The sequence below is a fragment of the Apium graveolens genome, chromosome 5 (assembly GCF_009905375.1).
Source record: "Apium graveolens cultivar Ventura chromosome 5, ASM990537v1, whole genome shotgun sequence".
NCBI lineage: Eukaryota > Viridiplantae > Streptophyta > Magnoliopsida > Apiales > Apiaceae > Apium > Apium graveolens.
Window position 1 is genome coordinate 247,719,541 of NC_133651.1, and position 72,089 is coordinate 247,791,629.

Consider the following 72,089-nt stretch of genomic DNA (forward strand, 5'->3'; position numbering starts at 1 on the left):
CCTTTAATGGCTGCTCTCGTGTTTCGTGACTCAATCTGCCTTTACGAGATGCCTACGTATCTCTGTGAACTAGAGAATCAAGCCAAAAAACGTAGTTCTGATTGGTGGGGGTGAGACCCCTTATATAGATGTTGGGAGTCCTTGAATTGGACTTGGTATAGGAGACTTGGTGGGCAAGTCTCATAATTAGAATGGACTTTGGAGTCCTAGGTAGTAGGAAACTGATTCCTTATCCTTTTAGGCCCCCTTGAGGCTAATCTCCAAGGATTTATATCCTTATCGGGACTCTTTTCAACATCTGATTTGTCCCTTATTAATTAATTATGAAATTAATTAATAATCAGGGCTTTTGGGCCTTTTTTATTTCATCAGGCCTGATCTGGTCCATCAGGCTTAACCTTTCTGGTCTGAGTATCATATATCTTTTTATTGGGCCTAGTAGCCCACAGTTTGTACAATTAATGCAGTATTTAATTATACAATCATAATTTATTTATCCCTATCATTACTGGATATAAGCTTAAAGGAAGATGAAGTTACCAATTACTTCACTATACTTATACCATTTTATAAAACTACTTGAACTACCACTGTTCAAAGTATTATAGGTTTCAAAAGGTCATCCCATAGATGAGACCACAAGTTAAGACTTGAATAGATTCAATCTTTGAAATATTATTGAATAAAATAAAGTTACGAGATACTTTATTTAGTCCCGATATATATATCCACATATATATCTCTTATACATTTCCTGGAAACCTCTGTTATGTAAAGTATGAACAGAGTTTGTAACATCCAATGAATTTTGGAAAGGAAAAGAATTTTGGCATAAACCCGATATCTTGCTGATCAGGCAAAGATACCAATAAGTAACCTTTTCTACTGTAGATGGATGAATTCCTCGCCGGTCATCACCCAGGCTGCATTAGGACCTCGCGCTAGACCGTTACCCGGCCACTCACGCGTGGATGGACTGTCACCCAACCTCTTACACCTTCATAGACCGTACCCCGGCCTGTCGCTTATGCCGACTCAATTAGATGGACTTACTTCCCGAACATTGGGCAAGTAATCAAATTGTTTTCTCAAACAGCAACCTCGTTACGAATATAAAATACACCACAGAGCCGGATCCCTAAGATTTTTGAGCGAATATTCAAGTCTCCTTCGAAAGGAAGATCTTAAATCTGGAAACGAGATTTTAGGATCTGCTCTAACTTTTAAAATCATTTTGAAGACTCGAAAACATTTTTAAGAATGTATGGAGTAATGCTGATTTAATGAAATAAATCAGTCCTGATATATTAGAAAATATCTAAATATTATTATTTAAATAATATTCCCAGAAGGTTAATCCTTATAAAAATAATTGAAGTAAAAGTTTTAAAACTCATACTTGAAATGAATAATAAATAACCAAAGATATACTTATACGAAAGTACGATCTTTATTTGAATAATCGAAAATGAGTTTGATTATCGAAACATTATTCTTTAATAAAATAAAGAATATTATTTAATAAATAAGCGGAATCATAAGTCCTCGAATGAATATTCAAAATAATATTTATTAAATAAAATAAACAGAGTCATAAGTCCTCGAATGAATATTCAAAATAATATTCATTAAATAAAATAAACTAAGTCATATGTCCTCGAATGAATATTCAAAATAATATTCAGTAAATAAAATAAACGGAGTCATAAGTCCTCGAATGAATATTCAAAATAATATTCATTAAATAAAATAAACGGAGTCATAAGTCCTCGAATGAATATTCAAACTAATATTCATTAAATAAAATAAACGGAGTCATAAGTCCTCGAATGAATATTCAAAATAATATTTAGTAAATAAAATAAACGGAGTCATAAGTCCTCGAATGAATATTCAAAATAATATTCATTAAATAAAATAAACGGAGTCATAAGTCCTCGAATGAATATTCAAACTAATATTCATTAATTAAAATAAAGTTATCGAATAAACCTTATTCGATTAATAGTTTTGAAAACTATATATCTATATATATATATATATATTATACTCGGGAACATCGACTCCCGGTTTAGCAATATGTTCACCTTTGGGTCCCCTATACTAAGGGTATACGCAACTACTGCTTATCTCTAGCATAGGTATTATGCAACTTATAAGCATTGAATCAACAATTAGATATCAAAATTATGAAACAAACATGCATATAAATATCATATCACATGCTCCAATATATCGCAGGATTTTCTAATAACAATCATGCACTTATCACAAGATAATGCATATACATATATACATCACAACAACAGTGTAACGAGTAGAAAACTTGCCTGAGCGACTGGGGGTGGTAAAAATCCTGGGATGAGTCTGGTAACCTATAAACATCATATAAGTTGGAATTAAACCAAAGTCGCTTAAGAATCTATACCTTAACCAATTAGACCCTAACGTTCGCTTTTGCGCTTAACGATTCACTTAAATCGCTCGAGTACCCTCGGCTCCACCATTTTTAATAAATTAACCATTAAGAGTTTTAAGGCGATTCTTTCGCGAGTATCCTACCAACTGTCTAACCCACTTTAAATAATTGTTTCATAATCCAATTATTCATTTAAGGGCCTTAATTAATGTTTCAAAGTAAGGCGAGGGGTAATGGTTCGTTCGCGAAACGCCGTTACTTAAAACGGTCGTTTCTCCTAAACCGTACATCGGATTCAAGAGAACCACATATCAAAACGAAGCTCGTAACATGAACTATCTAATCATGGCAATGGTAAAAACCTAACAGTGAGTTCTCGGGTCCTGATATTAAGAACAAAACAGTCTAAAGTAAATCGGACATTACGACGGCTATGTTTACGCGATTACCAAATTTTATCCTACTCCAAATCAACCACAATTCAATCATACAACCAAACTCCATCCATACAATACTACAACAGCCCCAGCAACTCAATATTTCCAAATTTATACTACTTCCCAAACATGAACTAAAAGCTTACTTAAGTTCTTTAACTAATCAACAAGATTTACAACTCCCAACACATCACAAAACCAACACATCTCTAAATACACAATAATCAAGCTTCTGATGAACCATACCAAAAACAAAAACTCTAAATATACAAAAGTAGGGCTAGGGTATGAGATTATACCTTCCTTGGTGAGTAAAAGTAACTAAGGAGCTTGGAATCACCCTTGAAAGTCCTTACCAAAGCTTAATCTAAACAAAAACTCAAGAACAAAATTTCAAGTTCTTGAAAAACACTATTCACCCTCTTCTTCCATGAATTTTAGGAAGAGATTGTGAAGGAATTTGAAGCTTAAACTTATAGGATATCTATATCTATGCACAAGGAATCTTAGATAATTACCTCACTAATTAATGAAGCTTATAACTAGGATTTGGGTTTTTCTTTTCTTGCAAAATGAAAAGGGGCCGAGAGCTTTGTTCTCCAAAATGAAAGTCAACTTTGTGTTTTTGGCGTTATGATTTTTTTGTTGGTTGTTTTTGCTTTTGTTTTAATTAATTACCTTTTAACCATGGTGATTTTTTGTGTGGCTTGAAATCAACCACACTTCCATCCCTTTTTGGTCATGCTTAGGTCATCAATCTTATGTCATCTTCCCATGCTTGTCCTCTTCTTATTGGTTTGATGACATCATCCTCACTAACCTCTTTGATTAGCTCCTAATTACTTGGCTAATGACCACTGATCTGTAATACGGTTCGCTTAATTTTCGTTTTCGTTTATCGTTTGAGGGATCATACCCGGGATCTTATTACTTGGGTTTCCTTGACCTTTCTCAATACATTATATTCCTTTTATGATCCTCTCTTATAATCCTTGAATTTTAAATCCTTTTTATCCTGTTACCTTATACTCAATTCTTTCGGTATCTGGTGGATTTTCGGGAAAAATCAAAGTGTTCGAATTTGGATTCTGACGATCTTTACATACACTAATATATCATATAGAGTACTAATAAGATCTCAGAATAACAATAAAAGAACCCCTACATAGTGTGGCATGAAAGTTTTTTTATTCAGCATAATCGGCAGAAACACTATTCATAAGGGTTATAAAAAAGTTCAAAATTTTGGGGTTATTACAATCTCCCCTCCTTAAAAGGATTCCATCCCAGAATCAAATAGAAAACAAATGGGGGTACTTTTCTAGCATTGCGCTCTCTAGTTCCCAAGTTGATTCTTCCACATTATGATTCTTCCATAACACTCTGACTAGCTAGATAATTTTGTTCCGAAGCACCTGCTCCTTCTTATCCATAATCTCTACTGGTCTCTCCACATAAGTCAGATCTGGTTGCATATCCACCTACTCGTACTCCACTATGTGTCTGGCATCCCGATGATACTTCCGTAACATTGACACATGGAACACATTATGAACTTGTTGTAGGTTCGGGGGTAAGGCTAGCTCGTAAGCCAACTTCCCAATCCGTCTTAATATCTCAAAAGGTCCAATGTATCTTGGGCTTAGTTTCCCTTTCTTTCCGAACCTCATTAACCCCTTCCAAGGGGATACTTTTAGTAGTACTAAGTCTCCTACTTCATACTCCTTATCCTTTCGGGCTAGGTCTGAATATTTCTTCTATCTGTCTTGGGCTGCTACCAGCCATCCTCTGATGAGATCCACTATATCTTTGGTCCTTTGGACCACTTCGGGTCCGAGCATCTTACGCTCTCCTACTTCATCCCAGTATAAGGGAGATCAACACCTTCTTCCGTACAGGGCCTCATAAGTCGGCATTCCGATGCTAGCATGAAAGCTATTGTTATAAGAAAACTCGATCAACGGCAAGTGATCATCCCAACTTCCTTTAAAGTCTATTGCACAGACTCTCAACATATCCTCTAGTGTCTGGATGGTCCTTTCACTCTACCCATCCGTCTGGGGATGGTAAGCGGTACTCATATTTAACTTGGTCCCCGCACATTCTTGAAAGCTCCTTCAAAATCTGGAGTTGAACCTGGGTCTCGGTCTGAGACAATGGACGTTAGGACTCCATGTCGCGTCACTATTTCCTTAAGGTAAATGTCCACCAGTCTATCGACCGTGTATCTCTCATTGATAGGAATGAAATGACTTGACTTTTTCAGTCGGTCTATAATCACCCATATGGCATCATGGTTGGCTTTCGTCCTTGGTAAATCAACAACAAAATCCATGGCTATCTGTTCTCATTTCCATTCGGGAATCTCCAGGGGACGTAAAAGTCCACTGGGTCTCTGGTGCTCTGCCTTTACTCTTTGGCAAGTCAAATATTTGCTTACCCATTCTGCTACGTCCCTCTTCATGTTGGGCCACCAGTAATACTCCTTCAAATCCCTATAAATCTTGGTGCTTCCCGGATGAATGGAATACCTTGAACTATGGCTTTCATCCAAAATCTCGTCTTTAAGCTCTTGAACGTTCGGAACCCAAATCCGGTAGGAGTACCGCATTATCCCTTTATCATCTCTCTCAGTATGGATCTCTTCTCCCGTCATTGACTCTCTGCCTTCATTCATTACTTTCTCTTGGCACAATCTAATCTTTTCCAATAACTCTGGTTGCATCAAGATCTCAAACAGCTTTTCAGTCCCTGCTCCGGTTACCTTAACTTCTATTTCCATTCTCTCGAAATCCCTTATCAATTCCTCCGAAGTCATTATCATTTTGAGTCTTTCCTTCCTGCTAAGGGCGTCAGCCACCACATTGGCTTTCCCTGGATGATAGAGAATCTCACAATCATAGTTCTTGATTAGTTCTAACCATCTCCTTTGGCGCATGTTGAGCTCTTTCTGCATAAATATGTACTTGAGGCTCTTGTGGTCTGTGAAAATCTCGCACTTCTCTTCGTACAAGTAGTGCCTCCAAATTTTTAAGGCAAAAACTATTGTCGCGAGCTCAAGGTCATAAGTAGGATATCTAATCTCGTATTCCTTCAGTTGTCTCGACGCATACGCAATCACCTTACCGTGCTGCATAAGCACACACCCTAATCCTTTGTGCGACGCGTCACTATATATCACAAAATCTCCTTTTCCGTCTGGCAATGCCAACACCGGGGCCGTTACCAACCTTTTCTTTAATTCCTGAAAACTGTTCTCGCATTTTTCCGTCCATTCAAACTTCTCTGTCTTACGAGTAAGTCGTGTCAAAGGGGCTGCGATCTTCGCAAAGTCCTGTACAAATCTACGATAGTAGCCGGCCAATCCTATGAAACTCCTTATCTCTGTGGGTGTGATAGGTCTTTCCCAATTTGAGACCGCCTCTATCTTGGAGGGGTCGACCAATACTCCTTCTTTATTGATCACATGTCCTAAAAACTGTACTTCATTCCGCCAGAATTCACACTTCGAGAATTTGGCATATAACTGTTCCTCTCTGAGTATTCCTAGAGCTATCCTTAAATGCTCTACATGTTCTGCCTCAGTCCTTGAGTGGATTAAAATATCATCGATAAAAACTATCACACACTTGTCCAAGTACTTCTTAAATACTCTGTTCATTAAATCCATGAAAGCCGCTGGGGGGTTGGTTAATCCAAAGGACATTACCAAGAACTCATAGTGCCCATACCTGGTACGGAACGCGGTCTTGGGAATATCTTCGGGTTTAATCTTTAGTTGGTGATATCCAGTTCTCAGGTCAATCTTGGAAAAATAAACACCATCCTTTAGCTGGTCGAACAGATCATCTATTCTAGGTAACGGGTACCTGTTCTTTATGGTTAGCTTGTTCAACTCTCGGTAGTCGATGCACAGCCTCATGCTCCCATCTTTCTTCTTAACAAATAACACTGGTGCTCCCCACGGAGACACACTGGGTCTTATCATACCCTTATCCAAAAGTTCCTGCAATTGGGTAGCTAATTCCTTCATTTCTAATAGGGCTAACCGGTAAGGTGCTTTTGAAACTAGCGCCGTCCCAAGGGCCAACTCAATAGCAAATTCAATCACTCTATCGGGTGGTAATCCCGGAAGGTCTTGTGGGAATACATCTTCAAATTCGTTGAATACCGGAATATCTAGAAAGTTGGGCACCTCCTTCTGCGTGTCCACCACATAGGCTAGGTAAGCCTCATTTCCTTTTCGTAGCATCCTTTTGGCCTGGGCCATAGTCAAAAATTTCTGCATCTGCCTCTTTCCTCTAAATATGACTTTTTCTTTCCTGGGATATTCAACTTAACTTTCTTCCCCTTACACTCTATCTGAGCATCATTGCTAGATAGCCAGTCCATTCCCAAAATTACATCAAACTCCCCTAATTTAAAAGGAATCAGATCAACACTAAAAGATTGTTCCCCTATGCCTAACTCACAGGCGGGGTGAATCTGGTTAACAGGAATAACTTCATGATTGGCTATTTCTACTTGTAAGGGTTCTATCAAGGGTTCAGCCTTAAGTCTTAATTTACGCGCAAAGTCTCTTCATATAAAAGATTTAGTTGCTCCAGAATCAAATAAAACATTTGCACTAGCTGAATTTAGAGAAAGGGTACCTGCTATGACATCTGAGTCTTTCATAGCATCCTGGACTGTCATGTTGAAAGTCCTCACAGTAGGTGGCTTATTAGAAGCAGCCCTGCTTGCTCCTGAAGCTGCTGGTTTATTCCCTGGGCATTCCCTCCTCATGTGGCCTGGTCTTCCACACTGATAACAGATGGTGGTCGGGCTGACACTAGAGGGTTAGGAAGTACACTTATTAGAATAGTGACCCTCTCGACCACACTTAAAGCAGGTTACTGGCTTCCCTTTACACTCCCCAGAATGCATCCTACCACAAGTGTTACAGGCTGGTAATGGGGGTCGAGACTGGTTGGAATAGGACCTTCCTGACTTCTGGCCGCTCTGGCTCACATTCACACCCATTGGCCGCCTAAACCCAGTACTCTTTCCCTGTAGGGACACTGCTCCTCGATTAAATCTAGTTGGGAAGCTCCCTCCTATGGAACCTCCGCCCATGCTAATGCTTTTCCTCTTAATTCCTTTCTTCTCTCTTTCCTTCTGCATCTGTTCACTTCCGGCTTCTGCAATTGTTACCTTTTGCACCAGGGTGGCATAATCAGCAAGCTCAAGGATTGCCACCCTATTTTGAATCCACGGTTTCAATCCTAGCTGAAACCTTCTAGCTTTCTTTTCCTCGGTGCTCACAAACTCCGGCACAAACCTTAATAACTCAGTAATTTTTGCTTCGTACTCTGCTACGGATAAGTTATTCTGCTTTAGCTCCAAGAACTTGAGCTCCATCTGGTTCTCCATAAACCTCAAGAAATACTTTCCCAAAAACAACTGACTGAACCTCTCCCAGGTTATGATAGCATATGTCTCCATGTTTTTCTTGGCCTCCCACCAGTAGTTGGCCTCTCCTTTCAGAAGGTAGGTAGCAAATACAGTCTTCTGTGCCTCATCGGTACTCAGAATCTCAAAGGATTTCTCCATTTCCTTTAGCCATGCTCTTGCCTCAACTAGGTCGGCTGATCCATGGAACTCAGGGGGATTAAGGGACTTGAAAGCCCTGAAAGAGTTTGCCACAACATTGTTATTTCCTTGAGGGGGTGGGTTGGGTTGACGTTCCAAGTTCTGCCTTAGTAGTTGCATGAACAGTCCCATGGGATCCATGCCTAGGTTTGGTACTGGTTGCTCAACCTCAGTTTCTCCTTCTTCAGCCTCTATCTCAAATCCTTCAACATCATATGTTTCCTCCTCCTCTTCATACAGGGAGTCATCCTGTTCAACATAATCCTCGTCTTCCTCTTCACTGTGTTCTTGGTTCCTACCGTCCTGGTTATGGCTTCCCTGGTCCTCGGATCTAGGGTTCGCCCTAGTTCCAATCTTTCTTGGCGGCATGATACTAATAAAAACAATTTAGGGAAATTCAACGTTAGGTCACAATCATACACAAAATTGTGCCTTGCACAGTTCTATAATGGGGAGAATGTATCTCACAATTCTATTATTTTATGACAGTTCTAATAAGAAGTGCGGTAATAATAATGATAAAAATAGTGATCTCGTCACTAAGGAACTGAACTGAAAGGAAACAAATATATAAATAATGCAAGAAATACATAGTTTGATCTGGTCAAAAGTACAACAGTACTACAGCCATCTGCCCAAAAGTGATACACAAGAGTCTATCTGTCTAGTCAGAGAAAGGGATGCTATATACAAGTCAACTATCCCGGAAAATTGGCTCTTACTATGGCCTCGACTCACTAGACGACTAGACTATCCCATTACCGGTCCTGAATCACACACCGGAGCGGGTCAGCTCCCATACTCTTTCCATCGCACGACGAAAGATGTAGTCAGCCTGTCGCCTGGAGATCCTACCATGCATGTCCCCCTGGAGCGATCGGAGTCTCGCTCGGGCCGTGGGCTCTATCCCAGTCAGCTCCCTCCTCAAGGATCGGGGTATAGTAGCCCTAGTCTCATAAGCTCGGGCACGCCTACCCACCCTCTCCACATCCAACTCCCTCCTGACCTCATCCAGCCGGGCCTCAGCAACAGCCACTCGGGTCCTCAGTACATCCTGAACATAGCCGTGAGCTAACAAAGACTGCCTATGGGCAGGGTCGAGAGGTGGTGAATCCGGAGCCGCTGGGGGTGCCTCCTCGGTCTGCCTAGGCTCGGGAGTATGGGTCTCTGAGCTGTCATCATAGGGGCTCCAAGATAGTGGTGGAGGGGTAGGAGCTCTGACCACCGGGAGTGAGGGTAAAGGGGTACCAGTGTACTCTACCATAGCTCTTGATGGATTTTAATTGCAGCGGAGGCATGGTAAAACACTTTTACAGACATAAAATCCAAATAAAAGCATATAAATCGTGGTAAAAACGAGGGGATCGATTACTAACCTTTAATATACGATCCAAAAGCAACAATCGGAGATCCTTAGCAGCTGCTCCTCAAACGTGAAGCACTCGACCGGTATCCACCAAGAAAACGACGTTAAGGAGGAGGAGGAGGTGGAGAGAATTAGGTTTTCTAAAACTTTTGGGTTTTTGGGTTCGAATAAAAATAGGGTCTATAATAGTATATTTATAGGCAAAATTTTCAGCTGAAATATTCCCATAAATATTATTATTATTATCCCATTTATTATTCTCATTAATAATTAAAACACCTTTTAATTATTAATCCTTTTTCTAAACACTTTAGAAATAATTCACTCTCTTGATTTAATTTTTAAAAATTAAATCCTTAATTAATAATATTAAGAACTTTTCTTAATTAATTTATAATCAATTAAATCTCATTTAATCAATTATTAAATTTTCTAATTAATTATTTATTTCACAAATAAATAATTATTAGCCATTATTAATTAATTCCTCCACCATAAAATCATTCTCTTTTTATGGTGTGACCCTGTAGGTTCAATATTAAGCCGGTAGTAGAAATAAATAATAATAAAACTATTTTATCATTATTTATATAAATTCTCTAATTTATTAAATATGATTAATTAATTAATCATATTTATTCTACATCGTGAGGGATACTTCTCAGCATATCGCGACTATCCGGATAATATGAATTCACTACTTAGAATACCAAGAACCTATTCAGTGAATAGTTACCGTACAATAAACTCCTTCTACCCTACAATGTCCCGATTAAATACAAGGCATGGATCTCGTGTCAAGCCTATCTAATTTAATCACTTGCTTACCATTTACTATGCGTAGTTCTATGCAAATTAGAAACTCCTTTCTAATTTCATTCACTCTGGCCAGAGATTCCTGAACTAGCATAAGTGGATCAGCCTTGAACATTCGCTTCCTTCACTGGAAGGGGTAGATCCTATATTGATCATACACTATCTTCGTGTACAAATTCCTATACCCAGTAAAGCCCTAATAATTGCCCCTGGAGACTAAGAACTAAACCAAAGCATAGTTCAGTGTACACAAGATGACTATGATGACCTCAAGTCTAAGGATACTTGTACAACTATGACTATGTGAATAACTGCTGACACGTGAGTGAACTCCATCAGTTGTTCAGCTGTGCGAGTCATGTTCAGTGAACTTATTCTATAATAAGCACCTACATACTAGCTATAGTGTCACCACACAAATGTCTATGAAAACAGACATCCTTCATAATGAAGCAAGCATAGTATGTACCGATCTTTGCGGATTATTAATTACCAGTTAGTAATCCTATGACCAAGAACTATTTAAGTTTAGAGTTATCATCTTTTAGGTCTCACTATTATGATCTCATCATAATCCATACAAGCTTTACTCTAAACTATGGTATATCTTATTTAAACACTTAAATAGATAGAGCCCGTAATAAAAACAAAACAAGTCTTTTATTAATATCAATGAAATCAAAACAGATTACACAAGAAGTTATTCCTAAATCCTAATACATGATTGGACTTAGGACATATTCCTTTCAGCTCTGATATGCTCCTCAGCTACTAGGACCTCCTTCGGGTCCTCCTCATCTGAAATCGCCACAACCTCCGTCTCTGACTCCTTTGAGGGGTCCTCCTCATCCTCCTCCATCTCAGGCTCCTCCTGATCCTCGGCATCTAGCAGTGCCTCATCATGCTCACGCTCGAACATCTCTGGGTCCTCTATCTCATGTGCCTACACATTAAATGAGCTAAGTTACTATCATGATACTTCTAAGGATTCCCGTAAGGGTTTTAACTGTCAGTGCTACTTTAAGTAGTCCGACTACGAACTTGGCAAGAGTTCTTATTATCTTTGTGAGTTTATTATTATATCGTCGCATCATCTCTGAGGTTTATAACGTTTAGCTCTGATACCATTTCTGTAACACCCCCTGTAATATCCGGGATATATCGTGTAATTATTTTTGCTAATTAAATAATTATTATGTGTGTTCAGTATCTATTCTGTGAATTAATTGCTAAGTGTTATTTGTATTTGGATATTCAAAAATAATATTAATTGAGTATTTTAATTTTTATATGTTCAAAATAAAATATAGATAATTGTCATATCTTCCTAATTATCTTTATGTTGATTTATGAATTTATAAGAATCATATGAAATTTATAAAATCTTTTTTCGGGTATTTAAAATCTATTTTATAAAAACGGGAACCAACCGACATCACCTGTTGTTACGTTTTTGGAACCCGAAACTCTTCCGAGAACTCCTTCCTAACCTAATTGTAATATTTCGAGCATTTTCCATGTTTCGGCTTTTTCGATCCGGCGTACGGTTTGTCCTGCGCGGGTCCCGGCGCAACATTTTCGATACAATATTCGTTTTGGTAAATCAATAAAAGTTGTATATTCGATAAACAGGATCTTTTTATTAAACTATCACAATCACAATTATCACTTCGTAGTACGTGCAACCAGGCGCTGAGACCAAGACCGCATTACAAATTGTACTGATTTGGATAATTATCCGGAAAACCGATACCATTTGGATCAGTTTTTATAAATAAACGTACCGTTTTATATCCGGAATGATCCAACGAGATACTAATCTTCCGTAAATATAAATAGCCTTTTACCGTATTTTATTTTGTATCAAAATCATTTGCAGACAGATAAATATATAATTTTACAGAGAAAAATCATATATTCATAAACTCCTCCAAGAATCAAACCAACTTTTGAAGGTGTTATTGATCTTTGTTGGAAAAGCTCGAGTATCAGATTTGAAGGTCTTGAAGAGCTCTATCAGATTCCATAACCTGTTTTACTGCAGAATCAAAGGTTAATTTTATATATTTTTATTAAATTTTGATTTATTTTGATTAAAAATATGAATTTTTGTTCGGATGATTGTTTGTATGATTTGATGATTGCATGTTGTAGAGCTTGTTTTTCTGATGATTTTGGTATATTATACGTTTGATTTGGAGTTCAGTAACATGTTCAAATTAGAGTTTAATTTTCGAATTTTAAAATTAGGGTTTATAACCCGTATGAATGTTTTCAATTGAAATTTGGGGGTTTCTGATTTAGGGGTTATTAGCTGTTGATTTATAGTGGGTTGTGTTCCTTATTAAATTTACAATCGATTGATATATAGCTCGTTAACAGAGGATTAGTGAATCGAAGGGAGTTGTGTTTTGAAGGTTTACGATGTTCGCCGGAAACCGGCGATGTTCTTGGCCAATTTCCGGCCAGAACAGGAATGATTAGAATGATTTGTTTGCATGAATATGTTCCTGGTGAAGTGTAGTTGTGATCTGGACAGTTTGGTGGCCTGAGGTGGCCGAAATCGTGTTCTCCGGCCACACTCCGGCGAGTCGACGGTGGGAGTTTGCAAAATTGCAAACACACCCCTGTACTTTTGGAGATGATGAAGTTAGGTCCCTAAAGTTTCCAGACTTTGCAAAAATTGGATTCCTGTTTTAAAAATGTTTAAAAATCATATATCCTATTTATTTTTATTATAAAAATTCGTTTTTAATTTCTGAAAATTCTAAAAACTATTATTTTAATTCCGAAAATTATTTTTAATTCAAAAATAAATCTGAATTATTTAGTTAATTAATTTCAGTTAATTTTTAATTGATTAATTGGTCAATTAATTCGAAAATTAATTGATTAATTGATTTAATTAATTATTAATTGATTTTAGTTAATTATTTAATTAGATTTAATTATTTAAAAATGATTTAAAAATTCCGAAAAATAGTTTCGAGCTTTAAAATATTATTCTAAATTATTTCCAAGGCTCGATAATTATTATAAAATTGTTTCGAAGCCAGAATTGGCTAATTGAACCCTGTTTATTTACCCGAAATTGATCCAACGACCCGTTTTAATTCCGAAAAATGTTTTAAAAATCATTTTAAATAACCAAAAGCTTATTTATGACCCGAGACTTCTTTACAAATAATATATCATTGATTACGTGATGTATTATGTGTTATACGTGACTTGTGGATTGACTATCGGTCTATATATTCGGTGTTTACTTGATTATTGCGTAACTTTCAATCCGTTAATCGGATTTGGGTGAAACGAAGGGTAGATAGAAGTATGTGTTGAATAGAATCATATGTGTTGGTTATTGATAAATGCATATGATATGTGAGCAGAAGAGGCAAGACGTAGGAAGGGGAAACAGGTAGTTGAGGAGTAAGACGATTGTGATTGGAAGCGAATGCAGTGTAGTAAGCTAATACCAGGCAAGTGTTCTGAACTTTCTCGAGATATTGTAGTACTTGATAGTCCTGTTGATATTGCAAGTGCTTTGAAGCACTGAAACCTAAACCCTGATTCCAGTTATTGTTCTTGAGCCGTAAACCTTATTCTTTCTAAGCCATTGACTATTGTATACCCAAACACGAACCACAAATCTACGATGCTACTCCACAAATACATACAAACAAAATCCCAACCACTGAACTGAATTACTTATATACTCAACCCATTGTATCTTATACTTTGAAAGGACCAAATCTTTGAAACCCTGAAATGTTGATTCCTTTGTTATCCAATTCTTTCATTACCCAGCATCCAAGCTTTGAAATTTAGCTTATTGATCCTTACAAGGATTAAAACCCTTTTATTGTTAAACACTCACTGTTGTTAATGATTCTGGTTATTGTTTATTATTGTTTATTCTTTTATTATGTTAGAATTGGATTGTTTTTATAAAGTTGTGGACCAGATTCGTGGTCAGACCATATAATGGTCAAGTTAGGCCAATGTGTGCCTTGGATCCAGTAGTTAGAGCAATGTTGTGTGCTTTGCTCGGGGTTAGTGCGTGACTGATCAGCAGCCTAACCTTGGTTTTTTTTTAAAATAAAAATATAGTATCCAATTCTAAATCATAATCCATTGTTCACTTGATATCATAACCATATTCACTTGATGATCATTATTCTCAGTTTTGTCATTGTGACTTGCTGAGCTAATTAGCTCATTTGTGCGATGTTGTTTATATTCTTTTCAGTTAAAAGGGAACCAGTTGGTAGCAAGGATCCCCAGTCCAGCGCGAGAGCTAGGGATTAAGGTTGAGGAAGCTGAGCTAGTAGGCTTTTTTTGGAATAAAATTATGTTTGTAAAAGTTTGTAATAATGTTTAATACTCAGTTTGAGTTTGAATGATTGGGATTTGAACGATATGTAATATAAGTAGATGTGTTTGGCTTGTGTGCATACTTTAACCTGTTGCGATCCGTGGTAGTTGATAAGTAGGGTCACTGCATGTTATTATTATCTCGATTATTGATATAAGGAGGTTATAAATAAGGTGTGTGTGGACCCTAAACTTTTGACCCGGGTTTGGGGGGCGTCACAGGTTTGGTATTAGAGCTACAGGTTATAAGTCACTGACACAAGCCTAGGTTTACGGGAATGGGTAGAGGGTTAGGATTAGAAGTAAGGAATAGAATGATAGAACGTCGAGAGGTTGAGTGTTATGGTATAACTAGTAGTAGTATAATTCGCGTCATGGTTCGAGATTCTTATACTGCGATATGATTTCAGATAGCAGCGATGGCCGACTCTTTTATTCCCGTATCAGCTGATCACTCAGAGCCTTCAGTTGGAGCACCAGCATCAGATCCACGTCCTGTTATTCCATGAGCATTGGCTATTTTACCTCCACCGGTGTTGCAGCTCGTACCACTGCAGGCTATTCCACCCCCGGGCATGAGGCCACCTGTTAGAGGACCCCCACCAGCTGATTCAGATTCCACTGGGCATTCCATTGCGAGTGCCCCATTCCAGTCTACATTGCCCCCAGTTCCTTATTACCGGTATGAGGCTCTTATATTAAAGCGTGATTCCTTGTTGGCTCAGATTAGGGAGCTACAACATATCATTAGGACTATAGATGTTGATCGTGGTATGAGGGAGCTTCGAGAGGAGATTCATGTGACACGGAGGGTTCTTGAGGCTAGGCTACATGGAGCTACGCTACCTGGCAGCGGCCCTGATGCACTGATGGGCTGGGCTAAACTCTGGCAGGACCAGAGTTTCCTTGGAGTTGAGACAGAGATTCAGAAATGGAGATGCTGAGCAGTGTTGTTATGGTTGTATAGTATGTACAGTAGTGTGTAGTGTGTATCAGTAGACTTTTGAGTTATATTTATAGACTAGCGATGCTGACTAGTGAGTAGGTTTTTGTACCCTTTTGCTTTTACTTTCGAAGCGTCTTTACGCTTGTACTACCTAAAACTTTTGATCTATATACATCAGTACCTTTTCTTTTCCAGCATTGTCATTTACTTTATTGCACCTGTTTTACTTTTCCTTATTTATTACAGCAGTTATACCCTGTGATACCATGTACCCTGTTTTCCATAACTGTTTATATTTTGTAAAGAAGCATGCAATTTACTTAGTTACAACTGTTTTCAAAAAAAGAGATATTTCTGTTTTACAAAACTTTTCTTTTATGCAAAAGATTTGATTCAAAAGCTAAATAAGTTGCTTGATTCTTTACAGAAAATGCCTCCCAGAAGAAATACCCACACCAACACCCAGAATGAAGAAACCAACAACAACAACAACCAAGATGATACAAACCCGAATGTGAACCCAGGACCCATAGACCCAGCAATAGCCCAGATTCTTCAAATCTTGGCCCAACAAACAGTTCACTTGGCACAACAACAGCAAAGGCAGACCAATCCCCAGGTAACTTTCAAAACTTTTCAAGCAATAAATCCACCAGAATTCAAGGGTTCCTTAGAGCCGATTGAAGCAAATGTGTGGTTAAAGGAAATAGAGAAGGCATTTGCCTTGGTAAAAGTGAACGAGGAGCAGAAGGTTGAGTTTGCAAGTTACTATTTGAAGAATGAGGCCACCTATTGGTGGGAGATGGTGAAGACATTGGAAGGTACAAATGCTATTACTTGAGAGAGGTTTAAGGAATTGTTTCTAGAAAAGTATTTTCCCCAGTTTATTTAGGATCAGATGGAGCTGAATTTTTTAGAATTAAAGCAAGGGAACATGTCGGTGGCAGATTATGAAAGTAAGTTTGAGGAATTGTCAAGGTATGTGCCGTCGTATGTAGATACTGATCGAAAGAAAGCCAAGAGATTCTAGCAAGGCTTGAAGCCATGGATCAGAGGGAAGGTAGCTATTTTTGAATTGGAGACCTATGCAGGAGTCGTACAGAAGGCTATGATTGCGGAGACAGAGAGTGAGATGTCCCAGAAGGAGAAAGAAAGCAAGAAAAGGAAGGTTGAGGGAAGTGAGGGTCAGCCACAACCAGGGAAGTTTCCAAATTTTAAGAAGGGCAAGTTTCAGCCAGGGAGAAATTTTAATTTCAGGAGACAGAATGCAGGAGACGGAGGCCAGAGCAACCGTCCAGCTAATACAAATCAGCCAAAACAGTTGAGATTAACTTTTCCAGATTGTCAAGTATGTGGAAAGAAGCATGGAGGAGTTTGTAACAGGTTGAATGTGGTATGTTTTAAATGCAACCAGAAAGAGCACTATTCGAGGGAGTGCCGAAATCAGCCAGCTAGAGAGCCAGGAAATAAGGATCAGCCTATCCGGAATCCAGCAGTGAAGGTTCCAGCCATTGGATTTACGTGCTTCAAATTTGGAAAGCCAGGACATATGGCCAGGGATTGCAAGACACCAGCTCCAGTCAGTAATGCATTGAGGATTATGGGATTTACCCCAATAGTGAATGAGACTCCAAGGGCTAGAGTATTTGACATGTCTATGAAGGATGCGATCCAGGATACGGATGTCGTGGCAGGTCGGCTTAACGTGAATTCTTTATATGCCAAAGTGTTAATAGATTCGGGAGCAACTCAATCGTTTGTTTCACAAGATTTTGTTAGTAAGTTAAATTGTCCAGTTGAGTATTTAAATGAAATAGTGACTATGGAATTAGCAAATCAAGAACGTGTAACTGTGAATCAAGTTTGTGGGAATCGTGAGGTTGAGATTTTAGGTAGTAAGTTTTGTGTAGATTTGATACCATTTAAGTTAGGAGAATTTGACGTTATATTAGGGATGGATTGGTTATCTAAGCACGATGCCCAGATAGATTGTCGAAATAAGAAGGTAATGGTGAAGACGCCTGACGAAAGGATAGTAACGTTAAAGGGCCAGAAGCAAGTAAAGAAGTTCTTAACAATGATTCAAGCTAAGAAGTTATTACGGCAAGGATGCGAGCATTTTGTAGCATATGTGATTGACATAAGTCAGGAGCCAGCAAAACTTGAAGATATTCCAGTAGTAAATGAATTTCCAGACGTGTTTCCCGACGAATTGCCAGGACTTCCTCAAGATAGAGAAATTGAATTTGCGATCGACTTAGCACCTGGAACAGAACCAGTATCCAAGGCCCCGTATAGAATGGCGCCCGTTGAGATGAAAGAGTTAGCGAAGCAATTGCAAGAGCTGTTAGAGAAAGGAGTAATCAGACCCAGTATGTCCCCGTGGGGTGCACCGGTATTATTTGTCAAGAAGAAAGACGGAAGCATGAGACTGTGTATCGAGTACAGGGAGCTCAACAAGCTTACAATCAAGAACAAGTATCCGTTACCTAGATTCGACGATTTGTTTGACCAATTGAAGGGAGCTAAGTATTTCTCCAAAATTGATTTAAGATCGGGATATCATCAGTTGAAGATCAAGCAAGAAGATATACCAAAGACAGCTTTCCGAACAAGGTACGAATATTATGAATTTTTAGTAATGTCTTTTGGATTGACCAATGCCCCGGCAGCATTTATGGACCTGATGAACAGAATTTTCAAGGAATATTTGGACAAGTTCGTTATTGTAGTTATAGACGATATTTTGATCTATTCAAAGACGGAAGAGGATCATGCGGAACATTTAAGGACAGCTTTGGAGATTTTAAGGAAAAAGAACTTATATGCTAAATTCTCGAAGTGTGAGTTTTGGCTATAGGAAGTTCAGTTCTTAGGACACATAGTTAGTAATGAAGGGATTAAAGTGGATCCGGCAAAGATCGAGGCAATTACGAATTGGGAGAGACCGAGAACACCCACCGAGGTAAGAAGTTTCTTGGGATTGGCGGGATATTATCGACGATTCGTCCAGAATTTCTCAAGAATTGCAACACCATTGACAAAGCTTACACGGAAGAATGAAAAGTTTATATGGAACGACAAGTGTGAAGAAAGTTTTCAGGAGTTGAAATGAAGATTAATCACGACACCTGTTTTGTCACTTCCAGACGATCCAGGGAATTTCGTAATTTATAGCGATGCTTCTCACAAAGGATTAGGATGTGTTCTAATGCAGCATGACAAAGTGATTGTGTATGCATCAAGGCAATTGAAACCACACGAACAGAAGTATCATACTCATGATTTGGAACTAGCAGCCATAGTGTTTGCTTTGAAGATCTGGAGACATTACCTGTATGGAGAGAAGTGTGAGATTTATACGGATCACAAAAGTTTGAAGTATATATTCACTCAGAAGGAACTAAATATGAGGCAAAGGAGATGGTTAGAGTTGATCAAAGACTATGATTGCTCGATCAATTATCATCCCGGTAAAGCGAATGTTGTAGCAGACGCATTGAGTCGGAAGGAAAGGTTGAATGTGTTATCAGTACCTGAAGATATATATAAGGAATTTCAGAAATTAGAATTGGAAATTAGAGTTTGCAAACCTGAGAAAGAGAAAGTATACAGTATGACTTTCCAACTGGAGTTATTGGAGAAAATAAAGAAATGTCAGGAAGATGTAATGGATCAAGATATAAATTGTTTGATAGGTGAAGAATTATGCACGCAAAAGGATGAACAAGGTATTCTGAGGTTTTCATCTAGAATTTGGATTCCACCGGTGACGGAGTTGAAGAATGAAATTCTACAGGAGGCACATAATTCGAGGTATTCCATCCACCCAGGGAAGACCAAGATGTATAGAGATTTAAAGAAGAATTATTGGTGGCCAGACATGAAGAGGGAAATTGCGGAATGGGTTAGCAAATGTTATACTTGTCAGAGAGTTAAAGCAGAGCATTAGAGACCAAGCGGATTGCTACAGCCATTGGAGATTCCAGAGTGGAAGTGGGAACACATTGCCATGGATTTTATAGTTGGATTACCAAGGACAAGGGCTAATCATGATGCCATTTGGGTTATAGTGGATAGACTTACCAAGTCAGCTCATTTTCTGCCTATAAATGAAATATTTTCGCTCGACAAGTTGGTCCATATGTACCTAAAGGAAATCGTAGTTCGTCATGGAGTTCCAGTGTCTATCGTATCTGATCGAGATCCCAGATTTAATTCAAGATTTTGGAAAAGTTTTCAAGAATGTTTGGGAACGAGATTGAATATGAGTACGGCCTATCACCCCCAGACGGATGGTCAAAGTGAAAGAACGATCCAGACAATCGAGGACATGTTACGTATTTGTACTATTGATTTCAAAGGAAGTTGGGACGAGCATTTACCCTTGGTAGAGTTTGCTTATAACAACAGTTATCACGCCAGTATTGGTATGCCACCCTATGAAGCCCTTTATGGATGCAAATGTAGATCTCCAGTATATTGGGACGAAGTAGGAGAACGCAAAATACTTGGACCTGAATTGGTGCAGCAGACAAAGGAAGTTATAGAAATTATCCAGAAAAGATTGATAGCCGGACAAGATCGTCAAAGGAAATATGCAGACCAGTCAAGGAAGGACATGGAATTTGAATAAGGAAACTTGGTATTACTGAAAGTATCACCATGGAAAGGACTAACAAGGTTTGGGAAGAAAGGAAAGCTAAGCCCAAGATATGTCGGACCTTTTGAGATCCTAAAGCACGTTGGCAAGGTAGCTTATGAATTGGCGTTACCACCGCACATGGAGCATATTCACAATGTTTTACACGTATCAATGCTTAAGAAGTACAATCCAGACTCCAGGCATGTAATAGAATATGAGCCAATAGAGCTTCACACAGATTTGTCATATGTAGAGAGTCCGATAGAAATTCTAGAGAAGAGAGAGAAGGTATTAAGAAATAAAGTGGTAAAGTTAGTAAGAGTGTTGTGGAGAAACCCAAAGGTTGAAGAGTCAACCTGGGAGTTAGAAAGTGATATGAGAGAAAAGTACCCTCAATTGGTTTCTTAGGAGATTCTGAGGACAGAATCCTTTTAGGGGGGAAGAATGTAATATCCGGGATATATCGTGTAATTATTTTTTCTAATTAAATAATTATTATGTGTATTCAGTATCTATTCTGTGAATTAATTGCTAAGTGTTATTTGTATTTAGATATTCAAAAATAATATTAATTGAGTATTTTAATTTTTATATGTTCAAAATAAAATATAGATAATTGTCATATCTTCCTAATTATCTTTATGTTGATTATGAATTTATAAGAATCATATGAAATTTATAAAATCTTTTTCCGGGTATTTAAAATCTATTTTATAAAAACGGGAACCAACTGACGTCACCCGTTGTTACATTTTTGGAACCCGAAACTCTTCCGAGAACTCCTTCCTAACCTAATTGTAATATTCTGAGCATTTTCCATGTTTTGACTTTTTCGATCCGGTGTACGGTTTGTCCTGCGCGGGTCCCGGCGCAACATTTTCGATACAATATTCGTTTCGGTAAATCAATAAAACTTGTATTTACGATAAACGGGAGCTTTTTATTAAACTATCACAATCATCACTTCGTAGTATGTGTAACCAGGATCAGTTTTTATAAATAAACATACCGTTTTATATCCGGAATACAAATTGTACTGATTTGGATAATTATCCCGAAAACCGATACCATTTGGGTCAGTTTTTATAAAAAACGTACCGTTTTATATCCGAAATGATCCAACGGGATACTAATCTTCCGTAAATATAAATAGCCTTTTACCGTATTTTATTTCGTATCAAAATCATTTGCAGACAGATAAATATATAATTTTACAGAGAAAAATCATATATTCATAAACTGCTCCAAGAATCAAACCAACTTTTGAAGGTGTTATTGATATTTGTTGGAAAAGCTCGAGTATCAGACTTGAAGGTCTTGAAGAGCTCTATCAGATTCCATAACCTGTTTTACTGCAGAATCAAAGGTTAATTTTATATATTTTTATTAAATTTCGAATTATTTTGATTAAAAATATGAATTTTTGTTCGGATGATTGTTTGTATGATTTGATGATTGCATGTTGTAGAGCTTGTTTTCCTGATGATTTTGGTATATTATACGTCTGATTTGAAGTTCAATAACATGTTCAAATTTGAGTTTAATTTTTGGATTTTAAAATTAGGGTTTATAACCCGTATGAATGTTTTCAATTGAAATTTGGGGGTTTTTGATTTAGGGGTTATTAGCTGTTGATTTATTGTGGGTTGTGTTCCTTATGAAATTTGCAATCGATTGATATATAGCTCATTAACAGAGGATTAGTGAATCGAAGGGAGTTGTGTTTTGAAGGTTTACGATGTTCGCCGGAAACCGGCGTTGTTCTTGGCCAATTTCCGGCCAGAACAGGAATGATTAGAATGATTTGTTTGCATGAATATGTTCCTGGTGAAGTGTAGTTGTGATCCGGACAGTTTGGTGGCCTGAGGTGGCCGGAATCGTGTTCTCCGGCCACAATCCGGCGAGTCGACGGTGGGAGTTTGCAAAATTGCAAACAGGCCCCTGTACTTTTGGAGATGATGAAGTTAGGTCCCTGAAGTTTCCAGACTTTGCAAAAATTGGATTCCTGTTTTAAAAATGTTTAAAAATCATATTTCCTATTTATTTTTATTATAAAAATTCGTTTTTAATTTCTGAAAATTCTAAAAACTATTATTTTAATTCCGAAAATTATTTTTAATTCAAAAATAAATCTGAATTATTTAGTTAATTAATTTCAGTTAATTTTTAATTGATTAATTGGTCTGTTAATTCAAAAATTAATTGATTAATTGATTAAATTAATTATTAATTGATATTAATTAATTATTTAATTAGATTTAATTATTTAAAAATGATTTACAAATTCCAAAAAATAGGTTCGAGCTTTAAAATATTATTCTAAATTATTTCCAAGGCTCGATAATTATTATAAAATTATTTCGAAGCCAGAATTGGCTAATTGAACCCTGTTTATTTACCCGAAATTGATCTGACCCGTTTTAATTCCGAAAAATGTTTTAAAAATCATTTTAAATAACCAAAAGCTTATTTATGACCCGAGACCTCTTTACAAATGATATATCATTGATTACGTGATCTATTATGTGTTATACATGACTTGTGGATTAACTATCGGTCTATATATTCGGTGTTTACTTGATTATTGTGTAACTTTTAATCCGTTAATCGGATTTGGGTGAAACGAAGGGTAGATAGAAGTATGTGTTGAATAGAATCGTATGAGTTGGTTATTGATAAATGCATATGATATGTGAGCAGAAGAGGCAAAACGTAGGAAGGAGAAACAGGTAGTTGAGGAGTAAGACGATTGGATTGAAAGCGAGTGCAGTGTAGTAAGCTAATACTAGGCAAGTGTTTTGAACTTTCTCGAGATATTGTAGTACTTGATAGTCCTGTTGATATTGCAAGTGCTTTGAAGCACTGAAACCTAAACCCTGATTCCAGTTATTGTTCTTGAGCCATAAACCTTATTCTTTCTAAGCCATTGATTATTGTATACCCAAATACGAACCACAAATCTACGATACTACTCCACAAATACATACAAACAAAATTCCAACCACTGAACTGAATTACTTATATACTCAACCCATTGTATCTTATGCTTTGAAAGGACCAAATCTTTGAAACCCTGAAATGTTGATTCCTTTGCTATCCAATTCTTTCATTACCCAGCATCCAAGCTTTGAAATTTACCTTATTGATCCTTACAAGGATTAAAACCCTTTTATTGTTAAACACTCACTGTTGTTAATGATTCTGGTTATTGTTTATTATTGTTTATTCTGTTATTATGTTAGAATTGGATTGTTTTTATAAAGTTGTGGACCAGATTCGTGGTCAGACCATATAATGGTCAAGTTAGGCCAATGTGTGCCTTGGATCCAGTAGTTAGAGCAATGCTGTGTGCTTTGCTCGGGGTTAGTGCGTGACTGATCAGCAGCCTAACCTTGGTTTTTTAAAAAAAATAAAAATATAGTATCCAATTCTAAATCATAATCCATTGTTCACTTGATATCATAACCATATTCACTTGATGATCATTATTCTCAGTTTTGTCATTGTGACTTGCTGAGCTAATTAGCTCATTTGTGCGAAGTTATTTATATTCTTTTCAGTTAAAAGGGAACCAGTTGGTAGCAAGGATCCCCAGTCCAGCGCGAGAGCTAGGGATTAAGGTTGAGGAAGCTGAGCTAGTAGGCTTCTTTTGGAATAAAATTAAGTTTGTAATAATGTTTAATACTCAGTTTGAGTTTGAATGATTGGGATTTGAACGATATGTAATATAAGTAAATGTGTTTGGCTTATGTGCATACTTTAACCTGTTGCGATCCGTGGTAGTTGATAAGTAGGGTCACTGCATATTATTATTATCTTGATTATTGATAAAAGCAGGTTATAAATAAGGTGTGTGTGGACCCAAAACTTCTGACCCGGGTTTGGGGGCGCCACACCCCCAGATCCGGGGTCGAGGATCCGGGTCGTCACGGTCTTTCTTTCCACAATATCACTTAACTTAATTAATAATAAATAACCTCATGCTGTGACCCCACACTAACACACACCACAACCCGTTATAGTCTCAGAGATGAAATTTAAATAAGTACAAGTCCTTGAATCCACAATTTAAAAGTTATTACAACCCAAAATGATTACTTGATAAGTTTACAGTTAATTGCCATTATCTGTCACAAGTTGTAATTATGCATAATTGGTTCCCACAAGTAGAATGCATGATCTACCAATAGATCTACCTCTGCAGCTATAGCAGCTACAACATCAACAGGAAGATGCGGGACGCTTCCCACGCGCTTGCACTGGGTCTGCTTGAGTCTGGCTATCTTTCCTAACTGTTGTTGTGTGATGGAGAAATGAAGCAAGAGTGAGCATTACAGCTCACAAGATAATATATAGTGTAAACAATAATGCAAGTATCTAAATGGATAACTTACTGGAAACCTTTATGAAGTGTAAGGTAATTACTTACTGGATATAAGTTTAAAGGAAGATGAAGTTACCAATTACTTCACTATACTTATACCATTTTATAAAACTACTTGAACTACCACTATTCAAAGTATTATAGGTTTCAAAAGGTCATCCCATAGATGAGACCACAAGTTAAGACTTGAATAGATTCAATCTTTGAAATATTATTGAATGAAATAAAGTTACGAGATACTTTATATAGTCCCGATATATATATCCACATATATATCTCTTATACATTTCCTGGAAACATCTGTTATGTAAAGTATGAACAGAGTTTGTAACATCCAATGAATTTTGGAAAGGAAAAGAATTTTTGCATAAACCCGATATCTTGCTGATCAGGCAAAGATACCAATAAGTAACATTTTCTATTGTAGATGGATGAATTCCTCGTCGGTCATCACCCAGGCCGCATTAGGACCTCGCGCTAGACCGTTACCCGGCCACTCACGCGTGGATGGACTGTCACCCAACCTCTTACACCTTCATAGACTGTACCCCGGCCTGTCGCTTATGCCGACTCAATTAGATGGACTTACTTCCCGAACATTGGGCAAGTAATCAAATTGTTTTCTTAAACAGCAACCTCGTTGGGAATATAAAATACACCACAGAGCCGGATCCCTAAGATTTTTGAGCGAATATTCAAGTCTCCTTCGAAAGGAAGATCTTAAATCTGGAAACGAGTTTTTGGGATCCGCTCTAACTTTTAAAATCATTTTGAAGACTCGAAAACATTTTTAAGAATGTTTGGAGTAATGATGATTTAATGAAATAAATCAGTCCCGATATATTAGAAAATATATGAATATTATTATTTAAATAATATTCCCATAAGGATAATCCTTATAAAAATATTTGAAGTAAAAGTTTTAAAACTCATACTTGAAATGAATAATAAATAACCAAAGATATACTTATACGAAAGTACGATCTTTATTTGAATAATCGAAAATGAGTTTGATTATCGAAACATTATTCTTTAATAAAATAAATAATATTATTTAATAAATAAGCGGATTCATAAGTCCTCGAATGAATATTCAAAATAATATTTATTAAATAAAATAAACGGAGTCATAAGTCCTCGAATGAATATTCAAAATAAGATTCATTAAATAAAATAAACGGAGTCATAAGTCCTCGAATGATTATTCAAAATAATATTCAGTAAATAAAATAAACGGAGTCATAAGTCCTCGAATGAATATTCAAAATAATATTCATTAAATAAAATAAACGGAGTCATAAGTCGTCGAATGAATATTCAAACTAATATTCATTAAATAAAATAAACGGAGTCATAAGTCCTCGAATGAATATTCAAAATAATATTCAGTAAATAAAATAAACGGAGTCATAAGTCCTCGAATGAATATTCAAAATAATATTCATTAAATAAAATAAACGGAGTCATAAGTCCTCGAATGAATATTCAAAATAATATTCAGTAAATAAAATAAACGGAGTCATAAGTCCTCGAATGAATATTCAAAATAATATTCATTAAATAAAATAAACGGAGTCATAAGTTTTCGAATGAATATTCAAACTAATATTCATTAAATAAAATAAACGGAGTCATAAGTCCTCGAATGAATATTCAAAATAATATTCAGTAAATAAAATAAACGGAGTCATAAGTCCTCGAATGAATATTCAAAATAATATTCATTAAATAAAATAAACGGAGTCATAAGTCCTCGAATGAATATTCAAACTAATATTCATTAATTAAAATAAAGTTATCGAATAAACCTTATTCGATTAATAGTTTTGAAAACTATATCTATATATATATAGATATATATATATATTATACTCGGGAACATCGACTCCCGGTTTAGCAATATGTTCACCTTTGGGTCCCCTATACTAAGGGTATACGCAACTACTGCTTATCTCTAGCATAGGTATTATGCAACTTATAAGCATTGAATCAACAATTAGATATCAAGATTACGAAACAAGCATGCATATAAATATCATATCACATGCTCCAATATATCGCAAGATTTGCTAATAACAATCATGCACTTATCACAAGATAATGAATATACATATATACATCACAACAACAGTGTAACGGGTAGAAAACTTGCTTGAGCGATAGGGGGTGGTAAAAGTCCTGGGATGAGTTTGGTAACCTATAAACATCATATAAGTAGGAATTAAACCAAAGTCGCTTAAGAATCTATACTTTAACCAATTAGACCCTAACGTTCGCGTTTGCGCTTAATGATTTACTTAAGTCGCTCGAGTACCCTCGGGCCCACCATTTTTAATAAATTAACCATTAAGAGTTTTAAGGCGATTCTTTCGCGAGTATTCTACCAACTGTCTAACCCACTTTACATAATTGTTTCATAATCCAACTGGTCATTTAAGGGCCTTAACCAATGTTTCAAAGTAAGGCGAGGGGTAATGGTTCGTTTCCGAAATGCCGTTACTTAAAACGGTCGTTTCTCCTAAACCGTACATCGGATTCAAGAGAACCACATATCAAAACGAAGCTCATAACATGAACTATCTAATAATGGCAATGGTCAAAACCTAACAGTGAGTTCTAGGGTCCTGATATTAAGAACAAAACAGTCTAAAGTAAATCAGACATTATGACGGCTATGTTTACGCGATTACCAAATTTTATCCTACTTCAAATCAACCACAAATCAACTACAATTCAATCATACAACCAAACTCCATCCATACAATACTACAACAGCCCCAACAACTCAATATTTCCAAATTTATACTACTTCCCAAACATGAACTAAAAGCTTACTTCAGTTCTTTAACTAATCAACAAGATTTATAACTCCCAACACATCACAAAACCAACACATCTCTAAATACACAATAATCAAGCTTCTCATGAACCATACCAAACACAAAAACTCTAAATATACAAAAGTAGGGCTAGGGTATGAGATTATACCTTCCTTGGTGAGTAAAAGTAACTAAGGAGCTTGGAATCACCCTTGAAAGTCCTTACCAAAGCTTAATCTAAACAAAAACTCAAGAACAAAATTTCAAGTTCTTGAAAAACACTATTCACCCTCTTCTTCCATGAATTTTAGGAAGAGATTGTGAAGGAAGTTGAAGCTTAAACTTATAGGATATCTATATCTATGCACAAGGAACCGTAGATAATTACCTCACTAATTAATGAAGCTTGGAACTTGGATTTGGGTTTTTCTTTTCTTGCAAAATGAAAAGGGGTCGAGAGCTTTGTTCTCCAAAATGAAAGTCAACTTTGTGTTTTTTGTGTTATGATTTTTTTGTTGGTTGTTTTTGCTTTTGTTTTAATTAATTACATTTTAACCATGGTGATTTTTTGTGCGGCTTGAAATCAACCACACTTCCTTCCCTTTTTGGTCATGTTTAGGTCATCAATCTTATGTTATCTTCCCATGCTTGTCCTCTTCTTATTGGTTTGATGACATCATCCTCACTAACCTCTTTGATTAGCTCCTAATTACTTGGCTAATGACCGCTGATCTGTTATACGGTTCGCTTAACTTTCGTTTTCGTTTATCGTTTGAGGGATCATACCCGGGATCTTATTACTTGGGTTTCCTTAACCTTTCTCAATACATTATATTCCTTTTATGATCCTCTCTTATAATCCTTGAATTTTAAATCCTTTTTATCCTGTTACCTTATACTCAATTCTTTCGGTATCTGGTGGATTTTCGGGAAAAATCAAAGTGTTCGAATTTGGATTTTGACGATCTTTACATACACTTATATATCATAGAGAGTACTAATAAGATCTCAGAATAACAATAAAAGAACCCCTACATAGTGTGGCATGAAAGTTTTCTTATTCAGCATAATCAGCAGAAACACTATTCATAAGGGTTACAAAAAAGTTCAAAATTTTGGGGTTATTACAGAGTCGGTCAAGGAGGGGGATTTCCGTGAAAAGCTAGAAGGCCATGGGTATTCTTGATGATTAAGGCATCTTCATGTATTCAACAGGTATCCTCGTTGGGCATGCAGAATTAATGTTGGGGTGTGCTTTATTCTTGCATTCAACGAGTGTCCTTGTTGTAGAACTTTGGAGTCATCCTGCATTTTGCACCCAAGAGATTTGTATCACCTATCCTGCTATCGGGTGGGTTATCCTCATTCGGAGGACAGGGACGCATCCAACATTTGAGGTGAACCGTGTCTATATCTGCGTTCATAAATCAAGGGAGATAGTTGTAGTAGAGTGTTATTCTTACGCAGGGAGATTCACTATCTTTGAAGTCCCACGATTACGAATGAGCCTTGGGCCTAGTGGTTGGGCACATTGAAAGAGGTGGGAAACGATAGATTTAAAAAGCCACCACTAACCCCAATCAATCTCAACCCCCAATTCATCACAATCACCACACTCCGCTCAATTTTCAGGCGAAAAATCACCATCGTAAATCTTGATTCCGCTGACGAACCTCAAACTTTATTGCTACTAGATTCTCCCATCAATAATAAGTGTTAGGAATATGTTGTAGACTTGATGATATGCTACAAAAACACCTTAGTAGATTTAATCAAGTGATGTTTGTAGCTCTCAACGGATAATTTTATTAGTCATCCGTTGAGAGAGTAGCTTATGTTTAAATAAGTTTTAGTAACTCATTCCTGCATATTGTAATGCCTTAGAGAACTAGAACTTGTAGCATATTCTAAGTCATGTTGACTACTAGATTGATATGCAAGACAGGTTGGCTAATTGTGAATATTAGATGCCTTGCAATCTTGTATAAGTGAAATATAGTTAACTTCCATGAAGATACTTACAATGTATGTTACACAAGGTTTCAACGGATGATAAACCAAATTCTAAACAGATGATTCAATAAAGTCTCAACGGATGATTCAAAAAGTCTCAACGGATAATCCAATAGAGTTATAATGGATGATCATATTCAAAAAGCAGTTTCTAGTGACTTGACATACACATGGGTTGATTGTATGCAAATGGAATGTGGCAGCCTATTTACAGGTTTTAGAGAACTAAGAAGCATTTCCATTTCCATGCTTACTTGAAGAAAATAAAAGATACTAGATGGAGAAATGAAGAAGCATGTGATTAGACAATGACAAGTTTTTTTTATTAGTTTGTCTTATTCACTTGTAACTTGGTAATATAAAAACCAAGAGTAGGTAGTAGTAAATGAAGAAATCGACAAGAGAAATACAAAAAACTATATCTGAGAAAAATTTCTATGTTCTTTGTGATTCTATTTGTAAGAAGCTTGTACAATCTTTGTATCATAGAGTTCTCAAAATATATATATATATATATATATATATATATCTAGTGGATAATTATAATCTACCAGAAAGATTTAAACACTTGTGTTTTAAATTACTTTGTTCTTGAATACATCAATAGTTTCATTCCGCACTTTTGCATATTCAAACACTGTTATGTATATTTATTAGAGAAGTTCTTAGAATTAAGAAGAAACCAAGAATTACATTCAACCCCTCTTCTGTAATTCAACTGTTAGATTATCTGGGAATAATAATTGGTATAGCTTTTGACACACTAAGAGTCTAAAGATCAAAGTAACTAACAACATGAGTAGGAAGGATGTTGGAGTAAAGATCCCGTTCTTGGATAAAGACAATTATCACCCTTGGAAGGTGAAAATGCACCTACATCTTCTCTCTCAAGATGAAAGTTATGTTGATTGCATTGAGAAATGCCATCATGTTCCTCGAAGAGCTGCTACAGATGCTGATGGTGCTGTAGGAAATGAGCAAACTGTTCCAAAAACTCGAGCAGAATGGACAGATGAAGACATTGAGCAAGTACATAAAGATAAAAAGGTTATAAATATTCTGTTCAATGCTCTTGATGGGGATATGTTTGACAATGTCATCAATTGCAAAACTGCTAAGAATATTTGGGATACAATTCAAATCATATGTGATGGAACTAAACAAGTAATGGAAAACAAAATGCAACTTCTAATTCAGCAGTATAATCACTTTCATTGTGAAGACAGTGAATCTTTAAGTGACATATTTAGTAGATTTCAAAAACTACTAAATGCACTAAAACTGCATGGAAGGGTCTATCAGACAAAAGATTCAAACCTAAAGTTCCTCAAATCACTACCAAAAGAGGGGAAGCCTATGACTGTCTCTCTCATAAATTCTCAAGATTACAAGGAATTTACTTTGGAGAGACTGTATGGCATTCTAAAAACTTATGAGCTTGAAATGGAACAAGATGAGCAGATAGAGAAAGGAAGAAAGAAGGGAGGATCTTAGCACCGGTAGCTGAGCAAGAGAGAGGGAAAGAGATGAAGGTTGATGCTGTGGAATCTGCACCAAACTCTAGGGTTTGTGAAGGAAAAGGAAAAAGGCCAGTAGATGAGCATAAAGATCATCTTAGTCAAGATGAAATGGAAGATATAGATGAACATTTAGCTTTCCCATCAAGTAGGTTTACCGAGCTCAAATTCAAGAAGAATTTTGGAGCAACCAAGACAAATAGAAACATGGTGGATAAATCCAAATTCAAGTGTTTCAAATGTGGCTTGAGTGGTTATTTTGCAAGTGAATACAGAAAGCCTGAATTTGAGAAAAAGAAGTTTGAGCCTGTGGATTATAAAAAGAAGTATTTTGAACTGCTCAGACAAAAGGATAGGGCTTTCTTGACTCAGGAAAATGATTGGGCTGCTGATGAGATTGATGAAGATGAAGAAACTAGCTATGTCAACCTAGCCCTGATGGCTAAGTCAGATAAAGCAGAAGTCAGTTCTTCAAGCAATCAGGTAATCACCACTAACCTAGCACATCTTTCTAAAGATGAGTGTAGTGATGTTATGCCATGTCCACCGAGTTATATCATTTGTGTATTACACTAAAATCACTCACCAAAGAAAACACAAGAATTAAAGATAACAATCTGTTTTTAAGTGAGGGAAATACTGTGTTAGAAACTCAATTTATTGATTTTGAGAAACTGAAATTAGAGTGTACAATTGCTAAAGAGGAACTGACTGAATCCTTAAAAAAAGAGGAGATTTTAAGAAAGTAATTTGAACGAGAACATAAGGTAATTAAGGCTTGAAAATAATCTAGAGATGTCCATGATCAAATTACCAAAATTCAAGGTATAGAGTCATTTTGTGAGGATGCCTGGAAAAGGAGTAAAGAGAAACTGGATCCTAGTTTGGTAGGACTTTTAACGGATGTGGATTTAACGGATAATAAAGATTATCAGTCAAAAGATAAAAAGAATTATCCATCAAAAGACAAAGAACCACATCCATCGAGTGAAAGAAAGCCAGTTAGCAAAGTTAAGCTGGCTAAGTTAAATGAGAAATATGGATTAGTTTCGAAGAATTTTATTACATGAGAAACAAGTCAATTCAAGGAAAACAAGAGAACCAATGTAGGACATCTGTCAATTAAGCAATTGAATGACAGATTAGAGAAAATTGAGGTTAAAATAGAATAAAAATGGAAGAATAATAGAAATGGAAAGGTAGGAATTAACAAACATAAAAACTATACACCTGATAAATATGCTCCTAGAAAAATATGTGTTAAGTGTTGTAATGTTAATCACATGTCTGTTAGTTGCAAATCTGCTATGCCTACATCCATGTCTGCACCTCCCTCAATTCTCAACATGCCTACATTGCCCTTTAATGTCATGCCTATTATGCCTACACAGAATCTGAATGCATAATTTTCTAATATTCCATTTGCACAAAATCCTTACTATGCTGCATTTAATATGCCTCAAATGCCATTAAGCATGCCTTACTAGAATAACATGTTTGCATAAAGTATACCATTTCATGTTAACCAAACTGTGCACGATAATTTAGCTGTGATGAATGGTTTTTAAAGCCCTACTCTATTGACCAAGGTTAAATCTCACTCACCCGAGTCAAATGGGGACAAGCCTAAAAACCTAAAAGAATGCTAACAAGGTAGGACCCAAGAAAACTTGGGTACCAAAATCAACTTGATTTTGTTTTTATGTGTGCAAAGAAACGGAAAGAATCTTTGGTATTTGGATAGTGGTTGCTCAAGGAACATGACTGGAGATTCTACCTTGCTCACTGAGTTCAAGGAGAGAGTTGGCCCAAGTATTACTTTTGGAGATCAAAGAAAAGGGTATACTGTGGGATATGGCTTAATTTCTAAAGACAATGTTATCATTGAAGAAGTTGCTCTAGTGGATGGACTCATACATTTAATTCTGAAGCCTATGTTGTTACAAACAAGAAGGACAACAAAGTGGTTCTCACTTGAGTGAGAAAAGGAAATGTGTCTCTAGCTGACTTTAATTCATCAAGTACAAATTTTATCACTTGTCTTTTCATCAAGGTAAGTCAAGATGAAAGTTGGCTATGGCACAAGAAACTGTCCCATCTGAACTTCAAGACTATGAATGAACTAGTCATGAAAGATCTTGTAAGAGGCATTCCACAAGTTGAGTTCTCAAAGGATGGACTGTGTGATGCCTGTCAGAAAGGAAAGCAAATTAAGGCATCATTCAAAAAGAAACTTGAATCTACAATTGAAGAACATCTATAACTACTACATATGGATTTGTTTGGACTAGTCAATATGTTGTCAATCTCAAGGAAAAGATATTTCCTAGTGATTGTTGAATATTTATCAAAGTTCACAAGGACATATTTTCTCAAATCTAAAGATGAAGCTAGTGAAATCATTATCAGTCATAGAAAACAAGTAACTATTAGGGTTTATACTGAACTATTCGTTTGAAGTATATAATGTTATAATAATCATTTGAGAATCTTGAATGCATGTTTTCAAATTTTCTGTATATTATATATTGTAGAGAATCTAGTATCAAATGGGGTAGAAGGAGATTAGATTGTCAAGTTCCTTATTAATATAATAAAGGTTCACAGTCTTAGTGGTGTTAGCAAACCACTGGAACGACTGAAGTATTATTTAGAAGTAGTTTATCTTGACTATTGAATAATACTTGTATACTTTGTGTATATTGAACGAGATCAAAATAGTAGAATAATTCTTTCTTGTATTCTGACAATAAAGAAGAACTAAGATTCTATGATGTTATTATTTCTTAGGTTCTTAATCCAGATATAGTGATTGGCATTTATATCTAATGCACATGCCTTGATTTATACATTAAATAATTTATTTTAAACTATGAATTTATGTATTGGGAAATGAAATTATATACAGAGTGGGATATTGACTATAAAAGGAAACCGTGTCCGAAAAATATATCTGGGTGATGATGTCCTCTTGAAAGCTCATAAAGATAATTGTGCTTTAGTCCTGCAGGAAGATTTGTTCTTGCATATTTATAAGGTTGACTGGATGATCAAAGATAAAAGATATTGATTAAATCAATTGTCAGAAATTAGTTTAATTAATGGACATGCAATATCTTAAACATGGGGAATTTAATAAGCAAATAATATGGGAGCCGAATTAAATAATTAATTTATAGAATTAGGAAAGGTAGTGCAAATATTAATTCTTTAGTGGATTGAATTAATATTTAATGACATTGGGCATGGCCCAGAATGTCATTGGCAGGCTTGACCTAATTTTCCATGATCCCTACTGTAGCCTATAAATATTCTAATTCTCCTGAAATTAGAAGTAGTGAAAACATGAGAACAAAAGAACACGGTAAATGAAATAAGATCCTAGGGTTTGAGAGAGGCAGCCATTTTTCTCAAGGTGCCAACTAGGGTTTTAAATTTTTGGAGCTTTAAGGATAGATACACCTTGGGAGATCGAAACCCACACTTCATCCAAGGAGAATCAGGGAATATAGTAGAAGACGTGGATTTGAATCGCTTGCGCCGCAGCGATTAAGGTTAATGTTCTTTTTGCACTCTTTAGAGATATATCATAAAATGCAGGACTGATATCATATTGTACCAACAATTGGCATCAGAACCAGGTTCTAGATTCTGTGTTTTATGATATGAAGTCCATGTCATAATTATATATGCATATATAAAGTGGTTTGCTTGTATTGATTATGTGATGCAGGTTGATATTCACTATTATGGCCAAGTTTTAATTATGTGTTTGGATCCCACGTGGTTTAATTGTGGTTATTTTATTATGATTAAGATCCCACGTGGTTTATCATGGTTTTGTTGTAAATCACGAGGGTTGATCGTGATAGTTTTTGTGGCGCCCTCCAAACCCGGGTCAGAAGTTTGAGGTCCACAATACACACTCACACTATATATAAACATGTTTATGAAAATAATATATATGCAATTACCCTACTTACCATAACCACGGATCGTAATAGTTTAAAGTATGCCCACAAGCCACAACCTTATATATATTACAAATGTACCAAATCCTAGTTTATTTATCTTACAACTGAAGAAAACTTTATTACAAACTATGAACACAACTAAGGCAAACATCATCTGCTAGCTTATTCCAAATCAACCTGGAAACCTAGCTCGCACGATTGTCTGGGGATCCTCGCTACCACCAATTTCCTTTTTCACTGGAAAAAAATATAATCAAATTTGCAAGAGTGAGCTAACTAGCTCAGCAAGTCATAATGATAACACTGAGATTAAACAATAATCAACTCAAATGTTATAAGGAATCAAGTTTCATGATAAGCAATAGTTATAATTGGATATTCACTTTTATTTTTAAAAATCAAGGTTAGGCTGCTGATCAGTCACATACTAACCCCGAGCAAGGCTCCCAGCTTTGCTCTATACATTGGATCCAAGGCACACATTGGCCTATTATGACCACGAATCTGGTCCGACCACGAATATTGTCCATATTTAAAAATAATCCAATTCCATAATATCAACATGATAAACAATATAAATCAATAAGTTGAATCATAAATAACATTATATTGAAGCATAAGGGAATTCATAATACCCTGAAGGTATAACAAGGTAAACAGGAAGATTGATTTTCAATCAAGGAAAGAATCAGAAAGTAGAAGACCAAGGGTTCAATGGTTATAAGGATTGATCTTCTATTATACAAGGCACAAAGGTTCGTATGTTAAGAAATTCCATATCAAGAATCAGTATGTGGTATATATATTTATGGAGTAGTATCTTATAAGGGTGGTTTGTATCCAATAAAAATCTTTCATTAATGGGCAAGAAATGAGCTGATTTAGTTAGTCTGTCCACTATAACCCAAATGGCTCTCGTCCTTGGTAATCCAACTATAAAATCCATAGCAATGTGCTCCCACTTCCATTCTGGAATCTCTAACGGTTGTAATAATCCACTTGGTCTCTGGTGCTCTGCCTTAACTCTTTGACACGTGTAACATTTGCTAACCCATTCTGCAATCTCTCTCTTCATGTCTGGCCACCAATAATTCTTTTTTTTAAATCTCTGTACATCTTGGTACTTCCTGGATGGATGGAATACTATGAGTTGTGAGCTTCCTGTAGGATTTCATTTTTCAACTCAGCCATGTATGGAATCCGAATTCTGGAAGAAAATCTGAGAATACCTTGATCATCTTTTTGAGTGCATAATTCTTCTCCTACCAAACGATTGATATCCTGATCCATTATTTCATCTTAGCATTTTCTTATCTTTTCTAATTCTTCTGGCTGAAAATTCATACGATACACCTTTGCTTCATTAGGCTTACAAATCCTGACTTCCAATTCCAATTTCTGAAATTCCTTGTATAATTCTTCAGGTACCATTAATACGTTCAGTCTTTCCTTTCTGCTTAACACATCTGCCACCACATTCACTTTTCCTGGGTGATAGTTAATTGTGCAATCATAGTCCTTGATCAGCTTCAACCATCTTCTATGTCTCATGTTAAGCTCCTTTTGTGTGAATATGTACTTCAAACTTTTATGGTCCGTATAGATTTACATCTTTCTCCGTATAGATAATGTATCCAAATCTTCAAGGCGAATACTATTGCTTCTAGTTCCAAGTCATGAGTAGTATACTTCTGCTCATGAGGTTTCAGTTGTCTAGACGCATATGCAATAACTTTATCATGTTGCATCAAAACACAACCTAATCCCTTACGAGAAGCATCACTATAGATTACAAAATTTCCTTGATCATCTGAAAGTGACAAAATAGGGGCCGTGATTAGTCTCTTCTTCACTTCCTGGAAACTTTTTTCACACTTATTCCATATAAACTTCTCACTTTTTCTAGTAAGCTTTGTTAAAGGTGTCGCAATCTTTGAGAAATCTTGAACAAATTGTCGATAATATCCTGTTAATCCTAGGAAACTTCTTACTTCTGTTGGTATTTTTGGCCTTTCTCAATTCATAACAGCTTCAATCTTTGTTGGGTCCACTTTGATTCCTTCATTACTAACTATATGCCCTTGGAATTGAACTTCTTGTAACCAAAATTCACATTTTGAAAACTTGGCATACAACTTCTTCTTTCTTAAAATTTCCAAAGTGTTAGGACACACACACTGTAGAAGGGGGTTGAATACTGTGTATACTACAATCAAATCGAATTAAGAACACAAGTATGAAACACAGAATAATCTTATTAATAAAATAGTATTACAATGGAACCGTTCTCTCTCAGTGATGAACAAATATCACGAGAGCTGCTAGGGTTACAATGAATAATATTCTCGATTAAGATAACACATATAGTGTAAACCCTATGCTGTGTTTATATATACACACAGTTACAAGATAAACTTCTAATTGATATCGAACATAAGTCTGCATCCTAAAATATATCAACTAGTTATCTTTTCTTCCAAGTATTCTATTCTTCATAGAATTCTTCTCCATGCATATCTCTTCTTGTGTTTGCCTTAATCTTCTTTCTTGCAATCAGCCGCCTTCCTTATCTGAACGTCTTCTTAAGTCCTGATATTATCTCCTAATAAATATCTTCTGATAACTTAAGTTCTGATAACTTAAGTTCTGATATCTTAAGTTCTGACTTTAGTATAAGTACTGATTTCCAGTTAAGTCCTGATTTGTCCAGTTAGTTAAGATCTGAAAACTAAAACATAAATCATTATTAAACATGACATCACAAATATATCAAATAATCTCCCCCGACTTGTAAATTAGCATAATATACAAGTTCAATATATATTTGATGATGTCAAAAACATTAAGTACAAATGCATATGAGAATTTGACTAAGTAACTACAACTCACAGTCTTTATAGCTTTTACCATCCTTAAAGTCTGATATCACCTTTAACCTGTATAACCTTCAGAATTTATCAGCTGTAGTTCTTGACTTGGCTTCAGTATGTAATCTCTTAAATGTCAGAAGTTGTTCTGAGATAGTTCTTCAACAGACTTCTCTCATCATATTCAAGTTTATTCTGCATCGTCCTTTTTGAAAGGAATATGTCCTAAGTCCAATCATGTATAAGGATTTAGGAATAACTTTTATGTAATCTGTTTTGATTTAATTGATATTAATAAAAGACTTGTTTTGTTTTTATTACGGGCTTTATCTATTTAAGTGTTTAAATAAGATATACCATAGTTTAGAGTAAAGCTTTTTATGGATTATGATGAGATCATAATAGTGAGACCTAAAAAGATGATAACTCTAAACTTAAATAGTTCCTGGTCATAGGATTACTAACTGGTAATTAATAATCCGCAAAGATCGGCACATACTATGCTTGCTTCATTATGAAGGATGTCTGTTCTCATAGACATTTGTGTGGTGACAATATAGCTAGTATGTAGGTGCTTATTATAGAATAAGTTCACTGAACATGACTCGCACAGCTGAACAACTGATGGAGTTCACTCACGTGTCAGCAGTTTTTCACATAGTGATAGTTGTACAAGTATCCTTAGACTTGAGGTCATCATAGTCATCTTGTGTACACTGAACTATGCTTTGGTTTAGTTCTTAGTCTCCAGGGACAATTATTAGGGCTCTTCTGGGTATAGGAATTTGTACACGAAGATAGTGTATGATCAATAAAGGATCTACCCCTTCCAGTGAAGGAAGCGAATGTTCAAGGCTGATCCACTTATGCTAGTTCAGGAATCTCTGGCCAGAGTGAATGAAATTAGAAAGGAGTTTCTAATTTGCATAGAACTACGCATAGTAAATGGTAAGCAAGTGATTGAATTAGATAGGCTTGACACGAGATCCATGCCTTGTATTTAATTGGGACATTGTAGGGTAGAAGGAGTTTATTGTACGGTAACTATTCACTGAATAGGTTCTTGATATTCTAAGCAGTGAATTCATATTATCCGGATAGTCGCGATATGCTGAGAAGTATCCCTCACGATGTAGAATAAATGTGATTAATTAATTAATCATATTTAATAAATTAGAGAATTTATATAAATAATGATAAAATAGTTTTATTATTATTTATTTCTACTACCGGCTTAATATTGAACCTACAGGGTCACACCATAAAAAGAGAATGATTTAATGGTGGAGGAATTAATTAATAATGGCTAAATAATTATTTATTTGTGAAATAAATAATTAATTGGCAAATTTAATAATTGATTAAATGAGATTTAATTGATTATAAATTAATTAAGAAAAGTTCTTAATATTATTAATTAAAGGATTTAATTTTTGGAAATTAAATCAAGAGAGAGAATTATTTCTAAAGTGTTTAGAAAAAGGATTAATAATTAAAAGGTGTTTTAATTATTAATGAGAATAATAAATGCGATAATAATAATATTATTTATAGGAAAATTTCAGCTAAAAATTTTGCCTATAAATACACTATTATAGACCCTAATTTGATTCTAACCCGAAAACCCAAAAAGTTTGGAAAACCCAATTCTCTCCACCTCCTTCCACCTCCTTAACATCGTTTTCTTGGTGGATACCGGTGGAGTGCTTCACACTTGAGGAGAAACTGCTAAGGATCTCTGATCGTTGTCTCCGAATTATTTTAAAGGTTAGATTCGATCCCTCGAATTTTTATTCACGATTTATATGCTTTTATTTGGATTTTGTATGTGTAAAAGTGTTTTGCCATGACCCCGCTGCGTTAAAAATCCAACACTTTTTGCATCTTTAAGTTCAACTATATCTTCACCTGTTTGGAAGATAGCAGCCCTGAGATCATTTATTTTTGTTTTCCTTATATCCTGATCCATTCTGATGATATAGGCTTTATCAGACTCTAGATTGAATTCAAGACCTTTAATACCAAGAAATGTAGTGATGATTTTAGCGGTATTATGCTTCATCTCAACTATATCACCATTGTGAGCTCTGTACTTAGGATAGTATGGCCTGTCAGACTTTACAGAGTAAAGTTTCTTCTGCCTTTGAATATCATATTTTAAGTAACTGGAAGCACCATCCGTTGACCTGTTTTTCACTTGAAGTAAAAATAGCACATGTTGCAATTCTTCAAAGTACTTCAAACGAATATCATTCTTTCTAATCTGGAATACCCTCCCATCTGTCATGAAGTATAGCATGATATCTTCTTTCAATACAGAGTGGTAAACCATTTGTACAGAATCCAGTTGATTCAATCTTTCAGGAGTTGTTCCTACTCCTGGTTCACTCAAAGAAGTTAGATCAGAGGTAGTATTATTTACTCTCTTTTCTTTAGAACTACCCAATCCTGATTTGTCTCTGGCTTCCTTTCCTCTAATAACTCTTGCTTCAAAACCACTTGATGTAGTCTTCAAAAGTTGAGTAGATTGTTGAGCTTTAGTAAACCCAGGTAGTAGAATTTTTGAAGGTTTAACATGAGCAATGTCAGAGGTTTCCTTTCCTTTATCTTCTGATATCAAGTCAACTTGAGCTCTGTCATAGGTTGCTTGCTTCATTGTCATATCAGAATTTACTAAGTCCTGATCTTGAACAACATAAGCTATGTCAGAGGTTGTTTGAATATTCTTTTTCTTCAAAATCAGACTAGTATCTTCATCAGGTTTTGCTTCCAGATCCATGATTAGCATATACACCTTTAGAGGTTCATCAACTTTTGCTTTGCCCTTGAATCTTGGATCTACCTCTACTTGTGATTTGGCTTTAGATTCAGATTTGGTTGCCTCAGAGTTTGTCTTCTCTTTAATCGCTATGCCCTTAGGCTTTGGAGGTTTCTTTACAGTAATAGAAGCTTTAGACTTGAATTTGTCATTTTATGCTTTAAGTCTGGCTTCTTCTTTCTTCAGACTTTCAAAGTCCATTCCTGGATTGTCTTTGAGAAATAGTCTTTTTGAAATTTCTTCATCCAGCTTCTGTAACCTGGGGTCTTGATAGTAGACTGATGTTTCCTTTCCCTTAAGCTTCAATGTCTGCATAAACTTCTGTGATTCTTGACTTTCACCCTGTATCAGAACATCAGGCTTAGTCAGAACTTGCTTATCAGAAATTTTTCTTCTATCAGGATCAGAGCTTGATCTCTGTGTAGAAGTTCCTGCTTTCCTGAATGAAGAGCATTTGCCTTGACCATGACCTCTACCCCTTTCAGAGTTTTCTAGGTCTTCATTATCATCATCCTTACCCTTCAGTGGTTGATCAGATTTGAATTTGGACTTAATCACTTTCTCCCCCTTTTTTGCATCATCGAGTAGAAGGAGAGAGACAAGCAATTCCACAGAGTTTTGGATTTCATTGAGTTGATCTTGTTGAGCAGCTTGATTCTTCAAATATCAGATATTTGAGCTTGTTGCTTCTCTTGAGTCTTTTCTATATACCCAATGCGGTCAAAGGCTGGCTTAAAAAACCTGTTATTTTCCAATTTTACATTCATGTCTTGTTGAATTAGGGTTTCTTGAATTTTGTTCACCTTGGCTTGAGTTATTGAGTTTTGACCTTGAAGGTGCCTTGTACTCAATGCAGTAACTCTGAGCTGTGCTTTGAAATCATCATTCACCAGCATCTCATCAGCTTTATCCAGGTGCTCAGCAAGAATTTTTTCAGTAGGAATAAAATCAACTTTGTTCCACTCCTTTATCCATTCTTTTCCTCTTGGAGTTTCACTCCAAGGTACTGGTGCATCCCCTCTCACAATTTTTTTAATCAAATCAGCTTTATTAACTGCTGGTAGAGGTGCATGTCCTGAAGGACCAGCTGCATCAGCATTTTCATTTATAGCAGCTTCACCAGTATTTTCAGCATTTGCAGCATCACAACTTACAGAGCCTTCAGAATTAGCTTCCTCTGATAAAATGAGAGTGTGTGAGGCTATAGAGGTTTCAAAATCATCCTCTAAGTTCTGATCAACATCTAAATTCTGATGCTCACCTAATATCTGATCTTTATCATCTGGATTCAGAAGAGGTGTTGTTGGAATATCTGCATTGATATCAGCATCTAAAATTGGTGTTGTTGGTGGTGTTTGCTGAAGAATGGTTGGAGCTTCCAAGTACAGAACCTCAGGCACAACCAAGTTGTGAATACCTATTTCAGCACTTGTACCTGGGTCTTCAGCATGTACTTGTTCAAGGATAGGAGACACAAGAGGTGTAGGCACTCTTTCTTGAGCAGTGTCTTGAATTGGTGACAGTGGTGGTGTAGATTTAGTGGCTTCAGCAAATTCTGGTTGTGTAGATGGAAGGGATTCAATCACAATCGGCTCCTTTGAGATTAGAGATTCCTGATCCCCTTCCTTAGTTGTTGCTTCCACATCCTCTGAATCTGACTCAGCTGTGTCCCTGTTAGCTCGTTGTATCTTCACTTTCTTCAAGGGTGGAGACACTTTGGGAGCTTTATCATCAGAATTTATCTTTCTAATCCTTTTGAGTGGCCTAGAACTCCCAGTTTCTTGAACTTTCTGAGAAGAGACCTTCTCAGCTACTTTAGCAACAGGTTCTGATGGTTGAACCTGTACCTCAATTGTTTCCTCAAATCATCAAAATTTATTATTGACCATTATTAAATCAAAACATTCATCACAGGATAAAGTTTAAAAACGATAAAGTAAAGATTAACAAATTGCAATTAAAACATGCACAGTCACATAATTTGAGAACCAAAGACCAAATCTTGTAATTTTAAAGGAAATTTCATTAATATATCAGATGAGTACATTTCATGAAATTTATCAATTACATGCAAAAATTACAAGATAGTCCTATTCTTAGAATTTTTAACATCAACAGCCTTAGTCCTAGTCTAAGAAGACCTAACGACTAGCTTCTTCTGCTGCTGACGAAGAGCACTGCAAGACGAATGATCCGTCTTGCAGACGGAGAGCTTCTCTCATTTCCTCTTCCAGAGTATCACAATGGAGATGATAATCCATATAAAAGAATAAGAGGTCTGTGTGAACCTCTTGTGGAACTGAGTTCCAGATCTCTTCAGGAATGACAGTTACATGCCACTCCTGTCGCCAATCATCACAGCTCAACTCGATATTGAAAGTATCATAGTTCAGGAGCAAGTTGAAATGAACCATGTTTTTGATGAGTATGTAAAAAGAGTGAGTTTGTGAGCAAATGGAAGATGTATTGGATGGAATGAATAGTTGGTTTAAATAGCCAATAGAATACCAAGAGACGCGAGGAGTATTTAATAATTACAGGTAAAAATAATGATACCTCGTCTCCCTAGACCTATGTGTAATAATAACAGTCAGTAAAAGATCTAAAGCCAGAGTTAATGGGCACAGGAAATAAGTAATGATTACTATGTGCATGCAGTTTTTTTAAAAAAACTGTTCCCACTAAACAAATGATTATGACTATCTTTATCTCACATAAACCAATATTCTGATAAAATATAACCGTTCAAGTATTTACTTAAAAATAAATCAAGGAAATAATTACTGCCACATCAGCATTAGAACTTGATTATTATCAGAATTTAAAAGTCATCAGAATATGGCTTCTTTACTCAAAAAGTGAATGTTTATTTCTGTAATTCTTCACACAAATACTGATATGGTTTCAACAGAACTAAATCATCAGAACTTCCATCAGAACTTGTCCTCAGAATTTATGCAACTGATAATTAAACTGTTCATCTAAAATAACATTGATCACCACAGTAATTTTCATCATTCATATGGAGTGTAAGTGTGTGCAATAAGCTAAATATCAGACAAAGAGTAAAGTCAGATTCACTTCAGTACATCTTAGAAATAAGGCATAACTAAGAACTTTAATCAAAATCGGTCATTATTCTGAAGTCTACTATAGAATGAGTTCATGAATGAGTCCACCTCAACTGTTATGTGCTCATTTTATGCATCTTTTGAAATTCCTTTTTACAGTGGCTTCTCAGTGTAAGTGAGTCACGACTGCTTATCAGAATTTATGCTATTATTAGAGTATTTCTCCAGTAATCAGAGAATGTGAAAAGTCACCAAGAAAATTTTATTTTGCTTTACTAATGCATATTACTTAATACCAGCAATGCACTTGGGTCTTCCCTTCCACATATATTTTTCTCTGGATCTCAAAGGAGTACCTGATATTTATTTCTTTTCTTTTTCTTTTTCTTTTGATAAGTGAGGCTTATCAGCACTTAGTATATCCATAAGATTTATCAACAACAGAACTTAACAGATAAGAAGCACTATTCTAGTTTTTGACTTACTAATAAGATACACTAAGTAAACTTAACTAAGCTCTATATCAGAATTTGCTTTTGTTAAAAGATTTCCACATAAAAAATTACTTCAAACATGGGATCTTTAGTATATTAAAGACTAATAGGTCAGCATCTAGCACAGTTATGTCATTGGATTGAATAGTCACAGAAACATTCATATGACTATCAGAGTTTAGAAATTCACATCAGACAACAATCAGCACTTAAGGAAATTTCAATTTAAGCACGGACTACATAAAGATAGTAATATCTGTAAATACCGATCATAAAGTCTGATGTATCAGAACATAAACTAAGCAGATTTAGAGAAAGAACCTGAAACCATTCCAAGTTCATTTACCAATCTTGTAAAAGTAGCTTCACATGGTGGTTTTGTGAAGATATCTGCTAGTTGTTGATCTGTTAGAACAAAATGCAATTCCATTGTACCCTCCATCACATGTTCCCTTATGAAGTGGTACCTAATGCTGATGTGCTTTATTATAGAGTGCTGAACTGGATTACCTGTCATAGTAATAGCACTTTGATTATCACAGTAAATAGGAATTTTAGAAAATTCTAACCCATAATCCAGTAACTGATTCTTCATCCAAAGAATCTGTGCACCACAGCTTCCTGCAGCAATGTACTCTGCCTCTTTAGTTAATGTGGAAATTAACTTTTGTTTCTTGTTAAACCAAGAAATTAATCTGCCTCCAAGAAATTGGCAGCTTCTACTTGTGCTTTTCCTGTCAATTTTGCACCCTGCAAAATCTGCATCTGAGTAACCTATTACCTTAAAGTCTGATTACCTAGGATACCACAATCCTAGATCAGCTGTACCCTTAAGGTACTTGAAAATTCTTTTCACAGCTGTTAAGTGAGGTTCTCTTGGATCTGCTTGAAATCTTGCACAAAGACAGGTAGCATACATGATATCAGGTCTACTTGCAGTTAGATAGAGTAATGAGCCAATCATACCTCTATAATCAGTAATATCTACTGATATACCAGTATCCTTATCCAATTTTGTTACAGTGGCCATAGGAGTGGATGCACTTGAACAGTCTTGCATTCCAAATTTCTTCAATAAATTTCTGGTGTCTTAGATTGACAAATAAAAGTTCCTTCCTCATTTTGCTTGACTTGAAGGCCCAGAAAATAGCTAAGTTCTCCCATCATACTCATTTGATGTCTCGACTGCATTAGCTTGGCAAACCTTTTACAAAGTCTGTCATTTGTAGAACTAAAAATGATATCATCAACATATATCTACACCAAAATTAAGTCCTTTCTATGGTTGAGATAGAATAAGGTTTTATTAATAGTCCCTCTGTTAAATCCACTTTCCAAAAGAAACTGAGCTAATGTCTCATACCATGCCCTTGGAGCTTGCTTAAGGCCATAAAGTGCTTTATCAAGTCTGTAGACAAGATTAGAAAATTTTGAATCTACAAAACCTGGAGGTTGTTCAACATATACTTCTTCTTCCAATTCTCTATTAAGAAAAGCATTTACATCCATTTGAAAGACTGTAAACTTTTTGTGAGCAGCATAAGCCAAAAATATCCTTATGGCTTCCAATCTAGCAACTGATGCAAATGTTTCATCATAATCAATTCCCTCATGTTGAGAATATCCTTTTGCAACCAGCCTTGCTTTATTCCTTGTAATTATGCCATCACTATCAATTTTGTTTCTGAACACCCATTTTGTACCAACAATTGATCTGTCCTTTGGTCTTGGCACTAGTGTCCAGACTTTATTTCTTTCAAATTCATTTAACTCTTCCTGCATTGCTTGCTCCCAATCAGCATCTTGAAGAGCTTCCTCTACTTTCTTTGGTTCAGCCTGAGAAAGAAAAGAGTGATAGAAACATTCATTTGATGTTGTTGTTCTAGTTCTTATACCTGCTTCAGGATCTCCAATAATCAAGTCATGTGTATGTGCTTTAGTCCACTTCCTTGCAGATGGAAGATTATCTCTAGAACTGGATTCTCCCTCATGATCCATGCTGTCTCCATCAACATTTTCTGATGCACCCCCATAAAATATGCTCTCTGAGTTGGATCCTTCAGAATTTGAGTTTCCAGAATTATCATAATTTGGCCCATCAGAACTTGATGAATCAGAATTTGAGTTTCCAGAATTATCAGAACTTGGCCCATCAGAACTTGATGAATCAGAACTTGAAGAGACTGTTCTAGGTTCTGATGCTTCTTGAGATATGGTTGGATCTGCAATATTCTTCCCTACACAGGTGCATTTTCCTTTGGCATAGTTACCAAAGTTTCAATAACATCAGAGTTTGCAGTATCAGAATTTAGACTATCAAAATTTACAGAATCAGAATTTAAAGCTTCATTCTCAAATCTCAGCTGATCATGATCATTGAAATCTTCAAGTCCAGTCATCTTCTTATCATCAAAAGAGACATTGATAGATTTCATGACAATCCTTGTTCTTAAATTGTAGACTCTGAAGGCTTTTGTGGAAAGTGGATATCCAACAAAAATTCCTTCATCAGCTTTTAGATCAAATTTGGATAGCTGTTCAGGATGAGTCTTAAGAACAAAACACTTGCATCCAAATACATGAAAGTATTTCAGATTTGGCTTTTTTTTCTTCACCATCTCATATGATGTCTTTCCATGCTTGTTGATAAGTGTTGCATTCTGAGTAAAATAATCAGTTTACACAGCTTCAACCCAAAAGTAGGTTGGTAACTTTGCTTCATCAAGCATAGTTCGTGCAGCTTCAATAAGAGTTCTATTCTTTCTTTCAACAACTCCATTTTGCTGTGGAGTTCCAGGAGCAGAAAATTCCTGCGCTATTCCATGGTCTTTGCAGAACTCTTCCATGATCAAATTCTTGAACTCGGTGCCATTATCACTTCTTATGATTTTCACAGAGTCTTTAACCAATTTATCTAGTTGTTTGACATGATCAATCAAGATAGATGCAGTTTCAGTTTCTGTGTGCAAGAAATACACCCATGTGTATCTGGTAAACTCATCTACTAAGACCATAGCATATTTCTTCTTTACAATAGACATGACATTCACTGGACCAAATAGATCAACATGTAGTAGGTGATAAGGCTCAAGAATTGAAGATTCAGTCTTGCTCTTGAATGAAGATTTTCTTTGTTTTGCCTTTTGACATGAATCACAAAGGCCATCAGGAGCAAATACTGATTTTGACAGTCCTCTCATAAGATCTTTCTTGACTAGTTCATTTATATTGCTGAAACTTAAATGAGAGAGTTTCTTGTGCCAATCCCAGCTTTCTTCAATTGATAATCTACTTAACAGACAGATTGCAGAACCATCAGAACTTGTTGAAAGCTTGGCTTCATAAATGTTACCATGCCTGTATCCTTTCAGAACAACTTTTCCTGTAGATTTGTTTACAACTTCACAGTATTCTTCAAAGAAATCCATATGATAACCTCTGTCACAGATTTGACTAACACTCAGCAGAATGTGTTTAAGTCCTGAGACTAGAGCTACTTTTTCAATGATGACATTCCCAAGATTGATATTGCCATATCCCAGAGTTTTTCCCATGTTGCCATATCCATAAGAGACTCCTGGGCCAGCTTTCTCCACAAAGTCTGATAGCAGGGCTTTATTTCCAGTCATATGTCCTGAACATCCGCTGTCCAGAACTAGGATGTTTTTCCTGTTGCCCTGCAATCACAAAGACCACTAATGATTAGTTTTAAGGACCCGGACTTGCTTGGATCCTTTGGCCTTATTAAGTTTGTTAACATTTGCAGTGGATTTAACATCAGAGTTTATGTTAACATTTTTCTTATCAGAATTTACAGTATCAGACTTTGCATCAGAACTTACAGTAGAAGGAATAATGCTAACTTTCTTTAAAGAAGGTTTTATTTGATAATAATCATAGTACAAACTATGATATTCCTTACAAGTATAAATGGAATGTCATAAACTACCACAATGAAAACAAGGATTTTGTGGCTTAAACCTAACAGACTGACTCTTAAATCCTGACTTAGAAGGTAAGGAGTTTATATTCTTATTCTTCCTGCAAAAAAAGCCAGATGGTTAGAATTTCCACAGTTATAGCATTTCTTTCTAGGAGTATTAGGAACAGGCATATAATTATTTCTTTTATTCACACCTTCCTTTCCATTCCTATTTTTCCTAGGTGGTTTTATATTGTTTACATTCTTAATCTCTTTCAGCTTATACTTAAGCTGCTTCTTTGTCATTAAGCCTATGTTAACTTCAATTAGCTTATCCTGTTTCAATTTGTCAGAAGTTGACTCCGCCTTAACTTCTATCTTACTTTCTTTCATCTTTTCAGAATCAGACTTTACAGATTTAGCTACAAACTTAACAGGATTTACCTTTAGCTTATTAGTCTATTTAACAATAATTGGCTTAATTTGTTCCGTTCCTGTTTCACTTTTATCATCTCCATAACCTAAGCCCTCTTTCCAGTTTCCACTACTTAATAAATTCTGAGTTGTTCTGCCCGAGTTAATCCAAGTCCTGATAATCTCTCTTTCCTTTTTTAACTCAGTTTTTAGAGATTGATTCAATTTTAACACTTCATCTCTAACATAAAAAGCATCATCTCTTTCTTTCTAAGTTTGATGGAACATAACTAACTCCTTTTCTAAATAGTCATTCCTTTTCTTAAAAGCCAGATTTTTAGAAGTTAACCTATCACATGTTAAGGTCTGATCTCTATAGCTAATGAATATGGTTTTAGGATAAGATCTCAACTCAGTAATATCATCAGTATGAAAAGCATAAGTTGTTTGAGGTACCTTTAACTTAGCAGCATCAGAACTACTATCAGCATTTGCCATCAAGGCATAGTTCACCTCATTATCAGAATCTGAAGTGTATGTCCATCTTTTCTTCTTTGTGACAAGTGCCTTGCCTTTGTCACTTTTTCCTTTCTTGCGATCAGGAGATATATGGCCTTTCTCACCATAATTGTAGCATTTAACATTTGAGTAATCTCCTCTGTCAGACTTTTCTATTTTGCCTTCAGATTTTCTGAATCCCTTCTTATCAGAACTTCCACTTTTCCTAAAAAACTTCTTTCCCCTTCTGAATTTCCTCTAAGCTATCTTTGTGATACCCTTCACCATAAGAGCACACAATTTCATCATCTTTTCATCAGCATCCATCTCAGATAGACTCTCAGTTTCTGAATCCTCATCACTATCAGAACTTGATGACTCAGTATCAGACTTTGTGATGAGAGCCTTTCCTTTGCCTTTCTTTGAGACAGCCACTTTGGGAGATTCCTCCTCAGCCTTAAGAGCAATTGTTCTTGACTTTCTCCCATGCCTCTTGCTTCTTTGATCCATCTCAAGTTCATGAGTTTTGAGCATACCATAAATTTCATCAAGAGTAGTTTCATCAAGAGCATAGTTGTCTCTTATAGTAGTTTCCTTCAAATCCCAACTTTCAGGAAGAGCTAAAAGGAATTTAAGATTAGTATTTTCAAGATCATATTCCTTATCCACCAGTGACAGATCATTCAAGAGTTTGACAAATCTGTCATAAAAACCAGTTAATGACTCATCAAGTTTTGAGTCAAAGTGCTCATACTCTTGAGTGAGTATAGTCCTCCTGTTCTTCTTAATTGAATCAGTTCCCTGGCATCTTGTCTCCAAGGCATCCCATATCTCATTTGCAGTCTTGCAGTTAATTATCCTATTTGACATGACATTATTAATGGCACTATGCAGCAAATGCCTTACCTTTGCATCCTTGGCAATAGATGAGATATCTTCAGCTGTATATTCACTTTTCTCCTTTGGTACAGTCTGTGCTGGCTGATCTGCAACTACAACAGAGAGCTTGGTTGACTTATGTGGTCCTTCATTAATTCTGTCACGGTATTCTGGATCTATAGCTTCCAGAAACATAGTCATCCTTACTTTCCATATGGGATACTCAGAAGGTTTCAGAATTGGAACCCTAATAGTCTCATATCGATTATGGATTTAAGTCTTTGGAGTTTCTTCAGTTTTGGTGGGCTTGGTTGGAGTTTTCTCTTCTTCAGACATGATTGTTTTTGGATCTTTACTGTATATGTGTTAACAGACTGTTCTGATACCACTTGTTAGGTCACACACACTGTAGAAGGGGGTTGAATACAGTGTAGACTACAATCAAATCGAATTAAGAAGACAAGTATGAAACACAGAATAATCTTATTAATAAAACAGTATTACAATGGAACCGTTCTCTCTCAGTGATGAACAAATATCACGAGAGCTGCTAGGGTTACAATGAATAATATTATCAATTAAGATAACACATATAGTGTAAACCCTATGCTGTGTTTATATATACACACAGTTACAAGATAAACTTCTAATTGATATCGAACATAAGTCTGCATCCTAAAATATATCAACTAGTTATCTTTTCTTCCAAGTATTATATTCTTCATAGAATTCTTCTCCATGCATATCTCTTCTTGTGTTTGCCTTAATCTTCTTTCCTTCAATCAGCCGCCTTCCTTATCTGAACGTCTTCTTAAGTCCTGATATTATCTCCTGATAAATATCTTCTGATAACTTAAGTTCTGATAACTTAAGTTCTGATATCTTAAGTTCTGACTTCAGTATAAGTACTGATTTTCAGTTAAGTCCTGATTTGTCCTGTTAGTTAAGATCTGAAAACTAAAACACAAATCATTATTAAACATGACATCACAAATATATCTAACACAAAGATATCCTTAGATGCTCTGCGTGATCTTCCGTTGACTTTGAGTAGATCAAAATATCATCGATAAACACAATTACAAACTTGTCTAGATATTCCTTGAAAATTCTGTTCATCAAGTCCATAAATGCTTCTGGAGCATTGGTCAATCCAAAAGACATCACTAAGAATTCATAATGACCATACCTTATTCTGAAAGCTGTCTTTGGTATATCTTCAGGTTTAATTTTTAATTGGTGATATCCCGATCTCAAATAAATTTTAGAAAAATACTTGGCTCCTTTCAACTGATCAATCAAATCTTCGATTCGACGTAATGGATACTTATTCTTGATGGTAAGCTTATTGAGTTCTCGGTAGTTGATGCATAATCTCATGCTTCCGTCTTTCTTCTTAACAAATAGTACTGGTGCACCCCATGGGGATACACTGGGTCGAATCACTCCTTTCTCCAATAACTCTTGCAATTGCTTTACTAGTTCCTTAATTTCAACTGGCGCCATTCTGTACAGGGCCGTAGATACTGGTTCCGTTCTAGGTGTTAAGTCGATCGCAAACTCAATTTCTCTATCTGGAGGAATTCCTAGTAACTCGTCTCGAAACACGTCTAGAAATTCAATTACCACTGGAATGTCTTCCAGTTTTGCTGGTTCCTGACTTCTATCTATCACATAAGAAATGAAATGTTCACATCCTTGTTGCAGTAACTTCTTATCTTAAATCATCGTCAAGAACTTATTTGCTTGCTTCTAACCTTTAAACGTTACCAATTTCTCGTCTGGCGTCTTCAAGATTACCTTCTTATTACGAAAGTCTATCTGAGCATCGTGCTTAGATAGCCATTCCAATCCTTAAAAAACGGCAAACTCTCCTAACTTAAATGGTATCAAGTCAGCGTCAAACTTATTTCTAGAAATTTTAATTTTACAGTCCTTATATACTTGTCTAACAGATACACGCTCCTGATTTTCTAATTATACCGTCACAATCTCACTTAACATTTCAATTGGCAATTCAACTTATCAACAAAATCTTGAGAAATAATTGATCGAGTTGCTCTCGAATCTACTAGCACTTTTGCACATAAAGAATTTACTGTAAGCGTACCTGCCACAACATCAGTGTCCATGATAGCTTCCTTCACAGACATGTCATAAACTTTAGCTCTGGAAGGTTCATTCATTATTGGAGTAGCTATCATAATTCCCAGTATATTATTGGCTGAAGCCGGTGCCTTGCTATAATGACTCGTATATTTTTGCATTATTTAAATGTATAATTATTGAATAATTAAATGAATAAAATATGTGTATGGGTTCTGTCAACGGGTTATTATTTTGTTATTAATTATATGTGTTTATTGGGGTTCGAGAATTATTTGTGTAATTACTTGATGAACTGTGTTATTTTGTTTATATATTTAAAAGTGATTATATCTAAGATTTATTTTCATAAATACTTGGATTATCTGTAAAAACATTTTTATTGCTTTATAATTTTATTTATTATTTTTGGGAGTTTATAAAATTTAGAAATCAATATTTTATTAATTATTTATCTCCAAATGATTTTCTGATTATATTTTTTTATAAAATCAGTATTTATTTCCAGAATTCCTCAAAAATTATGAAATTCATATTATATTAAGTTCTTAATATTCTGAGAATTTTAAAATTATTTTGGAGATTTTTGGGATTAAATTCACCCGCACGTCGATTCACTTAATCGTGAAATGCAGGTACGTTGCGCGTTTCAAAAATGCTTTAAATAATTATAAAATTATATATATATTATTAGTGTTAATTATTTCATGAATTTGGAAGTTTATTTGGAGTTATTTTGATTTATTTTATCTTTAAATTATATCATTAAAAATTAGTATTCGGTGTCAGGGAATAATAAAATAGAGGTACCAACAGATAAATTCAGTCATGTTCATCTCTTTCCTGAGTCATTATCTACAGCTCTTATCTCTTTTTCTTCTCGATCTTAATATCTCTCTCGTTCCTGCATTCTCTCTCTCTCTCGGCTCGATTACTATCTCTCCCTCAACAAATCTCTCAATCTCTCATCTCTCTCCTGTCACCTTCTCTCTATTTCTCCTTTATTTCCCCCGATTCTCCCTGTTTTGGTGAGTTTCCGGCCCCCTAGTTTTTTCCTTCTCCGGTCACTGCTTACTTCTCAGTTTAATTGCTTCGATTTTGTTGGTTGTTATGCCTATATACATATATATATATATATATATGTATGTATGTAGAGGCGTAAAATTAATCAGTTATGAATGTTTGTTGTGTTCATGGATCTGTACCGCCCCATGCCGCTCCGGTTGCTGCCGTTTTAAATTTTCCGGCAAGGTGAACGGAGGGGTGGAAGAGTGTGTGTTGTGCTGCGTATTTTTCCTTTGTTGTTTCAGTCGCATATGTTGCTCCTGTCAATTTCAATTGCTGTTAGTTGGGCTTGAATTAATTGGGACTTTTGGATTTTTGTAGGAAAATAATAATTGATTGATGTTTCGTGAAATAATATTTTGTGCTGAAAATTATAATAATTAATCGATGAAATTCGCGAAGGATGTCCGATGTAATTGGGAACCCGCGAATTTTATCGCCGTCGGCGATGAGTTTCGGCCAGCCAACGGTGGACTATGATGATGTAATCTGAGCCCTATGAGTAAAAAATATAAAAATACGAATAATAGTTAATAATTAATAATTGATTTGTATCAGTGGTTGGGACTTGTGAAGTGTGGATGGTTTGTTGTTGCGATTGATGTCGAATTGCTTCGATGGGTTAGTCCGATAAATAAAAAAGACGCTGCCCGATTTCCAGGAAATCAAGTTACAAAAATACGGGAGCGTATCCAGTAATTATGGGAATGTCGAGCGAATATATATATATATATATATATATATATATATATATATATTCTATATGAAATCTGTTTATATGTCATGGTGAAATATTTTGCCAAAACCAATAACCCTAATTTCATAAAATGACGAGTATACGTATTTTCTAAAAACGAACACTGAACCAACTTTCAAGAATGTGAACCCTAATTGATACATGTATTATAATAATGTGTATACTACGAGTCGGGTTTTGATAACGTTCGGGTAGATTGTTAGCGAGGATATGTCAAGCATATTCGGACGTCTAATGTAGGGCATTTCGGTTCTGTAGGTTCCATCAAAATCCCGAGCATCCTGGTCGGTGCAAAGCTAGCCAGTAATAGTTGTTAAAGCATATCAAGGCAAGTACCCCTGACCATATCTTTATGGCTCAGTAATATATGAATAACTGTTGATTTAAATTATGTACTGGAACAGAAACGTTTTAAGTTACGTATCCCATGTATTTCAAAATGATTTGTTAACTTGTGTTTTGAGGGAAAAGTAACTTCTGAAAATGCCTATCTCTAAATTGTGAATAAAATTTGAAAAGGGTTTTTGAAAAGTGTACTGTGATAGAATTGTTTTGAAAAGAGATAGGTAAGTGGTTTGAAAACTGGATAAATAGGTCAGATAATTGGATAAGCGTGCGCGAGGGCCCGTAACGGACATGAAGATAGCGTAAGAGGCTAAGTTGTTTGCACACCCTATTTAAACCACTTAGTCCAGCGTGACAAAGACCTAGCTAGTCTCTGAGTTCCGGAACAAGTTTAATGGGATGGCAAATGGAGTCGTCCTATGGATATAGCCTAATCAACTGTCTCGTCAGGGATCATCCAATACATAAATATCTGAGCTTGATGATTTTATGGTTCCCGTGATGGAACAAATATTTTGGGTCCCCGTAACAGGATAAATGGTTTTATGGTTCCTATAATGGAACAGAAGATTTGGATATGAGAATAGCATGCTAAAATTGAACTCTGATATTCACACAGCACAACTAATAAGATGTTTTACAAAGCATGCTAGTTATTGATATTCAGTTTTACCTGATTACTTGTTTTTTAAAGGAGTTATGAATTTTATTCTTATTATTGTTATCTTAAATTGTTTTTATTATTATTCATATAGTGGTACTGCAGAGCGATTGATCGCTCACTCTTGCAAAATATTTTGCATATTCTTTTATTGCATATGCCTAGGAGATCTTTCTGTCATAGGCAAGGCCAGAGTCCAGTTCCTCCTATATTGAGCTCCTCTGAGTGTGTTGTGTCAGACCAGGTGTGGTCTGTAAGTTGAAGTAGAAAGTTAGATATGTCGGGTTATTTTCAATAAGTTGGTTTGTAATAAGCGTGTTACCTAAATTATACTTGAACCTGGAAAAGATCTTGTGAAGGGGTGTTTAAATTGAAATGAAAATGAGTTGATTGTATTATAATTATAGTTTGATATTGTTAGTGACGTCAACTCCTGACCCCGGGGTTGAGGCCGTCATAGGTTGGTATCAGAGCTACAGGTTTAAATCCTTGATTTAGGTTAGGAATAGAGTCGAAAAGGTGTAGAATTGGGGTATAGGGTGTGAATCAGCAACACACATTTAGAGGAGCAAGTTTAACAGTTTAGTCGAGGGTTTGAAGGTGTAACCCAGGCATATTTTGAGGATCTTAGAATTGCCCTGATCTTTAGTCTGTCTCCCTGGTATATGTGCTATTGGAAACGGATGTTAGAGATTTCTAGTTATCCCTTCCTCGAGAACGAGTCTGATCATGTGAATTCAGTTAGTAGGTTGTGATAGTAGCTAGCAACTGTTATGAGTATTGGCTTATGCTGTTAGCATTGCATTGTTATTACAGTTGTTACTTTTATTATTTTATTTGTTGTTGATTTTGTTAATTTTAGCCACTCATTACCGTCGGACCCCAACTAGACAAGGATGGGAATATTTCATTGCGGCAGCATTCTCTTGGCATATGAAAATGTTGCTACCCGGGGAAATTCTTTTAGACTAAAACCATTTGTTGTGTTTTAGGAGAATGCCTCCCAAGAAGAAAATCCCATCCAATTCCTCTAATAGAGCCTTTGATGGGGGCTCAGTCATGAATGAGTGGCTAGATTTACTGCGCCAACAGTCTATTTAAATGGCTCAACAGCAAGAACAGCAGCAACAATAATTTCTGCAACAACAACAATAATAGCTGCAATTCATACAGCAGTGACAACAACAAATTCAACGGCAATAGTTGTAGCTTCAGCAACAACCTCAGCAAAGAGAGGTGAACCAAACTGTTAGCTTTAAATCTTTTTAGTCGATGAAGCCCCCAGAGTTTAAGGGTGAAGTGGACCCAGTTGCTGCCATAATTTGGCTAAATGAAATAGAGAAAGCCTTTACCCTCACTCAAGTAAGTGATAATCTTAAGTAAGACTATGCGAGTTATTTTCTGAAGGGTGAAGTAAATTATTGGTGGGAGTCCACTCGTGCCTTGGAAGGAGAAGGTCCTATTTCTTGGACCAGGTTTATAGAATTGCTTTTGGAAAAATATTTCCCTGATTGTTTGCAAAGTCAGTTGGAGGTTGAATTTCTAGAATTGAGGCAGGATGAAAAGAGTGTGGCAGAATATAAGGCCAAGTTTACGGAATTGGCCCGATTGGTACCCGTGTATGTAATTTCTTAAGCTCAAAAAGTGAAGAGGTTCCAGCAGGGATTGAAGCCAGAAATCCGTATTGGGGTTGTAGCCTTGCAGCTTAAGACATATCCCTCTGTATTTCAGGCCGCCCTAGTAATTGAAAGTGATCGGAAGTTGGCTGCCAAAGAGAAGGGTGATAAGAAGAGAAAGTCCGAAGGTACTACTAGTGAGATAAATCCAGGAGGATCCGGTCAGAGGTTTCAGAAGCAATTTGGCCAAACTAGTAATAAAAGATTCAGAAGACATACTTTTCCTCAGTCTAGCCCTACTACCACTTCAGTTGCCTCCACTCCAACCCAGTTAGCAAATTCAGCGGTGGATTGTAAGATATGTCGCAAGAAACATAGTGGTCCGTGCAAAAGGGATGTGTAGTGTTTCAAATGTTATCAAAAGGGTCATTATGCATCGCAATGCAACTCAGAGAAACCCGCAGTTACTTGTTATAACTGTGGTAAGGTTGGAAATCTTGCTAGGAATTGTAAGATAGCTACTCAAGGTTCTACGTCTCAAGGACCGACATCCAGCACAGCTAAGGCTAGAACTCTCAAGGTGACCAAGAGGTCCCATGCTCAGGACTCGGATGTAGTTGCAGGTACGCTCTCTCTCAACTCCGTACCTGTTAAATTTTTGTTTGATTCTGGAGCATCTAAGTCTTTTATATCAAAGGATGGTATGAATAAAATGGACTTAATGCTGGAAGATTTGGTTGAACTTTTGACTATAGAAGTAGCTAACCAGGATAGAGTCTCAGTAAGTCAGTTTTGCCCTATATGTCAATTGGAAATCCACGGGCATTCTTTTTTGGCTGACCTAATACCCTTCGAGCTAAGAGAGTTCGACGTGATTTTAGGAATGGATTGGTTGTCCCAACATAAGGAAAATATTGACCGTAAGAAGAGGAAGATTGTGATGTTTACAGAGGATGATGTTAAGGTAAATTATCAAGGACAAAGACAAGAAAAGAAATTTCTCTCGATATTAAAGGAAAAGAAAATGTTAAAATAAGGACGTGAGGCTTACCTAGCACATGTAGTAGACATTGCAAAAAAGGTACCTAATCTGGATGAGATTCCAATAGTAAGAGAATTTCCAGATATTTTTTCAGATGAGTTACCAAGATTGCCACCAGATCGTGAGATCGAGTTTTTTATTGATTTAGTTCCCGGAGCATAACCAGTTTCAAAGGCTCCTTATCGTATGGCTCCAGTATAAATGATAGAACTAGCTAAGCAACTTCAGGAATTATTGGATAAAGGTGTGATTAGGCCAAGTATATCTCTGTGGGGTGCACCAGTGCAATTCGTAAAGAAGAAGGATGGGAGTATGAGGTTGTGTATTGATTATCGAGAATTAAATAAGTTGACCATCAAGAATAAGTATCCCCTACCAAGGATAGATGACTTGTTTGACCAGCTTAAAAGAGCGTGTTGTTTCTCGAAGATTGACTTGAGGTCGGGCTACCATCAATTGAAGATTAAGCCGGAAGACATACCGAAAACTGCCTTCAGAACCAGATATGGGCATTATGAGTTCCTAGTGTTGTCATTCGGATTGACCAACACCCCAGCTGCTTTCATGGATCTAATGAACCGGGTGTACAATGAGTACTTGGATAAGTTTGTGATTATATTTATTGATGACATCCTCATCTATTCGAAGACTAAATACGACCATATCGAACATCTGAGGATTGCCCTACAAAAGCTGAGAGACAAGCGGTTGTACGCTAAGTTTTCAAAGTGTGAATTTTGGTTGGATGAAGTCCAATTCTTGGTTCATGTAGTAGGAAAGGATGGCATCAAGGTGGATCATGTAAAGATTGAGGCTGTATCCAAGTGAGAATAACCAAGGACCCCGATGGAGGTTAGAAGTTTTCTTGGATTAGCAGGTTATTACCGAAGATTTGTAAAGGACTTCACTAAGATTGCAACTCCATTGACCAAGATGACCAGGAAGAATGAGAAGTTTATCTAGAGAGAGAAATATGAAGAAAGTTTCCAAGAATTAAAAAAGAGATTAGTAACAGCTCCAGTGCTAGCATTGCTAGATGAGACGGAAAATTTTGTAATCTACAGTTATGCTTCTTTAAAAGGTTTGGGCTGTGTGTTGATGCAACATGATAAAGTTATTGCCTACGCCTCCAGACAGTTAAAACTCCATGAGCAAAAGTATCCAGTGTATGATTTGGAGTTAGCAGCAATAGTGTTCGCGTTGAAACTGTAGAGACATTACTTGTACGGAGAAAAGTGCGAGATCTATATGGACCATAAGAGCTTAAAGTATATATTCACCCAGAAGGACCTAAACATGAGACAACGAAGATGGCTAGAATTGATTAAGGATTACGATTATTCTATTAACTACCACCCAAGAAAAGCCAATGTATTGGCAGATGCCCTGAGCAGGAAGGAAAGATTGAATGTAATCACAGTTTCTTAGGAACTAGCAAAAGAATTGGAAAAGATGGAATTTGAAATTCGAGTGCCAGAAGATAATAAAGAGAAATTGTATGAAATCACTTTTCAGCCAGAATTGATGGACAAAATTAAGAAATGTTAGAAAGAAATAATGGATCAAGGACTAGATAGTTTGACTGGAGAAGAACTTTGTACGCAAAAAGACAGTAAAGGTATATTTAGGTTTTCTTCGAAAATATGGATTCCCTATGTGATTGAACTGAAGAATAAGGTCTTGAGGGAAGCTCATAATTCTAGGTTTTCTATTCACTTGGGAAGCACTAAGATGTATCAAGATTTGAAGAAAAACTTCTAGTGGCCAGGAATGAAGAAAGAAATTGCAAATTAGGTTAGCATATATCATGTATGCCAGATAGTGAAAGCAGAACATCAAAGACCAAGTGAATTGTTACAACCTTTGGAGATTCCACAGTGGAAATGGGAAGAAATTGCGATGGATTTTGTGGTAGGACTACCAAAGACAAGATCGAACCATGATGCTATTTGGGTAATTATTGATAGATTGACGAAGTCCACACATTTCCTTCCGATCAATAAAAGGTATTCCTTGGATAGGCTAGTCAAGCTATATTTGGATGAAATTGTAACCAAGCATGAAGTCCCTGTGTCAATTGTATCTGATCGAGATCCAAGGTTTAACTCAAGGTTTTGGACCAAATTTCAAGAATGTTTAGGGACTAAACTAAAAATGAGTACCGCATATCATCCCCAGACAGATGGCCAGAGTGAAAGGACGATTCAGATAATAGAAGATGTGTTAAGGGTTTGTGGTTTGGACTTTAAATGAAACTGGGATGATCACCTATCTTTAATTGAGTTCTCCAATAATAACAGCTATCATGCCAACATAGGAATGCCACCCTACAAAGCTTTGTATGGATGTAAATATAGGTCCCCACTCTAATGGGAAGAAGTAGGAGAAAATAAGTTGTTAGGTCCTGAGTTGGTTCAACAAATCAAGGACGTAGTTGTATTGATTCGAAAAAGGTTGGAAGCAGCTCAAGATAGACATAAAAAGAACGCAAACCTACATCGAAAGGACATGGGTATGGAAATAGGATCGTTGGTATTGTTGAAAGTATCGCCCTTGAAAGGATTGGTTAGGTTTGGGCATAAAGGCAAACTATGTCCTAGATATATCAGACCGTTTAAAGTATTGAGAAAAGTAGGTAAAGTTGCCTATGAGTTGGCGTTGCCACCGCAGTTGCAGCATATCCATAATGTGTTCCACATATCTATGTTGAAACGCTATATCCCCGATTCGAATCAAGTCATTGAGTATGAGCCAGTCAAGCTTCAGCCAGATTTATCCTACGTGGAACGACCGATCCAGATTCTAGGTCGTAAAGAATGAGTCCTTAGAAATAAGTCTATTCCCAAAGTTAAAGTACTTTGGGGAAATCCTCGAGTAGAAGAATCTACTTGGGATCTAGAGTCAAATATGCTTGACAAATATCGTCACTTGTTTAGTTTGATCAAATTCTTAGGACAGAATCTTTCTAAGGGGGAAGGATATAACGACTCGTTTATTTTTGCATTATTTAAATGTGTAATTATTGAATAATTACATAAATAAAATATATGTATGGGTTCTGTCAGCGGGTTATTATTTTGTTATTAATTATATGTGATTATTGGTGTTCGAGAATCATTTGTGTAATTAATTACTAAACTGTGTTATTTTGTTTATATATTTAAAAGTGATTATATCTAAGATTTATTTTCATAATACTTGGATTATCTCTAAAATCATTTGTATTGCTTTATAATTTTTTTTTTTATTTTTGGGAGTTTATAAAAATTTAGAAATTAATATTTTATTAATTATTTATCTCCAAATGATTTACTGATTGCATTTATTTGTAAAATCAGTATTTAATTCCAGAATTTCTCAAAAATTATGAAATTCATATTATATTAAGTTTTTAATATTCTGAGAATTTTAAAATTATTTTGGAGATTTTTGGGATTAAATTCACCCGCACGTCGGTTCGCTTAATCGTGAAATGCAGGTACGTTGTGCATTTCAAAAAAGCTTTAAATAATTATAAAATTATATATATTATTAGTGTTAATTATTTCGGGAATTTGGAAGTTTATTTGGAGTTATTTCGATTATTTTATCTGCAAATTATATCATTAAAAATTAGTATTCGGTGTCAGGGAATAATAATTTAGAGGTACCAATAGATAAATTCAGTCATGTTCATCTCTTCCTGAGTCATTATCTACAGCTCTTATCTCTTTCTCTTCTTGATCTTAATCTCTATCTCTCGTTCCTGCAGTCTCTCTCTCTCTCGTCTCGATTCATCTCTCTCTCTCAGCAAATCTCTCATCTCTCTCCTGTCACCATCTCTCTGTTTCTCCTTTATTTCCCCCGATTCTCCTTGTTTTGGTGAGTTTCTGGCCTCCTAGTTTCTTTCCTTCTTCGGTCACTGCTTAGTTCTCAGTTTAATTACTTCAAATTTGCTGGTTGTTATGCCTATATATATATATATGTAGAGGCGTATAATTAATCAGTTATGAATATTTGTTGTGTTCATGGTTCTGTGCCGCCTCATGCCGCTTCGGTTGCCGCCGTTTTAAATTTTCCCGTAAGGTGACCGGAGGGGTGGAGGAGTGTGTACTTTGCTGCGTATTTTGCCTTTATTGTTTCAGTCGCATATGTTGCTCCTGTTAATTTCAATTGTTGTTTGCTGGGCTTGAATTAATTGGGACTTTGGATATTTGCAGGAAAATAATAATTGATTGATGTTTCGTGAAATAATTTTTTGTGCAGAAAATTATAATAATTAATCGATGAAATTCGTGAAGGATGTCCGATATAATTCGGAACCCGCAAATTGTATCGCCGTCGGCGATGAGGTTCGGCGAGCCGATGGTGGACTGTGATGATATAATCTGAGCCCTACGAGTAGAAAATATAAAAATTGTATCGGTGGTTGGGACTTGTAAAGTGTGGATGGTTTGTTGTTGCGACTGACATCGAATTGCTTCAACGGGTTAGTCCGATAAATAAAGGAGACGCTGCCCGATTTCCAGGAAATCAAATTAAGAAAATACGGGATCGTATCCAGTAATTATCGGGACGTCGAGCGAATATGTATATATAAATATTCCATATGAAATATGTTTATATGTCATTTTTGAAATATTTTGCCAAAATCGATAACCCTAATTTTGTAAAACGAACACTGAACCAACTTTCGAGAACGTGAACCCTAACTGATACGTGTATTACAATAATGCGTATGTTACGAGTCGGGTTTTGTTAGCGTACGGGTAGATTGTTAGCAAGGATATGTCAAGCATATTCGGACATCTAATTTAGGGTATTTCGGTTCTGTAGGTTCCAATCGAAATCCCGAGCATCCTGGTCGGTGCAAAGCTAGCAAATAATAGTTGTTAAAGCGTATCAAGGCAAGTACCCCTGACCATATCTTTATGGCTCAGTAATATATGAATAACTGTTGATTTAAATTATATACTGGAATAGAAACGTCTTAAGTTACGTATCCCCTATGTTTCAAAATGATTTGTTAATTTGTGTTTTGGGGGAAAAGTATCTTCTGAAAATGCATATCTCTAAAAGTGTGTTGTGATAGAGTTGCTTTGGAAAGAGATAGGTAAGTGGTTTGAAATTGGATAAATAGATCAGATAATTGGATGAGCATGCGCGAGGGCCCGTAACAGCCAGGAAGATAGCTTAAGAGGCTAAGTTGGTTGCACACCCTATTTAAACCACTTAGTCTAGCGTGACAGAGACCTAGCTAGTCTCTAAGTTCCGGAACAAGTTTAATGGGATGGAAGATGGAGCCGTCCTATGGAGATAGCCTGGTTAGCTGTCACATCAGGGATCATCCAATACATAAATATCTGAGCTTGATGATTTTATGGTTCCCGTGATGGAATAAATATTTTGGGTCCCCGTAACGGGACAAATGGTTTTATAGTTTCTGTAATGGAACAGAAGATTTAAAAATGAAAATAACATGCTAAAATTGAACTCTGGTATTCACACAACACAACTAATGAGATGTTTTACAAAGCATGCTAGTTATGATATCCAGTTTTACCTAATTACTTGTTTTTATAAACGAGTTATGAATTTTGTTCCTATAATTTTTATCATAAACAGATTTGATTATTATTCATATAGTGGTACTGCTGAGCGATTGATCGCTCACTCTTACAAAATATTTTGTATATTCTTTTGTTGCAGATGCCTAGGAGATCTTTGTGTCATAGGCAGGGCCAGAGTCCAGTTCCTCCTGTATTGAGCTCCTCTGAGTGTGTTGTGTCAGATCAGGTATGGTCTGTAAGTTGATGTAGAAATTTAGATATGTCAGGTTATTTTCAATAAGTTGGTTTGTCATAAGTATGTAACCTAAATTATAATTGAACCTGGAAAAGATCTTGTGAAGGGGTGTTTATATTGAAATGAAAATGAGTTGATTGTATTATAATTATAGTTTGATACTGTTAGTGACGTCAACTCCTAAACCCGGGGTTGAGGCCGTCACACTTGCAATCCCTTGCTATGTGTCCTGGCTTTCCGCACTTGAAACATATAAACCCAATTGTTGGAACTTTACATGCCTGATTCCTGGTAGGTTGATCCTTGTTTGCTGGCTCTCTGGCTGGTTGGTTACGGCACTCCCGTCAATAGTGCCCCCTCTGGTTGCATCTGTAGTAGACAACATTCAGCTTGCTGCAAACTCCTACATGCTTCTTTTCACATAATTGGCAATCAGGTAAAGCTGGCCCCTACTGGGATGGTTGGTTTCCACTGGCTGGACGGTTACCTTATCCTTGGTTTCCTGCATTCTTCCTATTAAAATTCCTTCCGGGATTGAACTTGCCTTTCTTCTGATTAAAATTTAGAAACTTCCCTGCTTGGGACTGTCGTTCACTTCCCTCAAACTTCCTTTTCTTACTTTCCTTCTCCTTCTGAGACATTTCACTCTCTGTCTCTGTAATCATAGCTTTCTGCACAACTCCCACATATGTATCTAATTCAAATACGACCACCTTCCCTCGGATCCATGGCTTAAGACCTTGTTGGAACCTCTTAGCTTTCTTATCAGTGTCCACGTATGATGGTACAAACCTAGATAATTCCTCAAACTTACTTTTATAATCTGCCACTGACATATTCCCCTACTTTAATTTTAGAAACTTCAATTCCATTTGATCCTGAACAAACTGAGGGAAATACTTCTCTAAAAACAACTCCTTGAATATATCCCACACAACATCGTCTGTACCTTCCAATGTATTAACAGTTTCCCACCAGTAGGTGGCTTCATTCTTCAGATAGTGACTCGCAAACTCGGTCTTCTACTCCTCTCTCACCTTGACTAAGGCAAATGCCTTCTCAATTTCCTTCAACCATACTTTTGCCTCAATAGGATCTACAGAACCTTTAAATTCTGGTGGATTCACCATCTGAAAAGTCTTAAAGGTTACTTGAGGATTAGTCTGCCTCTGCTATTGTTGAGTTAGGTGGACTATTTGTTGGGCCTAGATATGAAGAATCTGGTCTACAGTTGGGTCTAGGGGACCTGGATTCTCATTATGGTTATTGTTGTCTTGGTTGTTGTTGTTGGTTTCTTCATTCTGGTTGGTAGAACGAGTATTTCTTCTGGGAGGCATTTTTTAGTAAAGAATCAAACAACTTATTTAGCCTTTAAATCAAAACCTTTTTTATGAAAAGATTATATAAAATAGAAATATTTTTTTTGCAAAACATTTTCAATGGTTGAACTAAGTAAATTGCATGCTTCTTTACAGAATATAAACAATTAGGTAATAGGGCACATGTTATGATAAGAGTTTATAAATGGTGCAGTAAGTAAGATAAAATAGGTACAGTAATAACAATGCTGGAAAGGAAAGGAAAGCACTAATATATAAATATATCAAAGTTTGGTAGTACAAGCGCAAAATGTTTTATTAAACACAAAGGTGCAGCAGGCCTATACATTATTCAGCAAGTCCATTTTATTTATATATGAACAATCTGATGATACACATTACACACTATTATACATATAGCAACTGTCACACCATATTTGTCGTCAAGCTTTAGGGAAACTCTAGTCCACCAAGTCTTTCAAAATCCTCCAATACCTCTCTGGCCCACCCCATAAGAGCATCTGGGGCTGCATACTCGCAAGTAGCTCCATGAAGTCTAGCTTCAAGTATTATTCGGGTCACCTGGATCTCATTTTGAAGCTCCCTCACATTCCTATCAACATCTATAGTCCTCATAATATGGTGGCCTCTCGCTCCAGAATAAGAGCCTCATACTTATAGTATGGAACAGGGTGTAGAGTAAACTGGAATGATGCACCGGCCACCGAATGCCCGGTAGAATCAAAATCAGCTGGTGGGGGTCCTCGAATAGGTGGTCTCACAACTGGAGGTGGAATAGCTCGCAGTGGTGCAACCGTCACAACTGGTATTATAGCTGACACCGGTCGAAGAGTAGGATATGGAACAGATGATAGTCTTCCGACTGAAGACTCCGAGTGATCAGATGATATCGGGATAAAGGAATCTGTCATCGCTGCTATCTGAAAATTACGCTGCTAGATAAGAATCTCGAATCTCATCACGACTCATACTATAACCTACCGTTTAGTCACACTCAACCTCTCGACTACCTATTTTTCTATTTTTTGATTATAACATTAACCCTCTACCCATTCCCGACAATGTAGACTTGAGGAAGTGAATTTTAAATTGTAGCTCTGATTCCCAACCTTTGGCGCCCTCTAAACCCGGGTCAGAAGTTTGAATTCCACAACACATACTCACACCATATATAAACCTGTTTATGAAAATAATATATACAATGACCCTATTTACGATAACCATGGATCACAACACTTTAAAGTATGCCCACAAGCCACAACCTTATTTATATTACAAACGTACCAAATCCCAGTTTATTTATCTTACAACCGAATAAACTTTATTACAAACTACGAACACAACTAAGGCAAACATCATCTTCTAGCTTATTCCAAATCAACCTGGAAACCTAGCTCGCATTCTTGTCTTGGGATCCTCGCTACCACCAATTTCCTTTTTCACTGGAAAATAATATAAACAAATTTGCAAGAGTGAGCTAACTAGCTCAGCAAGTCGTAATGACAACACTGAGATTAAATAATAATCAACTCAAATGATATAAGGAATCAAGTTTCCTGATAAGCAATAGTTATAATTGGATATGCACTTTCATTTTTAAAAACCAAGGTTAGGTTGCTGATCAGTCACGCACTAAACCCGAGTAAGGCTCCCAGCTTTGCTCTATATACTGGATCCAAGGCGCACATTAGCCTATTATGACCATGAATCTGGTCCTTATTTAAAAACAATCCAATTCTATAATATCAACATGATAAACAATGGAAATCAATAAGCTAAATCATAAACAATATTATATCGAAGTATAGGCCAATTTATAGTACCCTGAAGGTATAAAAAGGTAAACAGGAAGATAGATTTTCAATCAAGGAAAGAATCAGAAAGTAGAAGACCAAGGGTTCAATGGTTATAAGGATTGGTCTTCTATTATAGAAGGCACAAAGGTTCGTATGTTAAGCAATTCCATATCAAGAATCAGTATGTGGTATATATATATATATATATATATATATATATTTGTGGAGTAGTATCATATATGGGTGGTTTGTATCTGAGAATTCAACAACCAATGGTTTACAAAGAATAAGGCTTACGGCTCAAGCTCAATAACAATAATCAGGGTTTAGGGTAAAGTACTTCAAATTACTTGCAATATAGAACCAGAACTATTTGGAATACTTGCAACTTATATGAAGAGAGTTCGAAGATATTTGTAATACAGTACAAGAATGAGCAGAAGCACCTGTTGTATAACAAGAGAGATTAGAAATACTTGCCTTATTTCAATCCGCTTTCAATTTACTTGCAATCATCAATTGGTTCTCACTCACTGACCACTAGCTTTCCCTTTCTTTGTCTCGCTTCCTCTGTTAAACATCACATTTATTTATCAATACCCATCCTCATCTCATTCTATCCGTTACAAGCTTCTATCTACCCTTCGTTTCACCCAAATCCGACGTACGGATTGAAAGTTACAACAAAAACCGTCAAACAATGCACATACAATCATATTATACATCAATCAGATCATATATAGTACGTAGCACATAAGATATTCAATCAAAATAATTTTTCAAAGAAGATTTAGGGTTAAAATGATTTTCCAAGTATTTAATATAAACTTTTGAATATTTTTGGGAATTAAAACGGGTCTCCGAATCATTTTATAATTAAATAATAAGGCCCGAACACCCGAGTCTAACTTTAAAATGATATAATAATAATTATCGAGCCTTGAAAATAACTAAAAATAATATTTTAAAGCTCAAAACTATTTTTTGGAATTTTTAAATCCAAATAAATAATTAAATCAAATAAATAATTAATTAAAATTAATTAATAACTAATTAAATTAATTAAACAATTAATATTTAAATTAATTGACTAATTAAATAATTAATTATCAACTAAAATAATTTAACTAAATAACTAAGATTTAATTTCAAAGTAAAAATAATTTTTCAGAATTTAATATTGATTTTTAGAATTTAAAATGAATTTTTAGAAATAAAATAAAAATTTTAAATAATTTTTAAATAAAAGAAAATGCAGAAACAGATTTCAGAATTTGCAATTGGGGGCAAGGGGATTAAACCCGGGTCAAATGATCGGGTCGACAAGAACAACCCCGGGTTGGCTTGAACGCCGCCAGGATTCTGGGGATAAACCCAGTTTCCGGCGGGTTCGCCGAAGGCCAGCGAGCTTCGTCCAAATGAGTTAGTTGAACTCCGATTTAAACTCTAATCAATCCTAAATTGATTCCCAGGTTCAGTTCCCTTATCAATTTCTCCCCTCAACCACCACAACAATTTCTCCGGCGAATAAGTTCAAATTCCGGCTACACGTTCCAGGCTTCCAACATAGACATATAATACATGGATCGAATCATTTTAAAACGATCTATCTACTGGTATAACCCAATCAAACCCAAGTTAGCAGATTAAGAGTTCCCAAATTCGATTAAAAACATTCATATGTACATAAACCCTAAATTTTATGATTCAGAGAATTAAACCTTAATATGTTATTGAACTCTATTTTCAACATATAATATACCAAAATTATCATAATAAAATTATCTATAAGATATAATCATCAAATCATACCAACAACATAAAAATCAAAATTTCATATATTAATCTTTAATTAATTCAAATTAAAATAAATAAATAAGAAAATAACCTTGATTGCTGCACTGAAATAGATAGTTGATCCTCATAAAACTTTTCAAGAGCTTCGATTCGGTATATGGCACGTTTGATTCCGAGATCGATAACACTTTTGTTTTTTGTTTTGATTCTCAAGAACGCGACGATTTTACGGGTTTTTCTCTGTAATTTATCACTTTTTACTGATCGATTATGATTATAAGAATAAAATGAAATAAGAAAAGGGCTATTTATATTTATAGAATATTATTACCTGTTGGATCGTATTGGATCGGAAAATAAGTTGCTTAGCCGCTAAGTAACTGCATAAACGATCCGATATGATACCTGTATTGGATAACTATCCAAACTGGGCCTCTTATAAAACACTTTATACGAAAATAATGTAATAATATCCCATCTTTTGAGAATACGGGTTTTGTTGATCTATCGAAATGATTATCGTATCGGAAATTTTTGCGTCGAGACGCATACGGGTTAAACCATAATCCGGATTGAAAATGTCAAAACACGGAAAATGTCCGGACTAGTGATTGCTTATTTTTTCGAAGAGTTTCGGGTTGTTAAAATGGTTGAAGTTGGACGATTCCCGGTTTTATAAAATAGTATTTTAATTATACAGAAAATAATTAATAAATTCATAAATCATTATAAAATTATATAACAGTCCAAAAATTACCAGAAAAATATCACAATTATCTATATTTTATTCTGGACATAATAAAATTAACATACTCCCATTTTATCACATATAAACATCTAAATATAAATATTAATCATCAGATAATTCACCAAATTTCAAATAATAATCATTTATTGATAAAAATAATTACACGCTATATCCTGGATATTACATCCTTCCCCCTTAAAAGGATTATGTCCTCAGGATCTCCTAAGTAAACAAATGAGGGTACTTTTCTCACATATCTCTTTCTAGCTCCAAGGTTGACTCTTAAACCTTTGGGTTTCTCCACAATACTCTTACTAAATTTACAACTTTGTTTCTTTATACCTTATATTTTCTTTCTAGAATCTCTATTGGATTCTCTACACACATGATAAATCTTCCTGAAGTTCTACTGGCTCATACCTGATTACATGCCTAGACTCTGGATTGTACTTCTTAAGTATCGATACGTGAAATACATTATGAATGTGCTCCATGTGTGGAGGTAATGCCAATTTATATGCTACCTTGCCGACACGTTTTAAAATTTCAAAAGGTCCAACGTATCTAGGACTCAACTTTCCTTTCTTTCCGAATCTTGAAAATACTTTCCATGGTGACACTTTCAGTAACACTAGATCTCCTTCTTCAAATTTCATGTGCTTCCTGGATTAACCTGCATATTTCTGTTGACGATCTTGTGCTGCAATTAACCATTTCTGAATAATTTTAATAACTTCCTTCGTCTGTTGCACCAATTCGGATCCAAGTATTTTACGTTCTCTAACTTCGTCCCAATATACTGGTGATCGACATTTGCGTCCATAAAGAGCTTCATAGGGAGGCATTCCAATACTGGCGTGATAACTGCTATTGTAAGCAAACTCCACTAAGGGCAAATGCTCATCCCAATTTCCTTTGAAATCAATGGCACAAACACATAACATATCCTTAATGGTCTGAATCGTTCTTTCGCTTTAGCCGTTAGTCTTTGGATGATAAGTTGTACTCATATTTAATTTAGTTCCTAAACATTCTTGAAAACTTCTCCAAAAACTTGAATTGAATTGTGGATCTCGATTTGAAACAATAGACACAGGGACTCCATGACGGACTACTATTTCTTTCAAATACATGTGAACCAACTTGTCCAATGAAAATCTTTCATTAATGGGCAAAAAATGAGCTGATTTAGTTAGTTTGTCCACTATAACCCAAATGGCATCGTGGTTCGCTCTCGTCCTTGGTAATCCAACTATAAAATCCATAGCAATGTGCTCTAACTTCCATTCTGGAATCTCGAACGGTTGTAATAATCCACTTGATCTCTGGTGCTCCTCCTTAACTCTTTGACACATGTAATATTTTCTAACACATTCCGCAATCTCTTACTTCATGTCTGGACACCAATAATTCTTTTTTAAATCTCTGTACATATTGGTACTTCCTGGATGGATGGAATACTTTGAGTTGTGAGCTTCATGTAGAATTTCATTTTTCAACTCTGCCACGGGTGGAATCCAAATTCTGGAAGAAAATCTGAGAATACCTTGATCATTCTTTTGAGTGCATAATTCTTCTCCTACCAAACGATTGATATCCTGATCCATTATTTCCTTTTGGCATTTTCTTATCTTCTCTAATACTTATGGTTGAAAGGTCATACGTTACATCTTTGCTTCATTAGGCTTGCAAATCGTGACTTCCAATCCCAATTTCTGAAATTCCTTGTATAATTCTTTAGGTACCATTAACACGTTTAGTCTTTCCTTTCTGCTTAACGCATCTGCCACCACATTCGCTTTTCCTGAGTGATAGTTAATTGTGCAATGATAGTCCTTGATCAGCTCCAACCATCTTCTCTGTCTCATGTTAAGCTCCTTTTGCGTGAATATGTACTTCAAATTTCTATGGTCCGTATAGATTTCACATCTTTCTCCGTATAGATAATGTCTCCAAATCTTCAAGGCGAATACTATTGCTGCTAGTTCTAAGTCATGAGTAGGATACTTCTGCTCATGAGGTTTCAGTTGTCTAGATGCATATGTAATAACTTTATCATGATGCATCAAAACACAACCTAATCCCTTATGAGAAGCATCACTATAGATTACAAAATTTCCTTCATCATCTGGAAGTGACAAAACAGGGGCCCTAATTAGTCTCTTCTTCACTTCTTGGAAACTTTCTTCACAGTTCTCGTTCCATATAAATTCTCATTTTTTCTAGTAAGCTTCGTTAAAGGTGTCGCAATCTTTGAGAAATCTTGAACAAATCGTCGATAATATCCTGCTAATCCTAGGAAACTTCTTACTTATGTTGGTGTTTTTGGCCTTTCTCAATTCATAACAGCTTCAATCTTTGCTGGGTCCACTTTGATTCCTTCATTACTAACTATATGCCCTAGGAACTGAAATTCATGTAACTAAAATAACTATATGCCCTAGGAACTGATAATAACTCTTGCAATTGCTTTACTAGTTCCTTAATTTCAACTGGCGCCATTCTGTACAGGGCCGTAGATACTGGTTCCGTTCTAGGTGTTAAGTCGATCGCAAACTCAATTTCTCTATCTGGAGGAATTCCTAGTAACTCGTCTGGAAACACGTCTGGAAATTCAATTACCACTGGAATGTCTTCCAGTTTTGCTGGTTCCTGACTTCTATCTATCACATAAGCAATGAAATGCTCACATCCTTGTTACACTAACTTCTTATCTTGAATCATCGTC